Source organism: Furipterus horrens, unplaced genomic scaffold (assembly GCF_987537825.1).
Source record: "Furipterus horrens unplaced genomic scaffold, mFurHor1.1.pri manual_scaffold_6, whole genome shotgun sequence".
NCBI classification, from domain to species: Eukaryota; Metazoa; Chordata; class Mammalia; order Chiroptera; family Furipteridae; genus Furipterus; species Furipterus horrens.
Window position 1 is genome coordinate 73345955 of NW_028327176.1, and position 60948 is coordinate 73406902.

The window sequence follows — 60948 nt, forward strand, 5'->3', positions numbered from 1 at the left end:
GATAAGCATTCTTTAAATCCAATTCCCATGGAAACCCTCTGAATGGTTTTTGATTATGTCTCCTGCTCAGCCTCTGTTGAGACTTAAAGACAAACTGGGGTTACAATTTCCTAAACCACAGGAGCAGTTCCCCACAGCAATCATCTTGGTTGACATGGGTGTCTCCATTTTATTTTATATATTTTTTTGCTATCTTGACCAGACCAATGTCATTTTCTGCTTCTTGATCCCTCCACAAACAGAACCCTGCTGACATTGCTTGCTTCCTCAGCCAGCTGTTTGCATTCGGATTACCTGTTTGCTCTGCCATAGACCACCTCTACACTAGGTCCCTTCAGATTGCTACTATTATCTTCTGTATGATTTCATGGCAATCAGCAGAGAACTTTTCTTAAATGTCCCTAGTAATAGCTGGGGCCAGGCTATGTTTAAAAGTCTTTATGAATAAATGAGAAGAGCAGGGAATGGAAGATTAATTACATTGAGATGAAGACACTCTGGTATCCTACAAGCCCAGATCACAGCCCATCTCCAAAAGATGCTTCCCTGCCTCATCTACAGCCTGATGTCATGAGTCAGGAGTCAGTTTATCTCACCAAAAGGTAGTACACTAGAACAATGAAGAAGATACAAGATACAAGAAACATTGTACATAGGATAAAATCAAATATAAAAGAAAATCTTGTGACCTAGAGTTAATCAAAATTTATATTTATATATATACTATACATATGTATATAAACTATATAAGAAAAAATGGATAAAGTTAGAGATGATTAAAATGAAATTTTTTTTTATTCATGAAACACTGTTAACAATATAAAAAGGCAAGTCTTAAACTGGGAGAAGATATTTCCAAACTATTTCTGAATATTTATGAAATAATTTTGTCTAAAATATATGAAGAACTCCTACAACTTGATAATAAAACAGCAATGCAAAATGGGAAAAATATTTAAGCAGCTATTTCACTAAAAAGATACATAGATGGTATATTAGCACATGAAAAATTTCTCAGCATGATTTATTACTAGAGGGAGGCAGGTTAAAATCACAATGAGGTATCACTACACACCTATTAGAATGGCTAAAATTAGAAAGGTGGACCATACTAAGAATGCAAAACAACAGGACCTCATGCACTACCAGTGCTGACATAAATGATATAATCACTTTAGAAAACTAGGGGAAGTTTTTGAAATGTTAAATATTACCCAGTATGCAACACAGGTATTTCCCTCCTAAGTATTTACCCAAGATAAATGAAAGCATTTGTCTCTGCATACTTGTATACTATGTTCACAATAGCTTTGTTTATAATAGATGAGAATGGAAAACCACTCAAATGTCCATCAACAGAAGAACAGACAAGTTGTGTTATATTGACACAATAGTATCACTCAAGAATGAAAATAAATGAAATATTGACACACACAATGATATTAATGAATCTCAAATAATTATGCTGAGTATAAGAAACCAGAGAGAAAAAAGTAAAGTATAAAATATATTGTTCCATTTATATAAAATTCTGAAAATACAAATTAAACTTATATATAAAGCCAGAAAACAGATTAGTAGTTGCCTTGCATGGGAGGGAATTGGTGAAGTTGAAGGTGAGAGGTGGGGATGGGGGAAGAAACCCTTCGTGGTGATGAATATGTTTACCATGTCAATTACATTGATGAATTCATGAGTTATATGTATGTCAATACTTGTATGCTTTAAATATGTACAATTTATTACCCCTCAAGTATGACTTGAGAAAGGTGTAAAATCAAAACAAACAAAATATAAAGGCTCTTCATCAAATCAAAGATTCACTGGGAGCCTGGAGCACCGGCTCTGGATAGGAAGGAACCAGGAAAGTTTGGCAGCTAAAAGCATAGGCAAGATCACATAGTTAGAGCTGTCTGATGAAACTCCATGTGGGCCAGAGCCATGAACCCTCACTGCCACACTGCACGGTCTCCAGCCCTATAGCCATCATGAATGATCTCTGCTGTTTTCTCTTTGTACCACTACTTGGCTATGGCATCTGTTGTCATGCCTGGATCACATCTCAGGGCCCTAGTCTCTAGCAAGCTGGGAGGTGGAGGATATTTGACACCTTTGCTTCTGCAGTGGGAGCTGTGACTGCCTCTCACCAGGAACTGCATGGAGGGGCTGTCCCTCAACCCACAGGAAACGTTCTCATTCTGAGTAGCCAAGAGAGGAAAAAAGACAAATGACTCTCTGGTTATTCACATGACATCGTTTCTGAAGGCATAAGGAGCCCGCAAGCCCTAGCATTCTGCACCACACACTCCTGGCTTTTCTTAGGGACACAGCTGAACTATTCAATTCTGACCCCTCTGTTATTTACATACTGTGTATTTTCATTTGCAAAATTTCCTCCTTTGTTCCCTGGCATGTACTACTGTAGCAGGTATTTAATTTAGAAGACATAGCAATGGATTAAACTGTTTTTCCCGAATGTCTTTTCCTATCTGGCTCTGTTTTTAGGAGCAGCCAGCCCAGGCTTCTCATTTCCCTAGTGATCTACTCTGGGTTGGGTCAACGCTCCCTCTAGCGGTCACTTGTTGAATCTTCCCACAGTTACCTAAAAGCCTACATTTTGGCTAGCGATTTTCAACCTTTTTCATCTCATGGCACACATAAACTAATTATTAAAATTCTGCGGTACTAAAAACATATATTTTTTTGCCAATCTGAAAAAAATGGGTATAATTTTGATTCATTCACACTGAATGGCTATTGTTGTGTTGGCTGTTCTCATTTTTTAATTTTAGAATCTAAGGAAAGAGAGGTCAATGCCCCTGACTAAACAGTCAGGTATTGCATGTTTTAAAAATTTGTGCAGCACACTGGCTGGAAATCGCTACTTTAGACTAGTAACATTCAAAATTAGGACTACTTTTTACAATAATTTATTTTGTTTAGCAACTCTGTTTGTATGAACATATATAATAACTACAACAAAAATTTCAAAAACTAGTATTTACCTTTTTAACAATTTTTGATTTATTTATTGTTTTTCTATTACAGTTGTCCCAGTTTTTAACCCATGGCTCCCTCCGACCCAGCCAACCCCTTCTCCCACAGTCAATCCCCACCTTGTTGTACGTGTCCATGGGTTATTTACACTAGTTCCTTTACTAAACCCTTCCCCTACTTACCCCCCCCATTTTCTCTCCCCTCCTCCCCCTGGTAACTGTTACTTTGTTCCTTGTTTACATACCTCTGGTTCAATTTTGCTCATTTCTTTGTGTTGTTCATTAGGTTCCTGTATTAGGTGATATCAGACGGTATTTTTCTTTTGTTCCCTGACTTACTTCGCTAAGCATAATTCTCTCTAGTTCCATCCATGTTATTGCAAATGGCAGGAGTTCCTTCTTTCTTTCTGCTACATATAACTCCGTTGTGTAAATGTACCACAGATTTTTAATCCACTCATCTACAGTTGGACACTCAGGCTGTTTCCAGAACTTGGCTATTTTAAATAATGCTGCTATGAACATAGGGATGCATAAGTTCTTTTGAATTGGGGTTTCAGGATTCGTCAGGTATAATCCTAGCAGTGGAATTGCTGGTTGAAAAGGCAGTTCCATTCTTAGGTTTTTGAGGAAATTCCATACTGTTTTCCTTAGTGGCTGCACCAGCCTGCATTCCCACCAACAGTGCACTAGGGTTCCCGTTGCTCCACATCCTCGCCAGCACTTGTTGTTAGTTGATTTGTTGATGATGGCCATTCTGACTGGTGTGAGGTGGTATCTCATTGTGGTTTTTATTTGCATCTCTATGACAGCTAATGATGTTGAGCATTCTTTCATATGCCTATGGGCCCTCTGTATGTCCTCTTTGGAGAGGTGTTTGCTCAGTTCCTTTGCCCATTTTTTAATTGGGTTGTCTGTCTTCTTGGTGTTGAGATATATAAGTTCTTTATATATTTTGGAGATCAACACGTAGTCTAAGTTATCATTGGCAAATATGTTTTCCCATATGGTTGGTTCCCTTTTCATCTTGCTGATGTTTTCTTTTGCTGAGCAGGAACTCTTTAGTTTGATGTAGTCCCATTTGTTTATTCTTTCCTTTATTTTCCCTTGCTTTAGGAGATATATCACTGAAAATATTGTTATGCGGGATATCCAAAAATTTCCTGCCTATGTTTTCCTCTAGGACTTTTTTTGGTGTCACGGCTTACATTTAGGTCTTTGCTCCATCTTGAGTTTATTCTGGTGTGTGGCGTAAGTTGGTGATCTAGTTTCTTTCTTTCTTTCTTTCTTTCTTTCTTTCTTTCTTTCTTTCTTTCTTCCTTCCTTCCTTCCTTCCTTCCTTCCTTCCTTCCTTCCTTCCTTCCTTTCTTTCTTTCTTTCTTTCTTTTTCTTTTGCAAATACCTCTCCAGTTCTCCCAGCACTATTTGTTGAAGAGGCTCTTTTCACTCCATTTTATGTTCCTTCCCCCTTTGTCAAATACTAGTTGACCATATAAACCACTATTTATTTCTGGGCTTTCTATTCTGTTCCATTGATCTATATGTCTGTTCTTAGGCCAATACCAGATGTTTTGATTACAGTGGCTTTGTAGTATAGTTTGGCGTCAGGTATTGTAATTCCCCTTACTGTGTTCTTCTGTCTCAAGATTGCTGTGGCTATTCAGGGTCTTTTTTGGTTCCATATAAATTTTTGAAGTATTTGTTTTAGTCTGTGAAATATGTCGTTAGTATTTTCATAAGGATTGCATTGAATCTACAAATTGCTTTGGGTAGCATGGACATTTTAATGATGTTGATTCTTCCTATCCATGAACATGATATATGCTTCCATTTATTTGTATCTTCCTTAATTACTTTCTTCAGTGTTATGTAGATTTCTAAGTTCAGGTCTTTTATCTCTTTAGTTAAGTTTATTCCTAGGTACTTTATTTTTCTTGTTGCTATAGTAAATGGGATTTTTTCTAGTTTCTATCTCTGATATTTTATTGTTGGTGTACAGAAATGCCTTCAATTTCTGAATTTTGACTTTGTACCCTGCTATTTTGCCAAATTCACTTATTAGATCAAGTAGTTTTTTAGTGGAGTCTATAGGATTTTCTATGTACCTATCATGTTGTCTATAAATCATGACAGTTTTACTTCCTCTTTTCCAATTTGGATGTCTTTTTTCTTTTTCTCTTCTGACTGCTGTGGCTAGAACTTCCAACACTATGTTGAATAGGAGTGGAGAGAGTGATTATCCTTCTCTTGTTCCTGATCTCAGGGAGAATGCTTTCAGTTTCTGCCCATTGAGTATGATGTTGGATTTGGGTTTCTCATATACGGCCTTTATTACTTTGAGGTATGCTCCCTCTATTCCCAGTTTGCTGAGTGTTTTCATTATAAATGGGTGTTGTACTTTATCAAAAGCTTTTCAGCATCTATTGTTATGATCATGTGATTTTTGTCTTTCATTTTGTTTATGTGGTGTATTACATTTATTAATTTGTGAATATTAAACCATCCTTGCATCTCTGGGATGAATCCCACTTGGTTGTGGTGTATGATCTTTTTAATATGTTGCTGGATCCAATTTGTCGATATTTTGTTGAGGATTTTAGCATCTATGTTCATCAGCGATATTGGCCTATAGTTTTCTTTCTTTGTTGTGTCTTAACATGGTTTTAGAATTAGGGTAATACTGGCTTCATAGAACGAGTTTGGGAGTCTTCCCTCTTCTTGGATCTTTTGGAATAGTTTGAGAAGGATAGGCATTAGTTCTTCCCTAAATGTTTTGTAAAATTTGCCTGTGAAGCCATCCGGTTCAGGGTTTATGTGTGCCAGTTATTTTTATTACTGCTTCAATTTCATTATTTGTTATAGGTCTGTTCAGGCTTTCTGCTTGTTCTTGATTCAGTTTTGGAACATTATATGTTTCTATAAATTTGTTCATTTTATCTAGGTTGTCAAGTTTTTTGTCATACAGTTGTTTGCGGTAATATCTTACAATCCTTTGCATTTCTGTGATATCAGTTATGATTTCTCCTCTTTTCTTTCTGATTTTGTTTATTTGGGTTCCCTCTCATTTTTTCTTGATAAGCCTGGTTAAAGGTTTGTCAATTTTGTTTACCTTTTCAAAGAACCAGCTCCTACTTTTGTTGATCTTTTGAATTGGTTGTTTAGTCTCTATGTCAATTAATTCTCTCCTGATCTTGATGATTTCCTTCCTTCTACTCACTCTGGGCTTTGTTTGTTGTTGTTCTTCTAGTTCTTGTAGCTGTAGGGTTAGGTTTTTTATTTGAGATTCTTCTATCCTTTTCAGATATGCCTTTATTGCTGTGAGCTTCCCTCTTAGGACTGCTTTTGCTGTGTCCCATAGGTTTTGGGCTGCTGTGTGTTCATTAGCATTAGTTTCCAGAAATTTCTTGATTTCTTTGATGTTGTTGTTAACCCATTCATTATTTTATAGCATGTTATTCATTCTCCATGAGTTTGAATGTTTTTGAGTTTTTTCCTTGAGGTTGATTTTTAGTTACAAGGCATTGTGGTCTGAAAAGATGCTTGATATAATTTCAACTTTCTTGAATTTGTTGAGGCTTGTTTTGTGTCCTATTATGTGGTCTATCTTTGAAAATGTCCCATGTGCCTTTGAAAGGAATGTATATTTTGCTTCTTTGGGGTGAAAACTTCTATATATATCGACTAAGTCCATTTGATCTAGAGTGTTGTTCAGTGCCTCAATATCTTTGGTGTTTCTTTGCTTCGAAGATCTGTCCATTGTTGACAATGGGGTGTTAAAGTCCCCTACTATGAGTGTGTTGTTGTTAATATCCTTCTTGTGGTCTTCTAGTATTTTCTTTATGTATTTGGGTGCTCCTATGTTGGGTGCATATGTATTTTCCAGGGTTATATCTTCTTGATGAATTCTTCCCTTAAGCATTATGAAATGTCCTTCTTTGTCTCTTTTTATGGCCTTTGCTGTGAAATTGTTTTGTCTGATATAAGTATTACTACCCCAGCTTTTTCTTCATGTCCATTTACTTGTAATACTTTTTTCCATCCCTTCACTTTCAGTCTGTGTAAATATTTTGTTTTGAGGTGTATCTCTTGCAGAAAGCATATGTGTGGGTCACGTTTTTATATTCATTCTGCTACCCTATGTATTTTGATTGGAGCATTTAATCCATTTACATTTGAGGTTATTATTGACAGGTATTTATTCATTTCCCTTTGTACCTGTGTTCCTCTCCTTCTCTCTATTTCTTTTTCTTACAGCATTCCCTTTAGCATCTCTTGTAATGCTGGTTTAGTGGAGATGTATTCTTTTAGTCTTCCATTGTCTGGGAAACTCCTTATTTCACCTTCCATTTGGAAAGAGACCCTTGCTGGGTAGAGTAGTCTTGGTTATAGGCCTTTGTTTTTCATTTCTTTAAATATTTTTTGCCATTCCCTTCTGGCTTGTAGTGTTTCTGCTGAGTAATCTGATGATAGCCTTATTGGAGCTCCCTTGTATGTTATTAGTTGTTTCTTTCTTGCTGCTTTTAGGATTCTCTCTTTGTCTTTGATTGTTGCCATTTTAATTATGATGTGTCTTGAGGTGGGCCTGTTGGGGTTCATCTTCATTGGGACCCTCTGTACTTCCTGGACTTGCGTGACTCTTTCTCCCCTCATGTGAGGGAAGTTTTCTGTCATTAGTTTTTCAATCAGGTTTTCTATCCCTTGCTCTTCTTCTTCTCCTTCTGGAATTCCTATGATACGGATATTATTACGTTTCATGTTGTCCTGCAGCTGTCTTAGAACCTCTTCAGTCTTGTTCAGTCTTTTTTCATTTTGTCGCATTGTCTGGGAGTTTTTGTGTACGTTGTCCTCCAGCTCGCTGATCCGATCTTATGCTTCCTCTAGCCTGCTTTTAATTCCTTCTACTGTGTTCTTCAATTCAGAGATCATATTCTTCATTTCCTCCTGGCTCTTATTGATAGCTTCTATGTCCTTTTTCCTTGTAGTTCTTCTGGAGTTCCTTGTAGTTTCACTGGAGTTCTTTGTAGTTTCTGCTGAGCTCATTCAGCTTCTCCGTAATCCATGTTTTGAATTCTGTATCTGATATTTTGCTCCCCTCTATTTCATTTAACACTCTCTCTGGGGATTCTACCTTTCCTTTTGATGGGGGGTTGTTTCTCTGTCTCCTCATTTTTGTGATTCCTATTGTTGGTTGGTGCTTCTGAGAATGATCAGCTCTTCCTGGATCTGGCTCTGGTAGTGTCAGATCATGTACCAGACTGGCCCTAGGCAGCCTATTGGAGACTTCCAGGGATCTACTGCCTTTGTCTGTCTTTTTTAGTTGTTAATCTACTCAATCTGTGATTAGCAGTCAGGCTTAAGAACCATGGGTGTGGCAGCTTAATTCCTGTAGGCAGGGCTTTTATTTCCCCTTAGTCTGACGCCACTTGGAGGGGAATGGCCTGTCTGCTGTACTGGGGCTGAGTCAGCACTGGCTGGTCCTGGGAGGAGATTAGTGTAGCTTCCACTTACTCCTCCGCCATCTTGGATCTCCCTCTGTGTTGTCCTTGATGTTATTTCTTTAATCTGTCTGGTTGTATTTCAGCTACTCTTTGGTGGATCTTTTTCTCTGGTTAGTTGATTGAGAGTCACTCTGCCCACCTTGTCTTGAGATCTTTTGTGGAGGAGCTGCTAAAACATAATCACACAACCCAGGCAAGAAACCCACACCCTCCAATATCTCCCCCAACTACAATCTCACTATAGGCTGCAAATGAGCCCGTATTAATATACTTGTGGAGATATTGGGACTCTTATTTCGTAGGAGAAACAGAAAGGAGTTGTTTTAAATGAAGGAAGGGTAATTTTTGAGCTGGAAGTTGATAGAGTAATAATATTAGTAATTGGGATCAAGGTTATGTAAGACAGCAATTAACATTTACACTGTGTGTTTGAAAAGGAGGAGAGGGTTACAGTGTGGAGTGAGAAAGTGGAAGTGTATAGTATTAGGATTATATAATCGGTATATGCTATATGATTAGCATGGAAGGGAGGATAGACACAATAGACATCCAGGCAGACAGACAGCCAGAAATTGAAGGAGAGGGCTGAGGAGGTTAGAAGATAGGAAACAGGTTGAGAAAGAATTTTTCAAGAATAAAAATACAGAGTAGAAAATAGTGAGACAGGAAGGGAGAGAGGAAAGAGAGAGAGAAAGTAGAGAAGAGAAGGGTAGGAGAGAGAATGAAAGAAGAAGGGGAGGGAGAAGAGGGGAGACTGGATTAAAATTTTTTTAAATTATATATTATAAAAAAGATTAGGAGATTAAAACATGATATAAAATTGCAAGATAGAAAGAAAGAGAGAATAGAGAGAGAGAGGAATAAGAGATGGGAAAGGAAGAGGATGGGGGAGGGTAAGAACACGGAGGAGGGAAGGAAATCAGGAGGAAGAGGAGATATTAGGGAGGGAAAGATTGAAATTGAAGAGTTGACAAAAGATAGGATGAAGGAGAGAAATACAAGAGGGAGAGAGAGAAGTGAGGGGATGGGGTGGAAAGAGAGAAGGGGTAAGAATGGGAGGGTGAAGTGAGAGGGGGATAGATTAGAATTATAACTTGAATATTAAAAGATTAGAATATAAAGTGGAATAGGGAGAGAGAAAGAAAGAGAGAATATTTATAGGGAGAGGAGGAAAATAAGGGCAAGGGATGAAAGAAAAACGAATGTAGACTGAAGGGGGACAAAATAAAGAAAGGATGAGGATAGGGGAAGGGAAGGGGATTGGAAGAAGGGAATAGGGAGAAAAGGGAGAGAACTTAAAATTAAAAAATTAGCAAAGAATAGGATGCAGGGGAGACATGCTAAGGAGAGAGAAGGGAGGGAAGAGGAGGGGAGAAAAGGAGAGAGAATAAGAAAGAACGGCAGGGGCAGTTAGAGAGAGAGTGAGAAATAAAGAATGAGAGGATTTTAACTCAATTCAACTTTTAGGCACAGTCTCTTGGTATTTTTGGTTTGTTGTTTTTTTTGTTTTTCCTTCCTTCCTTCCTGAGTCTGCCCCTATTCAAAATTCCATGAGTTTCAAATCTTTTCTGGTTGGTTGGCTGGCTGCAGGAGGGTTCTGCTCAATTCTGGGATTGCTAGTCTTTTATTCGTGGGCCTACCGCCACTCTGCTGTGAGCTGCGTTTAGTAGTCCCCTCCTGAGGCACCCTCAGCCCTCCTCAGGCTTGTCCAGCTACTCCTTCCCACTGTTGGTCCAGCCTGTGCCTGCCAGCAATCCCCGCCCTGCCTCCAGTCGTGTCTCTATTCCCAGGCTACAGCTTCTGCTCTCTTCCCTGTCTACATGCTTGCGCACCCTACCTCTCTCCCTGTCTCAAGATCATCCCTTTGTTCTGCAGGACTCTGGCACAGTCGGTCAAAGCGCCGGGCCCAGTGGCACTTTCCTGCCCAAGGCCTCTCCCCTAGTCTGGAGCTCTGCAGCGGCTTTCCCGCGTGGGCTCTTCTCCTTGCCCCAAAACTGTCTCTATTCCGAGCTACAGCTTCCGCTGGCTTCCCTGTCTATCGGCCTGCGCGCTCTATCTCTCTTCCCGCCCCAGCACCGTCCCTTTGTTCTGCAGGATTCTAGTGTGGTCAGTCAGCGCAGTGCTCTCCTACCCAGGAGTTCTCCCCCAGTCTGGCTCTCCGCAGTGGCCTTTCCCTGCGGGCCCTTCTCCCCGGCCTAAAACCGTCTCCACTGTCTCCACTCCAGAATCACCGTCTCCGCTCTCTTCCCTACTTACACACCCTGCGCGTCCTATTTCTCTCCTAGCCCCAAACCCGCCTTTTGATCTGTGGAATTCTAGTGCGATTGCTCAAAGCGCCGGAGGCATGCACTTTTCTCTTGCTCAGGAGCTCTCCCCCGGTCCGGAGTTCCGAAGCAGCTTTTCTGTGCGGCCCGTCTCCTTGCCCCAAAACTGTCCCTTTGTTCTGTAGGGCCGTAGCGCGGGTGCTGTGCGCGCCCGGAGTGCCGAGCTTTCGGTCGGAGGTTGCAGCTGAGGAGATTTCCCTCTAGACTCAGATCACACAGTTTCTCCCAGTCCCGGTTGTTCACTGTTCTCTCACTCTTCTGGCTTTTTCAGCCAAATCCTCTCCCTAACTCCCTACAAGAATTCATTTATGGGTGTGCCCCTAGCAGGGGGAGCCTCCAAGCAGCTCTTGGCTAGTGAGCTCTCTGGCTTGGTACTGCAGACGAACTGGGTCTCGGAATGACTCAGACTGCAGTGTGTGGTAAACCCCTCCACGCCCCCCTCCACACTGCTCCCACGCTCTCCTCCCTGTTCACGCTATCGGAGATCCACACTCACTCAGTCACTCCTCTCTGCATTCATTCCTGGAGTCTCTCCTTAACAGAAGCGAGCTGAGAACACTGTCCCTACTTCGCTGCCATCTTCTGTCTGCACATGTAACATTTTTTAGGATAGACCATATATTAAGAGACAAAACAAGTCTCAAGAAATTTAAGAAGATTGAAATCACATCTAGCATCTTCTTTGACCACAGTGCTATAAAATTAGAAATTAATCACAAGAAGAATATTAAAAAACACACAAAGACATGGAAACTAAGTAACATGCTATTAAACAATAAATGGGTCAACAAAGAGATCAAGGAAGAAATCAAAAGATATCTTGAAACAAATGAAAATGAGAACACAACAATCCACAATCTCACAGGGAAAGCAATCCTAAGAGAGAAATTCATAGCATTACAGGCCTATCTCAAGAAAAAAAAAAAATCAAATAAACCATCTAACTTTACACTTAAAGAAACTTGAAAAAGAACAACAAACAAATTCCAAAGTGAGTAGAAGTATAAAAATAATAAAGATTAAATAAATGAAATAGAGCTTTTAAAAAGATACAAAAGATCAATGAATCCAAGAGGGGGTTATTTGAAAAGGAAAACAAAAATGACAAACCTTTAACCAGACTCATCAGGAAAAAAAGGGAGAGGACGCAAATAAATAAAATCAGAAATGAAAAATAAAAATAGAAACTGACACCAAAGAAATACAAAGGATTATAATAAAATAAATATGAACAACTATATTTCAACAAACTGGACAGCCTGGATGAAATGGATAAATACCTAGAAACATACAATTTTCCAAAACTAAATCAGGAAGAATCAGAGAATCTGAATAGACTGACTACACCTAGTGAAATTGAAGCAGTAATCAAAAATTTCTGAACAAAAAAAAAGCCCTGAACTGGATGGCTTCACAGATGAATTTTACCAAACATTCTGAGTAAAACTAACACCTCTCCTCAAACTATTTCAAAAAGTTCAAGGAAGGAAGGCTCCCAATCTCATTTTATGAGGCCAGCATTATCTTAATTCCAAAACCAGATAAAAGCACTACAAAAAAGAAAAATATAGGCCACTATCCCTGAATAATATAGTTGCTAAAGTCCTCAACAAAATATTAGTAAAATGAATAAAGCAGTGCATCAAAAAGATCATACACCATGATTAAGTGGGACTTTATTCTGGGGAATGCAAGATTGGTACAATATTAACAAATCAATAAGTGTGATTCACCACATAAACAAAATGAAGGATAAAAAACAAATGATCTTATCAATAGATGCAGAAAAAACATTTGATAAAATCCAGCACCCATTTATAATAAAAACCCTCAGCAAAGTGAGAATAGAGAGAACATACCTAAACATAATGAAGGCCATATGACAAACCCACTTCCAGCATCATACTCAAAGGGCAAAAACTACAAGCATTCTCCTCAAGATCAGAACAAACAAGGATGTCCACTTTCACCTCTCTTATTCAACATAGTACTGGAAATCCTAGCCACAGCAATCAGAAAAGAAAAAGAAATAAAAAGCATCCAAACTAGAAAAGAAGAAGTAAAACTGTCTTTATTTGCACATGACATGATACTATATAGAGAGAACCCCAAAGATTCCACCAAGAAACTACTAGAACTGATAGATGAATTCTGCAAAGTAGCAGGATACAAAATTAATATTCAGAAGTCAGCTGCATTTTTATATGCCAATAATGAACTAAAAGAAAGGGAAATTAAGAAAACAATCCCATTCACAATTGCTTCAAAAAGAATAAAATACCTAAGAATAAACCTAACCAAGGATGTATAAGACCTGTACTTGGAAAATTATAGGACACTGGGAGAGAGGGAAGATGGCAGAAGAGTGAGGAGAGGCTGAGGTTTCAGGCTCCCGAGACCCTTCTGCAGTTTGGGCTAACTGCAGACAGAACATCTCAGTGAGCAGCTGGACACTGGCAGGAGTCGAGCCAAGGCACTGCTGGATTAGAGAAAATCCATCTGGGAACAACCTGTTTAGGGAGGATAGCGGAGAAAAAGGGGACGAAACAGGATTCCTGACTGGGGCGGCAGCCGGAGCTGCGGCTGGAAGGACACAAAGGATTTTTGGGGACCACAGGCTGCCCCGGGAGAGGAGTTGGGAGGAGAGCAGATCTCTGCCCGCTGGCAGAGACCTGACTCGACCAAGTGGCATTGGCGCTGAAGGACAGGAGACAGCGTGCTGCCGGGCAAGTGAGAACATAATTCTCCTTTATATTTTTCTCTAGTGGATGGTGGAGAGGGGAGGAAAGTTTGGGGGTGGTAGGCCATTTCTGAGGAGCGCAGGCACAGTGGTGCACTCATCCACCCCCCCAACCCTCCCCTTGGGTCGCGGGGGCGCGCATAGGGAAGTGCCCTCATTCACTGGCCCAGGTGCGCAGGGCTGTGCGTCCAGGTGCCCCTCGGATACACGCCAACAGACATAAAATCAGTGACCCAACGGGCGCAGGGAGGCCCACTGGACACGCAGAAGACTGTGCACAGTCGCCCCTGGCCAGCCCAGTGGGCGCCAGGCCGAAGTACCAGGCCGGAATCCGGAGCGCAGAGCACTTGCCCAGGCTCTGCGCGTGCCCGCTCAGGAGGTGCTGGAACGGTGGGCAGCAGGACTCACAGACACTCACTTCTACTGAGCACAAGTGTCTGCAGCCCTGCCCTAAGAGGCGAAAGACCAACGCCCAGAACACGCGCTGCAGGCCTGAGGCTAGCTCCCCAGCCGCTTGGGTACACACCTGCACTCGAGCCAAAAAACACCTCAAGGGCTTTCCCGGAGCGCAGCGCGGCCAGCTTCCTCAGAGCGCGGCTGCAGCCAGCTTTCTAGGAGCGCGGCGCGGCAGGCCTGAGCTTAGTTCCCCGGACACCTTGGGCGTGCACCGGTGCTCGAGCCAAAAAAACACCTGGAGGGCTTTCCCGGAGCTTGGCACGGCCTGCTTTCTGGGAGCGTGGCGCGGCAGGCCTGAGCTTAGTTCCCCAGCCGCCTTGGGCGCGCACTGATGCTTGAGTGAAAAAAATAAAAATAAAACAACTTGCCAGCTTCCCCAAAGTTCAGTGTGGCCTGCTTTCCTGGAGCGCAGCGTGGCAGACCTGAGGTGGGCTCTTGGCTGCCTTGCATTGCGCCTTGCCGGCCACCTCGTGCACACCACTGCTGCAAGGAGTAGGAATCTCTGGCCCATCACATTAGACCAGCTGTGGACGCAGAAAAAGAAGACGACACAAGAAGGCTGAACTGACATCTCCACAAAAGAATTAGAGATAAAGTGGATAGAGTGACTCCCAATCAACAAGCCAGAAGGAATATCCTAACAAAAAAAAAAATCTGAAATATAACCAGACAGCATAAACAAACGATATAAAAGGTACCCCAAGAACATCAGGCTCAGGAGATCAAAGAGACTGCACCACTGAATCCCCCAGATCTACCATAAAAAAATCTCATACCACAAAGGTCGGAAGGCAAAGCAGACAAATCCAAAAAACAAAAACAAACAAGAAGAATCCAACATGGTAAGACGCAGAAACAACCTCTCAATGAAAAGAAAAGAGGAATCCCCAGAAAGAGAGGTAGATGGAATAGACATAGCCCAAATGTCAGACATGGAATTCAAAACTATGGTGATGAAGAAGCTCAATATTCTTGAAAACCTCAAAAACAACTATGACAACCTCCAAGGAAGTTACCAACAGCTCCAAGAAAATTACAGGGAACTTGCAGAGAACTACACCAGCATAAAAAAAGACATAGAAACTATCAACAAGAACCAGGAAGAAATGAAGAATGCAATCTCTGAACTGAAAAACACAGTAGAATCAGTCAAAAGCAGACTAAACGAAGCAGAGGATCGGATTAGTGAGTTAGAGGATAATGTAGGTAATAATTCTCAAATGATACAGCAAAATGAAAAAAGATTGAAAAAATATGAACAAGATGTAAGGGAATTACAGGATAGCATTAGAAAAAATAATTTAAGGATCATCAGAATACGAGAGGGAGAAGAAAAGGAGCATGGAATTGAAAATCTGATAGGAGAAATAGTGACAGAAAATTTTCCGAACCTGATGAGAGAAAAAGCTATGCAAGTCCAAGAAGCACTGAGAGTTCCAATCAAGAGGAACCCCCCAAAACCCACTCCAAGGCACATCATAGTTAAAATGGCAACATTCCAAGACAAAGAGAGAATCCTAAAAGCAGCAAGAGAAAAACAACAAATAACTTACAAGGGAGCTCCAATAAGGCTATCGACCGATTTCTCAACAGAAACATTACAAGCCAGAAGGGAATGGTCAAAAATATTTCAAGCAATGAAAAACAAAGGCCTACAACCAAGAATACTCTACCCAGCAAGGCTCTCATTCAAAATAGAAGGTGAAATAAGGAGTTTCTCAGACAAAGGAAGACTGAAAGAATACATCTCCACCAAACCAGCATTGCAAGAGATGCTAAAGGGAATATTCTAAGAAAAAAGGAAGAGAAAAAACAAAAAAAGAGTGGAGGAACAGAGACACAAAAGGGAAATGAATAAATACATGTCAATAATAACCTTAAATGTAAATGGATTAAATGCTCCCATTAAAAGACATAGGGTAACGGAATGGATAAGAAAACAGGACCCACATATTTGCTGTCTACAAGAAACACACCTCAAAACAAAAGATTTACACAAACTGAAAGTAAAGGGATATAAAAAAAATATTCCAAGCAAATGGACCTGAAAAAAAAGCTGGGGTAGCAGTCCTCATATCAGACAAAACGGATTTCAAAGCAAGGGCAATAAAAAGAGACAAAGAAGGACATTTCATAATACTTAAGGGAACAATCCATCAAGAAGATGTAACACTGATAAACATATATGCACCCAACATAGGAGCACCCAAATACATAAGGCAAATACTAGAAGACCACAAGGATATTAACAACAACACACTCATAGTAGGGGACTTCAACACTCCATTATCAACAATAGACAGATCATCCAAGCAAAGAAACAGCAAGGATATACAGGCATTGAACAACACACTAAACCACATGGACTTAACTGATATATATAGAACTTTTCACCCCAAAGAAGCAAAATATACATTCTTTTCAAAGGCACATGGGACATTTTCAAAGATAGACCACATGATAGGACACAAAACAAGCCTCAACAAATTCAAGAAAATTGAAATCATATCAAGCATCTTTTCAGACCACAATGCCTTGAAACTAAAAATCAACCTCAGGGAAAAAAATCAAAGACACCGAAACTCATGGAGAATGAATAACATGCTCTTAAATAATGAATGGGTTAACAATGACATCAAAGAGGAAATCAAGAAATTTCTAGAAACTAATGACAATGAACACACAACAGCCCAAAACCTATGGGACACAGCAAAAGCAGTCCTAAGAGGGAAGTTCATAGCAATACAGGCATATCTGAAAAGGCTAGAAGAATCTCAAATAAAAAACCTAACCATAAAGCTACAAGAACTAGAACAGCAACAACAAGCAAAGCCTAGGGCAAAAAGAAGAAAGGAAATCATCAAGATCAAAGCAGAATTAAACGACATAGAAACGAAACGAACAATCCAAAAAATCAACAAAAGTAGGAGCTGGTTCTTTGAAAAAATAAACAAAATTGACAAACCTCTAGCCAGGCTCATTAAGAAAAAAAGAGAGAAGACCCAAATAAACAAAATCAGAAATGCAAGAGAAGAAATCACGACTGATACCTCAGAAATACAAACAATTATAAGAAATTACTACAAACAACTATATGGCAAGAAATTTGACAACCTAGTAGAAATGGACAGATTTCTAGAAACATATAACCTTCCAAAACTGAATCAAGAAGAAGTAGAAATTCTCAACAGACCAATAACAAAGAAGGAAATTGAAACAGTAATCCAAAATCTCCCTGCACACAAAAGCCCTGGACTGGATGGCTTCACAGGCGAATTTTACAAAACATTTAGGGAAGAACTAACTCCTATCCTCCTCAAACTATTCCAGAAAATCCAAGATGAGAGGAAAATCCCAAACTCTTTCTATGAAGCCAGTATTACCCTAATCCCAAAACCAGGTCAGGACACAGCAAAGAAAGAAAACTACAGGCCAATATCACTGATGAACATAGATGCTAAAATCCTCAATAAAATTTTGGCAAACAGGATCCAACAATACATCAAAAAGATCATACGCCATGATCAAATGGGATTCATCCCAGGGATGCAAGGATGGTTTAATATTCGCAAATCAATAAATATAATACATCACCTAAACAAAATGAAAGACAAAAATCACATGATCATAGGTATAGATGCAGAAAAAGCATTTGATAAAATACAACACCCATTTATGTTGAAAACACTCAGCAAAATGGGAATAGAGGGAGCATACCTTAACATCATTAAGACTATATATGAGAAGCCTGAAGCCAACATCATACTCAATGGACAAAAACTGAAAGCATTCCCCCTGAAATCAGGAACTAGACAAGGTTGTCCACTCTCCCCACTTCTATTCAACATAGTGTTGGAAGTCCTAGCCACAGCAATCAGACAAGACAAAGAAATAAAAGGCATCCAAATTGGGAAAGAAGAAGTAAAACTATCACTATTTGCAGACGACATGATAGTATACCTAGAAAACCCTATAAACTCCACTAAAAGACTACTTGATATAATAAATGAATTTGGCAAAATAGCAGGGTACAAAATAAATATACAGAAATCTAAGGCATTTCTCTACACCAACAATAAAATCTCAGAGACAGAAGCAAAAAAGAAAATACCATTTACTATAGCAACAAGAAAAATAAAGTACCTAGGAATAAACTTAACCAAAGAGATAAAAGACCTGTACACTGAAAATTATGCAACATTGAAGAAAGAAATTAAGGAAGATACAAATAAATGGAAGCAAATACCATGTTCTTGGATGGGAAGAATCAACGTCATCAAAATGGCCATACTACCCAAAGCAATTTACAAATTCAATGCAATCCCTATTAAAATACCAATGACATATTTCACTGACCTAGGGCAAATCCTCCAAAAATTCATATGGAACCAAAAAAGACCCCGAATAGCAAAAGCAATCTGGAAACAGAACACAGCAGGAGGAATCACGATACCAGACATCAAACAATACTACAAAGCCACTGTGATCAAAACAGTCTGGTACTGGCATAAGAACAGACATATAGATCAGTGGAACAGAATTGAAAGCCCAGAAATAAACCCAGGCCTCTATGGTCAACTAATCTTTGATAAAGGAGGAAGGAACATAAAATGGAGTGAGAAGAGCCTCTTTAACAAATGGTGCTGGGAGAACTGGACAGGGACGTGCAAAAAAATGAAACTAGACCACCAACTTACACCACACATGAGAATAAACTCAAGATGGATTAAAGACTTAAATGTAAGCCGTGATACCATAAAAGTCCTAGAGGAAAACATAGGCAGGAAAATTTCAGATATCACACGTAACAATATCTTCACGGATACATCTTCCAAGGCAAGAGAAATAAAGGAAAAAATAAACAAATGGGACTACATCAAACTAAGAAGTTTCTGCTCAGCAAAAGAAAACATCAGCAAGATGAAAAGGAAACCAACCATATGGGAAAACATATTTGCCAATGATATCACAGACAGGGGACTGATCTCCAAAATATATAAAGAGCTTGTACGACTCAACATCAAGAAAACAAACAACCCAATTGAAAAATGGGCAAAGGACCTGAACAAACACGTCTCCGAAGAGGACATACAGAAAGTCCATAGACACATGAAAAAATGCTCAACATCATTGGCCATCAGAGAGATGCAAGTAAAAACCACAATGAGATACCACTTTACACCTGTCAGAATGGCCATCATCAACAAATCAACAAACAACAAATGCTGGCGAGGATGTGGAGAAACTGGAACCCTACTGCACTGCTGGTGGGAATGCAGACTGGTGCAGCCACTATGGAAAACAGTATGGAATTACCTCAAAAAACTAAAAATGGAACTGCCATTTGAACCAGTGATTCCACTGCTAGGATTATACCCGAAAAATCCTGAAACCCTAATTGAAGAGAACTTATGCACCCCTATGTTCATAGCAGCCCTGTTTACAATAGCTAAGTGCTGGAAACAGCCTAGGTGCCTGTCTGTGGATGAGCGGATCAAAAAACTGTGGTACATCTACACAATGGAATACTATGTAGCAGAAAGAAAGAAGGAACTCCTACCATTCGCGACAACATGGATGGAATTAGAGAAAATTATTTAGTGAAATAAGCTAGGCAAAGAAAGCAAAATACCATATGATATCACCCAATACAGGAAACTAAAGAGCAACACAAACAAACGAACTAAATAGGCAAAGGCTAGAATAGTAGTCAGTAGGGGGGAGGGGGGATGGAGAGAAGGGGGATAAGTAAGGGAAGGGTCAGGTCAAGGAACGTATATGAATGACTCATGGACATGGACAATGGGGAGGGATATAATTGTGGGAGAAGGGATGGGCTGGGAGGGGGGAGCAATGGGGGAAAAATGGGACAACTGTAATTGAATAACAAAAAATAAAATTTAAAAAAAGAATAAAATAAAAAAAAAAGAAAATTATAGGACACTGAAGAAAGAAATTAAAGGAGATACAAATAAGTGGAAGCACATACCATGTTCATGGATAGGAAGAATTAACATCATACTACCCAAAGCAATCTATGGATTCAATGCACTTCCTATCAAGATTTCAATGATGTATTTCACAGAACTAGAAAAAATATTTCAAAAAAATTATATGAAATTACAAAAGGCCCCCATAGCAACAGTGAACCTGAGAAAAATAAAGTTGGACAAATTATGCTACCTAATACTAAACTATATTATAAGGCCATAGTAATCAAAATAGCATGGCACTGGAATAAAAACAGACACATAGGTCAATGGAACAAAATAGAGAGCCCAGAAATAAACTTATACCTTTATTGTCAATTAATATTTGACAGAGGAAGCAAGCACCTATAAGATAGTTTATTCAATAAATTACGTTGGGAAAACTGGACAGATACATGCATAAAAATGAAACTAGACCACACAAGAATAAATTCAGAATGGATTAAAGACTTAAATGTTAGACCTGAAATCATAAAAATCATTTAAGAAAACATAGGCAACAAAATCTTGGACATTGCTCGTAGCAATATTTTATCTGGTACATCTCCCCAGACAAGGAAACAAAAGAAAAACAAATGGGACTACATCAGACTGAAAAGTTTTTCACAACAAAGGAAAACATCAACAAAATAAAAAGACAACTCATAGAATCTGAGAACATATTCGCAAATACATTTGATAAGGGGTTAATATCCAAAATTTATAAAGAACTTACAAACTCAACACCAAAAAATCAAACAATCCAATTTAAATATGGGCAAAAGACCTGAACAGACACATCTCCAAAGAGGACATACAGATGGCCAATAGACATATGAAAAGATGCTTAATATCACTAATCATCAGAGAAATGCAAATTAAAACCACAATGTCCACCCTTTCTCACATCTGTCAAAAAGGATATCATCAATATATCAACAAACAACAAGAGTTGGTGAGGATGTGGAAAAAGGAGAATCATTTTTCACTGTTGGTGAGAATGCAGGTTACTACAGACACCCTGGAAAGCAGAATAGAAATACCTCAAAAAACTAAAAATGGATCTGTCTTTGGACCCAGAGATCCCACTTCTGGGACTATATCCAAAGGAACCCAAGACATTAATTCAAAAGAACATAAGTACCCCTAAGTTCATTGCAGTGTTATTACAATCACCAAGATGTGGAAGCAACCGAAATGTCCATTAGTAGATGAAAAGATAAAACAACTCTGGGACATTTACACAATGGAATACAACTGAGCTGTATAAAAGAAGAAAATTTTACCATTTGAAACAGTATGGATGGACCTGGAGAACATTATGCTAAGTGAAATAAGCCAATGAGAGAAAGACAAATACCATATGATTTTATTCATACGTGTAATTTAATGAACAAACGGAGCTAACAAACAAAATAGAAGCAGACTCATAGATGGAGAGTAGGATGACAGCTAAGAAGAAGGGGCGGTTAGGGGGTGGAGGGAGTGAGAAAAGAGGGAAAAAGACTCATGGACATGGAACACAGTGTGGTGAATGTGTGGTGGGGAGGCGGGTATAGGGGACTAAATGGTAATGGGGAAAATACAATTAAAAAAATAAAAAGGAATAAAAAGAAAAATGAAAATATGCAGGGCTCGTGCTCACATCACCACAGCAGCACGGCCATTACAAACCATCAGCCCCTGTGCTAGTCAGTGAGCAGTGGCTTGTCTGCTCCAATCTAGGATTCAAGGACCACATAGTAAGTATTCTTGGTTTTGCAGGCCCTATGGTCTCTGTCACAGTGGCTCAACTTTGCCATTGCAATGCAAAAACAGCTATAGACAGTATGTAAACATCTGAACATGGCTGTTTCTATAAAACTTTGTTTATGTAAAGAGGCAGTGGGTCACATCAGACCCATAGTCCATGGTTTTTGGACTTCTAATCTAAATTGTGTACAAACTAAAAACCCTGAAAGTTTACACACACACATGCGAAGGAACAAAAAACCCAAATTTATAAAAAATTGTATCTTTATTCTTACATGTTTAAAATTCAGTCACCTTCAAAGTACTCTCCACTTGATGCAATACATCTATCAAGATTTTTTTTTCACTATTTAAAATAGTTTTTGAACTTGGCAATTCTTTTAGCCCTTCTGCCATTTTTTGTTTCACCTCTTCCACATCAGGAAAACATTTCGCTTTGAGCACATTTTTCATCCAGGGAAACAAAAAAGAGTCACTAGAGGTGAGATCTGGTGAATGCGGAGGGTGGGGCAAGGGGGTATCATGTCTTTCTTGGTCAAAAATTGCTGAACACCCAGTGCAGTGTGGGCAGGTGCACTGGTAAATCACCCATCATGAAATGGGCAACCCCATTGAATGTCTTCCAAAAAAATTCACGGAAGCCTAACACAGCCTCTCATAACAACACCAGCTAGCACACTGGTACAGATGGGTTCCTAGAACACTTAGCTAGCTGGAGAAGCCTGTACTACAAGGGGCCCACCCTCCAGAAGATAATTCTGGTTTTGGGGGGTCCCCCCTTGTATTGTATCCTTACTTGAGCTTCCCTTTGACCAGTACTTCTACATTGACCTTTGCTAGAACTGGCAGGTTTAAAGCTAACCTCGTACAGCTGTGAATAAGTTTCGGGGCCTGAGCCTGTAGAAACTGCCCCCTACACACAGGGTGTGCTGGGAGGGACAGCATCTGTGTGCAGACTCTGCTGTGGGGTGGAGGGGCCTCCACCTTCAGGCTGCAGTGCTCTCTGATTCCCTCTCAGCCTTCGGTGTTGAGGACTCAGTGACAGTATCTACACTGCAGACTCTTGTTACCTGGGGTGAGTCTGATAGCAAATTCTTACTCTGAGGGTCTCCTTTCTCTGAATTTCATGCAACACACTTGCTGCCCTTCCCTTATAAAAACTTAACAATTCTCTGATGTGCTATAATCACTGTGACTTCACATTGTTGCATTTACTTGGACCCACACCCTTGTTACCAGAATTAGACTTTAGCACCCCATTCTCCTTCATGGAATGTGTGACACCCTCAGTGGGGTTTAGGAGAACCCTAGTCTCAGGAGTGTAAGGTACAAAGAAACTGGTGACTCTCAAGCCAGATTAGGAAATAATTAGCATCAAAAAACAAATGTAATTAAATCTTGAAGTAGGGGGTCTCTGAGTCAGAGTCAACAGTGTTAGCCTACAGGCAAGTCAGGAAGTGATATTTCCGCAGCTCAGTTCAAATGCCTCTGAGATCAAAGGGGAAAGATATTCAGCACCAAACACTGGGAAATGGGAAAATGTAGCTAGACAGCTCAGCAAACAATTTAGGAAATTACTACCCTCAGTTAATTTAGTTAATCCCGTTAGTTGTAACTCTGGAGTGTCCAAACATGGAGAAACAGAGAAGGAAGGGGAAGAGGGGTGGGGTCGCTACTGGAGTTAGTATAAAACCAGCCTGTTTTACTGTTTGGGTATACATACCTTTGCTGTGCACTCAGCTTTGCAGACCTGTGAATAAACAAAGCCTCCTCTACTGCTAGAGTCCTGTGCCCTGGTGTTTCTATTGTGAGAGTTTCTCACAGGAGTCACATGTAGACCCTTAGGGAGCACTGCTCCTCCCTGCTCCACAGTGACTCAGTATCTTGTTTCCACTGAGAGGGGCTGCTTCCTGACTGAGTCCCTGGTGTGGAGCCCATGACTTGTGAGGCACTGTGTCACCTCCACCCAACCCGTAATGGCTTTTAGTTAACAGTTCATTGAATTTAAGACTTAACAAATAACGATGCACATCCATTCAGTTATTTGTAGTAGTGGTTTCTCAGAAAGAGATCCTGAAGACTGTTCCTCCTGGTTTACCACAACTACTGGTCCCCATTTCTCAGGCCCAAGGCCCTCCCCAGCTCCTGCTCCTGCTGGGCAGGAGGCAGCAAAAGTATACAAAGGACCTTAACGCTCTCTGTCACCAAGTTGCTGAGTTGCTTCCACTTAGGCCCCTGCAGTCTTGTCTGAAGGAAAGTGAAACCACATCACTACCCATTGTGAGGTCATTTTCCTGTAAACTCTTTCATTCGTAAGTTCCATCTTTTTAAAAATCATTATTTGGCTTATTCTTAGCATTAAGCCAGAGTTGGGCGTATTGAATGAAAGAAACTGTTGCTGGTGAAGTCCTTTCAATGAATGCAGGGAGCTTTCTTGGCACATGTTTTCATGAACTGTCTTCTGTGTTCATTTGACAGTGTTATAAGTGATGAGTGTGGGTCAAAAAGTGAGGCACCCAGTCAGTCTAAATGAAGAGGACAGTCCAGGGGTGAAATTTGCTCTGCCGTTGTGACTCATGTTCTCTCTTCAGTCAGTGAAATCTTTCTTTTTAAACAAGGAAACCTCTCTGGCTTTTAAATGCTACTTTTTGGCTTCCAAAACAGGAAAAAGTTGTCAGAGAGCCAAAAACATCCTGGAAATGAGCCCTGGGGGCTGTTACAAGGAGTGTGACTCAGCAACACTGAATTAATCATGATAGCCATGCTGCAGGGCGGTGGCAGGAAGCCCATGCACATGGGGTCCACTATGTGGCCTGAGACACCCCCCCGTGAGAACCTGTGGATGGCCAGGGCAGGGACTCTAAACTGTAGACAACGCATTCAACTCGCTCCAACCTCCCAGCCTCTTCTATCTGCTTGAGTGTCATGTCCGACATTCTGGAGGTGAAAACATTGTCCTTCCCTCGCATGGGTACTTGGATGGCTAGGGGATAGGCATGTACCAAAGAGCAAATATAATCTCTGTCTTTAGTGGTTTTATGATCTAAGATGTGAGTAAGGCAGAACAATTCACAAGGAACATAATACACCACATGCACGCAGAGCGGGTATGACCCACAATCCCAGTAGCACCTGAGAGACCTGTGTGTAACAAGGGAGGGGGTGGAAAGTCATCCACTGGCTGAGGTCTTTGTCATTCTGCAGTGCGGACAGCAGAGACCCTTAACTGTGGCCTGGCTCAGCTTCCTCTGGGGAAATATTCAAGTAAGGCCAGCAAGTGGTCTGAGCTGGCTTTCACCTAGCTGCTTTGTGTTGCTTCCTCAAAACAGAGTCCTAGACAGAACACTATCTTCCCAAGGCACTGAGCACCAGAGCTTTATAGTTATCCCCCATTCATTCTCCTCTTCAATGCATATTTCTCGAGCACCTATGATGCCCCTGACACAGCCTCAGGCCCAGGGAACATGGTGGGAGCAGCCCTGATGTAATCTCTGTCCTAACTCACAATGCCCGAGCTGGATGGTAATCCCATCCCAGAACCAGGAAGGTGGTTCTTTGTATTGCTGTTATTATATTTAAATCCAGCAATGCTATGGCCTAGATTGTTTGTAGCACTGGGCCAGCACAAAGTAAGCCATCATATACTATATATGGACATTCCTTCCTGTCCACAGTCCCTCTCTGCACCTCACTACCTGACTTTGGGGACCTAATAATATAAACCAGTTTTTGGATGGGTCCCTTCCTGTCTGAACTCCTAGCATTTGCTGTCTCTCAAACTTGGATGATTAGATAACCTGGTACCTCTCAACCCCAGACTTGCTGTCTGAACTCTCAATGTTTGAGTGCAGTAGTCTATAGATTTGGAGTGAGAGGGAGGGCTGGGTGGAGCCATAAGTGAGGGTCAGTGAAGGGCTGTGCCTCTCAGGGAGGAAAATGGGGCCTGGGGTGCTGTGACTCAGTGATGACTGAGTCTGAATGAAGGCACGCAGGTCTGTTGGCAGCAATATAAAATGGAAATCATTAATGGAATACAGCTCACCCTCAGGACTTTGGTCATGTGTCTGTTGTATAGTTCATTTTTCAGGCTCTGGAGACAGGCTGGATTTTAACCAGCTCATTTATGTCTGGCTTTGCCAGGAAAGATAAATTTGTAGAACTTTGTCCTTTTGAAAAGGCCACCTTGGAGGAAAACAGAAAAGGCTCCCAGCTTTCTGAGCTCTTCTTCAGGTAGGTGTCTCAGGATGACCTTACCCATTGAGTCTTCCTTCTTTCTAGGTAGCTCTGTGTAAAGCCAACTTCAGTGACAGTGACAAGCAGAGCTCACAAACACAAAGGGTCATGGTCCTTGGTAGCATTGTTTGAGTTGCTGGATCAAGTCTCACCTTTAGTCACTATTCCTCTGAACTTCTCACCTCCCTGAGGTAGTAAATTCCTTCCATGGTTAAAGCTGGAATCGGTCTTTCTAACCTTTCAATGGGAAAAGTTCTAATGCATACACCTGTCTGTTCTTTCCCCAAGCATCTGAGGAATTCTCCTGGCCTGCCCTTGTTTGTTAGGAGACCAATACATTTTCCTGAAAAATGTGTAAAACAATTTAAGGCAGGAAGAGAGCTTGAGGAGGAGTCTAAAAAGAGAAAAGCAGTTGTCCCCAAAGTCTCTGTGACTGAGAGGGCAGATTCAATCATTCAAAAAAATGTATTGAGTGCCTACTGTGTGCTGGGCAGTATTCACTATGAATCAAGTTACTGTTCTCCCCTAGCCAGCATCCTGGAAGGGGCAGGAACAGAAGACACAATACACAGATGAATCAATAAACAAAGGGATTGGGTAGTGACAGTGCTACTCAGAGAATCACAATAAGCTGGTGGCACTTTAGACCTGGTCAAATAGGGTGGATCCCACTGAAGGCAGCCAGAAGGCACAGAGCAGCTATCAGAGGACTCGAAGCAATAAATGGGAGCAGGGAGATTTGGGAAGAAAACCAGAATTCAAAATACTACCAGACTGCTGGAATTTCCCATTTTCCTTCCTCTGATATCTCTGGGCCTGGGCGCAGAGACAGCATAGAACAGGGAACTGCACAGGAGGAAGACAAAAACATCTCCAGAAGAAGCCCTTGATTGCTGGTCTGGAATGGGAAAGGGCCCCAACAGTCAGAGAGAATATAGAAAACCCCTGTTTATTTGTGTGTTTTCTATCTTTCCTGCCCAGCCCTCAGGCAGTCAGTGACAGCACAATAGCAGTGGCAGTGGCAGCCAGACAACGACCAGAGCACTGAGGGAGGGAATCTTTCGATCTGCCCAAGGAATTGCAGAGCTAAGACCACAGGGGGGAAATCCCTGTTGCTTTTTTTCTCTCCCTCTCTCTATGTATCATGTTGCTTTTTGGCAGAGTGGGAAAACAAAAACCCTGATTTTTTAGCCAAAAAACCAAGGTGAGTTTAGAGGGAATAGTGTCTCCTGGAAAGTGTTGGGGAGCCTATAGAGGGGAGAGGCTAAAGAAAGTGACCCTGTAAAGTAGTATATGAATGTCTGAACTTACCCTAAAGCTGACCCTATGCAGCATAGCAAAGGATTTTAGAACTGAACTTCCAGATACAAGACTAACACACAAACCAAACAGATTGGAATAGCCCCATGAAGTCTTAAAAATCTAAACTGACATTGTTTAGTGGTTATTGCCCAGAAAAGGCAGACAGAAACTTGCAACCTGAACTTAACCAAGTCATTGTCTGATTTTTAAAAAAATCAACATTTTCATAGGATTTAAACAAGTCCCTTAACAAGTCTCATAACAATATGCAAAATGCCCAGGGTACAATTCAAAATTACTCCATATCTGGAAACCCAGTGACAGACTCAGCGTCTGTCAAGGAAAAAGATAAAAAGACAATCAAGGGACAACAACTCTGAGATGACATAGTTGGACTTGAGACATTAAAGCAGCTGATATAATCATGATCCAGGAAATAAGGGCAAATATCCTTGGAATGAATAGAAAGATGGTCTAATCAGAGAGCTGGTGATGCAAAAGAAACGAGTTAAAGTTTTAGAAATAAAAAATATAATAACCAAATGAAAACAGTCATTGAATGGACTCAATAACAGAATGTAAATGACAGAGGGTCAATAAACTTTAAAATAATTAAATAGATCCATATAGGTAGATTGATATAAATTTATCTATGGGTCAATATAAATTATCTAGCTGAAAAACAGAAAGAAAATAGATTGAAAAATAAATCCTCAGAAACTTGTTCAACCATACCAAAAGGTCCTTCTTGTCATCAGTCTCAGTAGGGGAGAGAAAGAGTATAATACAGAAAAAATCTTTTAAAGAAATAATGGTTAAAAACTGTTTAAATTTATGAAAGACATAAAGTTACAGATTCAAGTAGCTCAGTGGGCACCAAACAAGATAAGCTCAGGGAAATCCATTCCCACCCATATCATAAACTACTAACTGTAAAGACAAAGAATCCTGAAAGCCAGGGAGAAATAATGCATCAAATATAGGGGACTATATTTGAATGACTGTGAGTTTCTCATCAGAAACCAGAGGTCAGAAGGCAGTAGAACATTTTTAAAGTGCTGAGAAAAAGGGGGAATAAAACCTGTCAACGCAGAATTCTATATTCTGTAAAAATATCCTCGAGGAATAAAAGTGAAATAAAGACAGTGTCAGATTGTGCTTGCTTAGGCAGCACATATATACTAAAATTGGGATGATGCTGTGAAGGGTAGCCTGGCCCCTGCACAAAGGTGACACACAAATTCATGAAGCATTTCATATTTTATCATGTACAACATGGTGACTATAGCTGCATTGCATATTTGAAAGTTGCTAAGAGTCCTCATGACAAAAAACTCTGTAACTGCGTGGTGAGCATTTCATAATATATACAAATCTTGAATAATTATGTTGAAACTAATAATTATTATGAAACTAGTATAATGTTATAAGTCAATTATACCTCAATAAAAATAAAAGACATTCTCAGATGAAAAACTAAGAATTTATTATCAACAAACTTGCTCTAAAGAAATACTTATGGGAGCTCTTCAGACAGAAAGGATATGATACTGGAGGGAAAGCTGGAACATTAGAAATGTAGGAACAGCAACAGAAATAGTAAATATCTGGGTAAGTGTAATAGATTATTTTTCTCTTAATTTATTTAAAATAGACATGATGGTTGAAAGCAAAAATTATTACATTGTTGGTTGGGTTCTCAATTTATGTATATTTAATACATACAGCAACTACATCTGGAAAGCAGGAGGGTAAAGGGACACATATGGTCATAAGGTTTCTACATTCCATCTGAAGTGGCAAAATATTAATTCTGAGTAGACTGAGAAGTTAACTATGTATATTGTAACTCCTAGAGCAGCTTCTAAACAATGCAAAGGGACATAATCAAAAATGCAATAGATGAATTAAAATGGAACACTAAAAATATTCCAAAAATCCAAAAGAATGAAGGAAAGAGGAAACAAAAAAATGAAACAGCAAATAAACAAAAATTTTAAAATGGTACACCTAAATCTAAACATATCAATAATTACATGAAATGTAAACATATCAATTAAAGGCAGCAAATTTCAGGAGGATTGGTTGGAGGGAGGGAAGGAGAGACCCAACTATATTATAACCACAAAATAAACATTATCAATATAGTTATGTGGGTAAGTTAAATGTAAAAGGGTGGAAAAACACATACCTGGCAAACACCAAGTATGATAATATACATGCAAACATCAACTATAAACAATGCAACTTGACTATGTTTTTGCTGGGACTATAAATGATTTAACAACTTTGTAAGCTTGTTTGACATTATCTGTGAAAAACACATACCATGTCACCCAGAGTCCCCCTCCTAAGATATCCCCAATAGAAATGTACGCACAGATGCACCAAAGGACTTGTTCTGGAATGTTCATAGCCATGTTATAACACCAAATTGAAAGAACTCAAGTTTCCATAAACAACTGAATGGATAAAGTATAGTATATCCACACAATGGAGTACTATGCCGCAATTGTAACTGAAGCAACCCACAACAACATGGATGAGTTTTGCAGCCATGATGTTGCATGAGAGAAGCCAGACAGAAAGGAATCCACTCAGACACAGACAAAACCAGCCTCTTGGGTTGAACATCAGGAGAGCAGGTGTTTTTGAAGGAAGGTGGGAGAGATGATTAGAAGGAGATTGGAATTGTTCTATGTCTTGATCTAGGCGGTAGTTTTATGGTTTATATGTCTTGTGCACTTTTTTGTAAGTGTATTGTAAATCAATAAACTTTGGAAAATTTTTTTGAAATTTAAAGATTAGCATGGAAGTATTTACAGAAGAGGTGCTTATCTTGCTGCAAGAATAAAGAAAGCCAGAAGAGAAGTGATTTGAGGATTAGAATTTGGTAAACAAGTACTTATGAAGCATTTGCCATGAGCCAGAAATATCCCACTGGTTTTTCATATATATCATCTCATTTAACCTGTTCCAATCAACAAATGAGAAAATGCAGACAATGATGGTGATCAAGTACAGTTCAAATGATGTCCAGGATTAATTCTAATTCTCAGTGCCATGAGGTAGAAACCAGGGCCTCATAACAGTTTCTGACCTTGTGTCCTAGGGCATCCATACCCCAGCCACTGAGATACATTGATTGTCCTGGAAGGCAAAGATGTTCCTATAGCTCTAACTTGCATCCCTTCTGGAAGCTTGCTGGCTGCAGTGCCATGTGAATTATATGGTTTTCTTATAAATAGCCTAAGGAGAGTGTGCTATACTTTGTTGCATATAATAAAACCATCACTTGGTTAACTATAAACATTTAAAATATGCCAAGTTTTTTATAACCTTGCTTTGTGACATCTTCATTTCTTAATACATTTAGTGCCTCAGAAGGTGAAAGGGGCTCAGGCCCTGCCAGCCTCTCCGTGGCATTCCCTCTGCTTCATGGACGAGAGATGAGCCTGAGGAAGGCTTTCCTTTTTGCTTTCCCTTCAGCTGTTCCCAATGTGCGATGTTGTCAGAGGTCAAGTCAACAGACCCTATAGACTATAAGGGTCGCACAGGGTTTCTTGCAACATTCAGGGGAGGAGGCAAGGGTGGGATTCCTGGCTACTGCCTTCTTTGGGTTGATTGTGCAAACAAGGTGAGGCCGATGGCAGGTGGCCCTGGGCTTCACGTCCTCCCTGGGTCTCCACAGGCCTGGGAGAGAGGTAGCACCAGACTGTTTTGGGGTTCACTCAGTGGGTCCATTGTCTCTCTTTACAAGGCTCTTGCTTCACGCTTTGTTTTTTCTAAAGCACCCTCCCCTGACTCTCCCTAGGCCAATCAAAGGCCCACCCATCTGTGCCAGGGTGGGCAGGCCTGCTCTCTTGTGGAGGACACGTAATTACCCCAGCACATGAGGCAGTCCTCCCCAAACCCCTCTATACCAAGGACAGAGAGGCTGAGGCATGAAGGCAGGGAGAAGGGACCCAACCCCAAGCAACCCAGCAAACTTTGGGTTCAGGACTTGCAGCAGGCAGTGGATTCTAAGGTAAAAAGGAAAGGACTCGTCTCCAGGACCAATCTATCGTGTGAAAAAAGCTGCCTGGCCGCTGGGTCACAGTCCCAGTGCTGGGCCAACAGGCAGAAGGGAGGCAGGAAGGAAATGCTTGGCCTGAAGCCTAGCTCCTGGTGGCACTGGCTGAGGGGCCAGGGTGGGGCGGGAGGAGAGGTGTGGCTTGGGACAGCACTCAGCCAGCTGGGCCCTGCTCAGTTGCCTGCTGAGGTAGATTTCTCCCACAGGCTGGTCTCTTCCATCTACTGTGTTAGGAAAAAAGGAGAAGAGGATCAAGAAGAGGGTGCAGAGAAAGAAGGAAGCACCAAGTCCAGGAGGACAGGAGCTGGAAGTGAGGACTGCTTCTCTCTGGTTGGAGGCTGAGGGTGGCCTCCAGGGGTGGAGAAGGAGGGAGCTAAGCAACAGGTGCAGATAGATGTGAGACTCGGCATGTCAGTGACCAGCACCATGTGCTTGACTCGACTTAGCAGATTCTTGGTCTCCACACCTGGGAAAGGGCTAACTAGCTATGTGCAGCAGTGTGGGGAGCATCAGAGTGGACTGCAGGTTGCTTGGCTCATAGTAGGTCGTAAATAAATGGTCTTCGTCATGGCAAAGGCCATAGCCTATACTCTGGCACAGGATTGGGAGTGGTGGCTGTGGCTGGCATCCCTGGCATAACATGCTCCAGGATTCAAAAATTCCTAGGAAGGAAGAGACTAGGAAGACTCAGTGACCTGCCCAGCAGCTCTGGCTCCACAGGCGAGGCCCGTCTGATGTGCAGGCTCCCTTTCACTGAGGATTTCTGGCTGGAGTAAGTGGAAGGACCTGCTCGGCTGGAACTTTTTTGTCCCTCCCAGGCGACGTCCAATGGGTGTGTCAGGCAGGACGTGATATTTGACGGGCTGCGGGCGGCTGCTTCGGAGCCTGGTGCCAGGCAGGGTGCGAGCATGGCTTCCCCTGACCCACCGCCCCCCACCAGCCACGCACCACCTGATGTGCCCTCGGGGTTGGCCCTGTTCTTTACCATTCCCTATGCCTTCTTCCTGCCGGAGCTGGTGAGTACCCACGGCAAACTGGCTGGGGCTGGGGCTGGGGCTGGAGCTGGGGCTGGGACTGGTGTTCTCCCCTCCCAGGGGAGAAGGGGGAACCTAGGACAGAGCTGTTGCATCCCCATTGCTCCACAGGGCACCCAGGATACTCTCCCTTCCCTCCTGCACTCCCCTAGCCCCTGCAGTGAGGGTGGGTGGTGACTGGGGCAGGGGCCACTGCTAGAATATTATGGATCTTTGAGAAGGTGTTAGAAACTTTTATTTTCTGGCTTCTTTTCTCTGACTACTTGTTTGTGCTCGTCTAAAGTACCAAGTGGGGGAATATGACTTTCCTCCCTAGAAAGGAGGTCTTCCAGTATCTTCTTGCCAAATCAGCTGACTTTGAACTTTGATTTAGGTGGACTTCCCACAGAAGGCAACTTATGAGAACCTTGGCTATAAAATAGTTAGGGGAGCCCCCCTGGCTACGCAGGAGAACCTGTCACCACATTGGTTACTCTCTGGGGCACCCATGACTGAATTGTGGTCCAATTCCTGCCAGAGCTGGAGTGTTCTACACAGTGTCCACTGAGCTCAGGTCTTTCTAAGCCGCTGTCATCATCCCTTTTTCACTGATGGGGACACTCAAGTGTTGTGAACAAATCAGGGCAAAGGAGTTTGTTTTTCCAACCCCTTCTGAAATACCTAGCTTGTGGGTGATATTTTCTTACAGGCTCCGAATGTGGCAGTGCTGAGAGGGAAAGATAGAAAGTCGTTCCAACTTTCAGTCGGACCTGGCCAGCCCTCTCACTCTCATCATCTGCTTGGAAGGCTGGGTCCAACTGAGTGACCTTTTGGCAAACTGGTTAAAGGGCGCCCATGAATGACAACCAGAAAGGGAGCTAGACAGGGCGGACCCGGAACTTGGGTGGCTCCAGCTGAACCTCACCCAAGAGGCAGGTTTCTGCCAGGCCTGTCCCCCAGGGGACACAAGTGTGGGCATCCTGCCAAGCTGATGACATCTTAGTGCTCTTTCAAGTTCACTGTGCTGGGACTTGGGCATGTCCCTCAGCACAGAACAACCACATGAATTGCCGGGATCGTGGTTGACTCAAGCACATGGTTTGTGTCCATCAGGCAAGCCACTGGTGCCGCTGCCCTCCCAGAGTCCCTAACTGCTGCAGAGAGACTGATGAGCACTTCCTCCCCAATAATCAGACTATGCTCAAGGAGGTGACTGTACGGGGCTGTGGCACCAGCAAGGACAGGCCGTCTGACTTGGTCAAGTCAGAGAGGAGTCCAGGCCTTTCATGGAGAAGACTACTGTGAATTTGGATCTCAAAGGATAGGCTAGATTTCCAGGCTGGGGGTTAGGGGGTGGGGCGCATGGGGGGAGAGGGAAAGGTCCAGAGTCACGAGAGACTAAAAGGCAGGAAGCTGGAGAAATAGGGCTTCTAGAATCAAGAAGGTACCGGGTGAGAGGGGCCACTCTTGCACCTGTCCCCACAATACTGGCTCCTGCAAGTGGAATTTCTGGGGGAGTCAGGTGCATGCTGTGCTGATTTGCCTACTGATTTCATTTTTCTGATCCAGGATCCAGTCTAGGATTCCACATTGCATTTAGTTGTCATATCTCCTTTTCTCCTTTTTAAAAATATTTTATTTATTTTTAGAGAGGGGAAGGGAGGGAGAAAGAGAGGGAGAGAAACATCGATGTGTAATTGACTCTCACGTGTTCTGAACTGGGGACCTGGGAATCGAACCAGCAACCCTCTGGTTCACAGGCTGGCACTCAATCCACTGAGCCACACCAGCCAAGGCTCCTTTTCTCCTGTAATCTGGGGTAATTCCTCAGTCTTTATTTTAATATTTTAGAGACTACAAATCCATTATTTTATACAATGTTCCTCCATTTGGCATGTCTAATGTTTCCTCATTACAACTTTATTTTTACTTCACAAGTAATCCTTTTCATTGTTGAAAACTTAGAAAACACAGAAAGAAATATAACTTATTGTCAGGGCAGCCTTGCTCTGAGAAATCACCCAGAGACCAGTGTGGGATCAGGCAATGGGTCTATTGAGAAAGAAGGGGGAAAGGAAAACGAGGCAAGGGGAATTGGGAATGGGGGGAGGGAATGGGGACTCTCAGTCCTCCACAGGGGCCCATAGGAATCACTGCCAGGACTTCTGCAGGCGCCTTTTTTATACTTGCCAGACACACGTTTTGGTGAGGGTGTTTGCTTATCAATGTATTCAGTAGGTCATTTACATCTCATTGCTTTCCCCCACCAGTTTAGTTAACATATAGGACTAGATCCATTAACATTTCCTCTGGGGATGGACTAAGCCCATCAGCATTTCCTCTGGGAACCAGCTAGGACCAGGTTGATTTGCATATGGTTGATTTGCATATGTCAAAAGTCCAGGTGGGCATTCTAGCTGCCTCCATGTTCTGACACTTATATATTCATATATATATACAGTTTTGCTTTCCATCGTTTCAGTTACCCATGGTCAATGATGATCTGAACATATTAAATGGAAAATTTCAGAAATAAACAATTCATAAGTTTTAAATTGTGCATCATTCTGAGTAGCATAACAAAATCTCTCACTGTCCCATTCTGTCCAGCCCGGGACATGAATCATCCCTTTGTCCAGCATCTCCACACTATTGACATTCCCGCCTGTTGTAGCTGCCTTGGTTACCAGATCAATGGTCAAGGTACCACAGATCAAGTCACCCTTATTTTGCATAAGAATAACCCCAAACCACAGGAGTAGTGATTCTAGCAATTTGAAGATGCCATAAAACACTTTCTTTAAGTGGAATGATCAAAGTTCTCAATTTAACAAGGAAAGGGGGAAAAGCATGCTGAGGTTGCTAAGATCTACAGTAAGAACAAATCTTCTATCCATGAAATTGTGAAGGAAAAAGAATTTTGTGCTAGTTGTTGAGAGAGGCCACTTTTGTTACAGTATATTGTTATAATTGTCTTATTTGATTATTAGTTTTGTTGGTCATCTATCATTGTACCTATTTATAAATTAAACTTTATCATAGGTATGTACATATAAGAAAAAAGACAGCATATATATATATATGTGTGTGTGTGTGTGTAAAGATAGATATGGATATAGATAGATGATATAGATATAGATATAGACATAGATGGTTTGGTACTGTTCTGTGTGAGGTCTTAGGTGTTCACTGGGGGCCTTAGACTGTGGCCCCCTGGGGTAAAGAGGGACCGCTGTACATATTAGTTGGGTTATTCTGTACACGCTGCTCTGCACTGGTTTTTTCCTTAAATAAGCCTTCCTAGTACAGAATACAGAATCGTGTGTGCCTCACATCTGGGGAGAGGTATGGGAGGTAACAGGGGAAGAGGGGAGAATGTTCAGAGGAGTGGGTGATTCTTGACCCCATGGAGCAGAAGACACGCTGGGCCAGAGAGGAAAGTGCAGAGTCAGCCAGTAGAAGTCCCTTTCTCCCTGGTCTCCTGGCTATGCCGCCCACTGGGGCTGACCAGAAAGCACCAGACCTTGGGGTCCCAGTAGATTCTCTGTCTTGGGGCCCAAGGCATCAGAGACTGGTATATATTTTTCTAAGGACATGAGTCTAGAGAGGGGTCTTAAACCGGGAGCTCAGGCCAGCAAAATGAGGCAGAGGAGGCAAAATCTGTAACCTGGATTCATATGTTGTCCATGGAGGGGCCCAGAGCAGACATGGGTGCTATCTGTAGGCTCATGTCCCTTCAGCCACTGTTCCCTAAGTGCCCGCTATGAAGTCTGGAAAACAGGGCCAGTGCCCAGAGCATTCTTGTGGAAGCGAGAAGAGCAGAATTAAACAAGGAGTCCGCTGAGACCCCAGATTTGCTCGTCAGACCCCCTGCCCCGCCCCAGGCCACCCCTGCTGCTTCAAAAGTGACAGCTTTTCTGTATTTATGGACAACGACAGACCTGGATGGCACAGACCCCAGGGGACCTTTGTGTTCTCTCCCCACTGTGCTCCCTGCTCCCCGCTCTTACAAGATCTTTGCCAAAGTTGCTTTATTTTAGAGTCTTTAACATTCAAATTCACATTTTTAACCTTTTGATTTGACAGTAAGTAAAAGGTCCATGGGCAGTTTCAAAGCTAGTTCAGGGAGGTCCTCCATGCTCTTCATCCCGTGTCCCTGTAGTTTCCTCTGTGATAACACTGCTATCAATATCAAACCAGCAAATGGATGGTGGTGCGGTGTGTCTGTATAGGTGTATGTGTCTATACGTGTTCTCGCTTCACAACAGATGTATGTCAGTGCCTGTTTTCACTAACCAAGAAAAACCTGAAGAGGATTTTTGCTTTTATGAAAAAGGCAAAAGTAGCACTCAATGCTAGTTCTGCAGCAGCTGGTAGAGGCAGTGGCCCTCTCACAACAAGAGCGGCCCCGCCGAGCTCCTTCCCCAGAACCACACTCCGCACCTCAGCAGCCAGCCCAGAGCTCTGAGCTGTGTCTGGGAGCGTCTGGGCCTCATCTCCATCGATTTTGTGCATCTATTAGCAAGATGGGTCCTAAGTAACAGAAATGCCTAAAAGAGCTCATAAAGGTGTTTGTTTCACTTAGTGTAAAACTGGACATAAGTAAGCATATTTGGTATGGTTTGGTAGTTATTTGGGGGGTCTGTGAACACTCAAAAAGTTTTCTATATAACTTAATGGTAATTGTGTCTTTGCTTTACACCATTCCTGCTTGGAACAGTTTCATAGGAACTTCCCCTTCAGGGCAGCAGAGGACCCTGTACTTCTATGTCACTTTCTCACATAAGTAGATGCATGTAGCCAGCACCACAATCAAGATACAGAACTGTTTCATCACCACAAAGGCCTCCCTCCTGCTTCCCTTTTATAGTCTCCCCCACCCCACTCCAGCCTGGTCCTCCCTCTCCCTGTCCTTAACCCTGGAAACCACTAAGTTTCTCTCTATAGCTTTGTTATTTTGAGAAAGTGAGATAAATAAATGGAATCACACAGCATGTGGCCTTTGAGACTGATTGACATCTTCCACTCAGCTTAGTTTCCTGAGGCCTTCGAAGTTATCATGAGGTTAATAGTTTCTTCCTTTCCATTGCTTCCTAGTGTTCCTGGTGAGGGTTTACTGTGGTTTGTTTAATTCTAAATAAAGTTGCTATGAACATTCAGGTACAGGCTTTTGTGGGGACGAGGTTTTCCCTGCTCTGGGAAAAAGCCGAGTGTGATTGCTGGATTGCGTAATAAGTGCATGCTTGGTTTTTTAATAACGAAACTGACAAACCCTTTTTCAGGAGTGACTGTACTATTTTAAATTCCCACCAGCAACAGAGAAAGACTTTTGGTATTTTAACATTCACATTTGTATTTTATTTGGTTTATAGTGGAATTCAAATTTCTCATTTGAAAACAATATTAATTTCAAAATATAATCTTCATTCACGGAGTGTGGGTGCCTGCTGGTGCACAGATGACTCACTCCCTTTCTCTCTTTACAGCAGACAGTGCCGGGGCGGGGGTTGCTCCTGTGATTGCCGGATTCCCTGCATGGTTGACTCCTCAGCTTTTTGCTCTTTTACAACCTGAGAGGTGACTCAGGTGACCAGGGCTGCGGGAGGTTTTATGAATAAGAGTACAGGAAAGTCTTATAACTTTCAACCTTTTCACTACTTAACTTAAAAATTAGATTTTTAACTAATTAAAAAGAAATAGCTAAGAAGATTTCTAGAGACTGGGCAAGTTGGAAGGTGAGATGATTCCCTGGTGTCTGATGTTTTTCTTTGAGCTTCTTAGCTGGCCAGCACTGTTGTCAGAGGAAATACATCCCCTCCAGGTGGGGGCTTCCCGCTGGGGAAGCGGCCCTCACTCCCACCCAATTGCCCGGCATCTTGGTGTCAGCCCACTGTTCCTTTTACTCTGTTTACATGTAAAAGCCTGTTTAAAACTGACAGAGACCCGAATCTAGGGTCAACTGTGAGGGGCTGAGAGCAAAATTAGGGCTCTTTTTAGGACTGGCTTGGGGCAGGCTCCCTCCTCTTTGTTACAACATTGCCTAAGAAGTTGAGTTTTCCACAGGAAAACTCCTTTCTTTTGTTCACCTCTGCTCCATTTCAACTCTCTGTGCGTCTCTAAGTAGCCAAGGTTCACTTCATGAAGCATCATCTTAGTGCTTCTCTCCCTATTCACTCCCATCTCACCAGCACATGGCCTTGCCTGGCTCCTGCAGGATGCTGTGCACACTGAGTCCCTTACAAGAACACCCCAGGATGGCCCTGGAAGGCATGCAACGGGAAGGGAGAACAAGGAAGGGAAGTAACATGACACAGAGATTGGGGCTGGGCAAGAGCAAGGCCTGGAGAGAAGACCTGAGGGGCCTCGTGGAGAGGACTGCCTGTCAGGCCCATGCTGCCTGCACCCCCTTTGGCTCCGCTGCATCAGGCCCAGCCCTTACTCTTGGGAGCCCCCAGTGGGTTCAGATGCAGTAAAATAGAATCCATAGGACGGTTGTTCTACTTAATCACTGTGAGACCCCAGGCAGGTCACTGAACCACTCTGAGTCTCAGCAATAAAGAGAAGAACAATAATGATCTCATAAAACAGCTCTGTGGTTTCCATAAAGGTTTTCACAGGAAGCCACAAAATGAGTCTGCTCTAGAAATGTCAGCTTATATTGTTTTATTGCTGTTGGTCATGCTGGCATCTTCCTAGAAAGCCTGGGTTTGTAAGCAAATTGTAATTATAAATCTACAAGCATTTACAAAGCCCCAGGCTTTGCTCCTTGGGGGGAAACAAGAACATGTGATGATAATAAGGGGATAATGTCCAATGGTGGGGTAATGTCTGATGGTGGGGCCACCATAACGAGGTCTCTAAAGACCAAAGAATGAAGCAGGCAACTCCATGGAATATAACAGAATTTATTATGGGGTCACTTCCTTGCAGGATCAGAGTGGAGAGATGACCCAGCACCCTGCGCAGGTTATTGTCAGCTAACACACCTGTTACAGTACTTTTTTTATACTATAACTCAGGTACTGATGATTGACAAGACAAAGGGACAAAGAATGCAGTAGTGCCAGGGGCCAGTTTGATATTTATCTTAGTTGTCACACCATTTCGCCATTGCTAACAAAAAATATTTATGGCTACATCTTAAGGGACACAGATAATCATCAACTAGAAGGCTTTGATGTGCTTGCTAAGGACAGTAGGAAACTGGGGAGTTAGTTTTGTTCACATCTAATCTATACAGATAAGGTAAGAAAAGACCCCTGCCTCGTAGGAGTGATGCAGGAACATGTGGAGAGCATCCCATGGAGGAACTGGGGGTGCACCGCCATAACTGCCAGAGGCTCCGGGAGCTCATCAGAAGGAGCTTACTCAAGGTCTTAGCATTCCGGAAGGGCTTGGATTGTGGGGTGAGATGTTTGCCGGTTCAGACTAGGACTGCCCAGGACGGGGAGGTCACATGTATAGAAAGTCAGGCTACAGGAAAGAAGGAGACGCGCCCCCCCTCCCCCGTGAATCTCATGTGTTCACTCAGCAGATGTTTAGTGAGCACCCACTCTGTGCCAAGCATGAGGATGTAAAGCTAAGAAGGCAGACGTGACCCTGCCTTATGGAGTCTGGAACCTAATGGGGCAGATGGAGACTAGCCGAGGAGACCAGTGCATGATGCTGTGCCCACCAGGGTATGGGAGGATTTGGACACCACAGTGGGTGCTGCACTAGGAGGGGGCTTAATATAGGGGGCTGTTCATGCCACTGTGGAAAGGCTGGAAGAGCAGAGGACACCCTGAAGCCAGCAGACAGTGATAAGCACAAGAGAGGGCTACCACCAGCAGGCGGTGCTCAAGCCTCTGGAGTAAGTCCCACCCAGCTGGTACTGGGGCCTTTGAGGAGGGGTTGCTGTAGGATGGGGGTCATCCTAGAGGAGGAGTACAGGGACTTTGGGGTTGGAGCCAACTGCCACTGCTGCTGGAGTGACAGTGGCAGGACCTGGGAGCCAGGATCTATGGTTGCAGAGTTCCAGCCTGCAACACAGAAGGAAGGGCTTGAGTTGAGAGACCCTGGGAACTAACTGGCACCATCCATATCCACAGCCACCCTGCCCCTGTCTGGACTCTTGGTCCTCTTCTTTCCCTGACTGTCCAGCCAAACCCTGAGAAATGTTCCCCGAACTGGTTGCCTCTATCAGGTCAGACGAGACAGGCAAGCAGGCCTGCTGCAGGCCGGTCAGCCCAGCAGGGTTCACTAACCAGCCAGTGTGTGCTCTGGAGCAGATGGCTGAACTGGGGCCTCCTACAGAAGTGGTAGGGAGGAGCCAAGCACATTCTGACCTGCTGGACCCAGGAAGCTTCCGATAAGAAGCATCACCGATAAGGAGCGCACCACCTGTCCAGCGCCCTTCCAGGGGCTTGTCACACGGAGGACTTTCCCCTGAGGCACAGGGGAGCTGCAGGAGGCAGGAGAGCTTCTAGAGTATTATCCAGATTGACAAGCAGAAGGAAGGGGCCAGAGAAGGGAGGGGTGCAGGACTCTGAGCCAGGTTTCTTGGCCTTTACATCTCATCTCAAACCACCCCTCTGCATCCTCCCATACCTGCCAGCCAGCCATGTCCCTTAGCTGTCACTACCTGGTCAGATCCTCCCCATCTCGGCCACAGTGGACTGCTGCGGGGGGCCCACTCAAGGCCAGACCGCATAGCAACACAGCCACTTTCACCCACGTCACACAGCAACTGGACGCCCAACTTCCCACCCTCCTGCCTCACGCTGCACCTGGAAGGCACCTGGAGCACCATCTAGTAGGGCCACATATCATGGGTGTCAGGCCCCACAATCTTCTGACCTATTTCAAAGAAGTCCATCTACCTCAGCCCCTCGCCATAACTGGAGCCTCAGAGCTTTGCTCTTCTGCCTCTGCTCTGTTCACATCCCCCACCTGCCCATCTGGACCCTCTTTCTGCCCAAGTGATGCAGGCTGAGGGCGAGGGTGGGGGTGTTTATTTGAACATGATCCTCTCTGACAGCACGTTTTTGTGCAGCTCTTCCTGTGTGCCAGGCTGTGTGGTGTTGCGGGACACAGAGGGTGAGGGTGCGGTGGGGAGGAGGCACAGAGGCGGGAAAGCCTCTCAGGGAATCCCCTCTGTGCTGAGGAAAGCTGCTTCCATAGTGCCTGGGAGGTGACGGTGCGGGAGATGGGAGGGGATGGATCAATAGTGTTTGTCCTCCTTGGTCCAGGCTCAAGAAGGAGGTGTCCATCTGTGGCTGGGTCACAGTGGCTGACCCAGAGGTGTCAGGCGGTGCCACCTGCAAGGGAACCAGTCCCCTGAAGATGAGATTGAGCAGCGAGTAGAGTCTAGCAACTGCCTCCTGCCTCCTTTCTCAAGTTGGTCAGCAGCTCCTATCAAGCACCTGCTTTGTGCCATGCCCTGTGCTCCACATTGGGGACACAAAGACCACAGGGCAGAGTCCTGCATCCAGAAGCTCAAGGTCTGGGAAGGAGGCAGTGAAAAAAGAGGGTGACCATGAAGAAAGTCACCAAGGGGTGCCTCGGGGGCTTGGTAGTTAGGATGGGCTTCCTGGAGGAGGTAACATTGGTCTGGTCCCTGCCCTTAAGGGTCTGGTCATAGAGAGGGTGGGGGAGGGGAGAGCTGAGCAGGCTGTTAACAGGGACAGTAATGAATAGTGACATCCTTGGGTCTTCAGTGCCCGATGAAGGGCAGGAACATGGTTACTGGTCACAAAATATCTGTGGATTCTTGGGGGAAGGAAGAAGTGGGGAGACCTAGCTGAGCCCAGCTCCAGGACTCACCTGGTGACTTCCCAGAGACATGTGAAGGGACATAAGGTTAATAAACATAGGAGCCAAAAAGGGGAGAACAGGGTAGGAGACCCCACATGTGGGAACCATCCACTGGCTTCTGTGGGGATGGGATGCACTGTCCTGCTACTTTGGATGTTTTCTGTACTTCCTAACTTTTCTGAGGTGCATGAGTGCATACGTAAAAAAATTAAAAAGGAAAAAAATGTTTGCCTCCTCCAAATGCTTAGTTTTCTGGTTTTTTTTTTTAAGAGATAAGAAGGAAAAGTGCTTTAGACTTTGGCTGGACAGGAATGTTTTTATTATTCTATTCTTATGCTACATTGTAAACCTGGGCTGTTTAGTCCGTAAAAGGTTGGGTTCGTGGGGCCAGGGTCTGAATGAGCGGGTGTGGTCCTGGGAAGGAAGCCGGTGGCTGGGTGAGAGGAAGGCAGAGGACGCCTGGCACTGACTCAACCACCGCCCACTGGGCATCCTGCCCCTTCTGGCCTGAGCACACCCCAGGGTGGGCCTGGATTTCCTTAGCAGACAGCCAGCCCAGTACTGAGAGCTCTTATGGGCACTGAGATCTCCTTATATAACCTGTTTGGCCAGGAGCAGCCTGGACGGAGCTCAGCCAGCACTATTGTTCCTGGAGTGGACCGGATGAGACAAGGGCCCTCACCGAGGACCAGAGGTCCAGGCTGGCAATTTCCTGTGAGCCTTAAAGCCACTGAGAAAGTCTCACTGTGTGAGTCAGGATGAGTAAGTGGGTGTTTAGAGGTGTCCTGGATTGAGTTATGGAGCATAGAAATAAACGCTAGCTGTTTGGGGGCCTTCAATTCAGGTCCAGGCCTGCCATGTCCCAGTGAGAACTGGAGAAATCACTTGGCCTCTCAAAATTGGTTTAGGAGGTGATGACGCCCAGAAAGTGTCTCAATGTTGCCAATACCCAGACACAGGGGTAGGAGCTGCCTGGGGGCTGTAAACAGCACCCGGTGGGCATTGGGACCTCTGAGCTGCCGCTGGGAGGCCTGCAGCAGGGAGAGGACTGCCCAGAGCACCTGGCTCCCTGGGGCTTGGTTTGGGCCTTTCTCTCCCAGCTGGAGGTTTCTGAGGCTTTGTGGTGACAGTACCATCTGTAATCACCTGAGCATGAAGAAGGGGAAGGAGAGGCAAAGCTGTCATGAAAATTAAGACAAGTGGTAAGAAAAGGAATGCAGTATCGGTGGTGGGTGAGACTGGCCGTGCTGAAACACTGCCAGCTATGCAGAAAAACCTGCCACCGGGTATCGCCTGTGGGGCTCCTCCCTGGCTCTCAGCTCCTCGGCGTCCCCACCCGAGCCCACACCCCCAAGCCTTGGCCAGAAGCCTGGGCTCTGCACACCTGAGATCAGGCATTTTTAGGGCTCCTCCTTTGTGCTTCACATGGGGTCATTGCTCGGGCAGCGTCTGTCTTCAGAACCTGGTGGTGCTTGAAGTTCACTCTACTGTGTCAGCTCAGCCCCTGCCCATCAGCCTCTCAGCCCCCAGCTGCTCCATCCAGGCGGCCAGATCCTCCCAAAGCAAAGGCAGGCTTCTCTTGTCTCTCCCGTTCAAAAGTCTTTTGTGCATCTCTGTCATCCAGCACAGTGTCTTTCTTCTTTCTTTTTCTTATTTTAAAATTTTTTTGATTTTAGAGAGAGTGAGGAAAAGAGAGAGAGAGACAGAGACAGAGACAGAGAGTGAGAGGAGGAGAGAGGGAGAGACACAGATTCATTGTTCCACCTATTTCTGCATTGGTTGCTTCTTATACGTGCCCTGATGGGACAACTCTCTAACCAACTGAGCTTCCCAGCCAAGGGTCTTCTTTCTTTTTAAACTTACTTGTTGGTTGTTTGGGGTTAGTTTAAAACCCTGTCACTGAGCCACACAGTTTCTCCCACAGTCTAAGTCATTGATTGAGTGACTGGATCTCATTTCAGAAATGTCTGTGTATCTGTAAACAAGTGTGCACACATACAAACACATATACGTACCAGTTCTTTTTCTACACAAATCAAAGCACACTAGGCTCACTGGTCTGTACCCTTTTACAATTCTTAGACTTTGTTTTATTTGTTTATAACAAGAGTTTTTTATTCTTTCAAAGGCTGCTGATTGTCCCACTATGCAGCCCACATTGCTTTCACTGGTACCCACTGGGTGGACACTTTCTATAACCGGCAAGGCTGCAGTAAACAATCCTGTGTGTTTGCCATTTTGCTCATGTGCATTATTTGCAGGACAAATTCCTGAAAGTGAAATTACTGGGCCAAACAGTATGTGCATTTAACCTTCTGATTAATGTTGTCAAAATGGTAAAGCCATTATTTAACCTGGAGATGACAATGGACTTCAACCTGGGGGCGCCAAGTCTAACTGAGTGTCTGGGAGTCCCCAGATTTGCATACAAAAATTGCGCATGTACATAGATACATTTTTTAAGTGACCAAAGCTTCCATCAACTCTGCATAAACGTGTTATCCTAGTCAGCCTACTGATTGGTCTCCAGTCTCCTCCAGAGTGAACTTCCTATCCTTCAGGAAGACCAGCTTTAGACATTCCCCTCTTCTGAGTCCTTCTTAGGAAACATCACCTCCTGTCTTCCCTGTCATTCCAAATGATTATGGCTAGGATGGCCAACGATGGTTACCCAATACTCACCATTCACACAAAAGCGAGATGAGAAGAGTCAGTGTGACCCCCCCCACCCCCCGCTTCGATCAGAGGGACATGGACATGGAGGCAAAAAGTGAAGTAACCTGCCCAACAGTCAGCACTGGAATTCAAACTCTTTAGGGATGATGCTGCCCCTGCTCTGGAGTGGATTCAAGTGGGAACAAGAAGATGGGCTCTAGGGGTCCTCTCCTGGCTGTGTCATTGGGCAAATATCTAACAACGCACCCTCTCTCTCAGATTCAGTCAGAATCTCTGGGCAGACCTGGAGGTTTTCTCAAAGTCCCTGATGATTCCAGGACTTTGAAGATGGGGGAGCAGGACTCAGCATGCTGCCCTGAGGGAGGACTTGGGGACCATGAGTTTCTGAGGCACATTATCCCTGTGCTACATTCCTGGCTTGATTCTTTTCCTTTATTAAACTTTCCCCCCCCAAAATAGTAAAGATTGATAGTATATTGGTGAGCACAGCTGTCTTCCAAAATAAAATCCCCCATAACTGACCAAAGAAGGGCTTTTTTAAAAAACATCATTTTCAATTCATAGGTTTTGACTTAGTTGATGTAAATATTTCAATTCACTGTGGCTCTTAAACTTATCTGAAGCTCAACTGTCCCATCTTCGGTCAGCAGGAGGCTTCTGAATCTTTCGACCTAATCCAGGAATCTTTGAAAGTTTTTTCACTCTCTGTGTGATGAGCTGTCCAGGCCCAGCGTCCTCTCCCTAGATCTGGAATCAGCCACTTGGCCCCAGACTCCAGCTGGGGGCTTTTACTCCAGTGTTGATATGCTGGATCTTCAACAAGCTTCCTAAATATGAGGGAGGTGTTCTCTATGTCCTAGAAGAAAACGAGTGACCAGATTTATTATTAAGCTCTATCCTCCCTGAAAAGATTCTATCAAGTTTCAGCTCAGCCTTTGAAAAATGCATAGATGAACATCCTGCGTTTGTTCATAAGAAACAGACTCTGCCTAAATTGTACTTGAATTATGCTTGATTGTCACATCCAGTGATAATACAACAACCTCCCACTTTGAGGGACAGCCCCAACATCTAAAAATATCTCTCTTCTTGGGAAATACAAAATGAGAATTAAAAGCAGAGAGCAGGTTGCCAAGGAAATTTGGAAAGCTTAAATATGAGTTGTTGTTTTTTAATGGGAGGTGAAAGACAAACACTTGACATTGCCTTCCCTGCAAAGAACAAACCCAGGCTGCTTGACACAAAAACGAGAAAGCACACTTGACTGGGCTTCACTTCACTGGTCCCTCCTACTGTGCAGAAGGTGGAGGATATGGAAATAAAATTAAATCCCATTCCTTTGTGTCTCGTTGATTATGCAACACTGAAGCTGCTTCATTAGATTCCCATGAAACCCAAGTAGATTCTCAAATGCTCATAGGCCAAGTGTGAAATCTGATTGTGTGCAGAGACCCTTGGTATCCTGTCTTGTGTCCTATGTAGCTTCAGTCTCCTCCAGCACACTCTACTTCACACACCATGGTGAGAATTAAGCACAGGTGTGTAAGAAGTGTGGGTCTGGTCAGGGCAGCCTCTGATGGCAGGAGGAAACAGGCACCCTTTCCCACCTGGGCCTGGCACAGGTGAGCTGCCAGTAAGTGGCAGCAGATATCAAGTGACAGCTTTCTGGTCTTAGAACACTTGCAAGGGAGTTAGAATTGCTGGTGGTCATGGTATTATTTTGATTCATTCAGCAGAATGTTCTTTGACCCCTTCTCCATGTACTTTGTTCCAGAACCTGTGCTGGGCACAAGGAGTACAGACCATTCTCTGTCCTCAGAGGTCTAATGGGAGCCTAAAATATTACAAATTCTGGTGAAGTCACTAAGTCCTAACTGCCACCCACATTAATAGCTAGCATTGTTAGGGTGTTGGCCATATGACAGCATTTGCATGCACTTCCTATGGTGTGGCAGGCAGGACACTTGCCAGGTGCCCTAAGCTAAGCTCTGGCGCCTCCCTGCAGCAGCAGCAGCAGCACCTGTCTCTGGGATTGACATGCAAGGACACACTTTCAGGGGAAACAGAAGTTGGGGTCCCTCTATACCTCCTCCTCAGGACAAGGTAATCCTGACTCACTCACAGGCAGTTGCAGGCCCAGCCTAGGATCTCCAAAATCCACTTGGAGATTGACTATTAAGGTCTCCCAGAGGCGGTGCTTCAAGAGATGCCAGTCTTCTGAAGGTATTGCCCAGCCCTGTAAGAGTCTTTGCCTTGTGGTCAACCTGTTCCCTTTCCCTCCTCCTTAAGAGTCCGTGAATCCTCCATAAACTCAAAAGCACTTTCCTCTCCAGGACAACAGCAACAGAAGCCTCGTCAAGGATAGGTGACATATCTAGGTTAATGTGTTGTGGGGCTTTTTGTAAGATGACAACTGCTTGTCCCAGAAAGCAGGGAATATGTTATGAGTAGCAGAACCTGAAAGTGTGCATCTTTTAGTTGAGCTGGACAGAAGTGGCCTCTTTAGTCCAGAGGGTCTCTGATAGTGTCATTCAGAACTGAGCCACATCTACATCATGTGCTCACAACCAAAGTTCATGAAACATAGGAGGGAAGACATTAACTGGACTGAACATGAACAAAAAGCACAAACTACAGAAGCAGGCTACCAAGCCTGAGTTAAAGAAGTGATCATATACAGAATATAAAATTAATACAGGTGAAGTTAAAAAAGATACCCACACCTCAACACATTGTATCACCACCGCATACTCTGCAGAACGTCGAAGAGAATGGACTCTAAAAGCAGCAGATACCAAAGGCAGAGATCCACAATGGGGCAGCAGTTCAGCTGACTGCAGCAACAGTGGAGGCCTTGATACATCAGAAAGATGTGGAAAGATGCAGAACACAATAGCGAAACATCTGGAAGTGATGAGAGCAAAGAATTGTCGTGGGAGGGGGTGGGAGTGTGGGATAAGGACATTTTCTGATAAATCAAACTGAGGACTAACAACTGATCTTCCTAAAGAAACGACCCGTGGCCACAGCTCTGGGAGGTGGCAACTGCTGACGGACCCACGGCGGCGGGCAGCCTGCAAGGAGTCGGTGGCTCCCACGCTCTGTGGCCATGGCGCCTGGTGCTTCAGAGCCCACAACCTTCCCTCCCTGCAGCCCAGTCTTTGAGAGAAGCTGAGCCTGTCCGCGGTGCACTTTGCAGGCCTCACCCCGTCGCTGCCACCACTGCAGGATAGTTAACAACCAGGAGAAATAGAGTAGAAAAAGCAAACAAAGAAATTATAAAACCTGCCAAATACATCTCAGAATTGAGAAAGAGTATCCTGCTTGCTTCAGTACAAAACTACAGGTATATGCTGGAAAGGAAGAAAAGTGATATGTGGATGATCACACTCAATCAAGGTAGCTGGCAGGTGCTTGCTCTCAAATACAACTCTCAGCCAAACGTGTCACTGAGGGATTTCAAACAACTGAAGAAGTGCTAGGAGAACATCAAGGCTCAGACCACAAAAATCATGGCCCATGAAGGCAGAGAGAAAGTGAAACAGAATGTCAGGCCGCTTCTGAGAACCCATGTCCTAGGGAAGGAGAAGATGGCCAGCATGCTGCCCGGGCCACCCTGCTTACTGCAGAGCCACAGGGAGAAGAGCCCGAGATGCTGCAGCCCAAGAAGCCTGCGCTGTTGCCAACAGAGAATTGTGTGATGAGAAAGAGTTCATACATTTTCCAGTATGTGAGGAGACCTCTCAACCTGAACCCTGGTGTTCAGCTGTCTGAACGACAGCCAATAAAAACTACAGGGGCAAAACCTCTCAGGAAGGTGCTTTTAAATAGATGCATGAGGAAGAACACCATCAACACATGCCCATCTTACAACTGCAGCTGATACAAATGGATGAGATACATGGGACCAAAATCCAGCAGATAGAGCCAGAGTGTGAGATGGCAGAGGAGGAACACAGGATAAAAATGGAAGTTCTCAATAAAAATATGTTTTGGGAAAGGAAATATAAACTTCTACTGAGGAATGACCTCTTTCTTCATTTAACCAACCCTTCTCTAATTTCAATTCATCCTAAGACTGTGAAGGTGGCTTCCTTGTAATTAACCTGTGTTGGCAAAGTAAGTCTGGAACATGAACTTGCAGCCAATAACCTGTAACAGAGCTACAACTAGGAAAATTAGAATGGTAATAGTCATATTTAAGAATATGTTCAGATAGCCCTGGCCCAGTAGCTCAGTTGGTTAGAGTGTCATCTGGTACACCAAGATTTTGGGTTCAGTCTCTCATCAGGGCACATATGACAAGCAAGCAATAAATGCATAAATAAGTAATACGATAAATTGATGCCTCTCTCTCCCCCTCCTCTTTCTCTCTAAAAATGAATAAATTAAAACATCTTTAAAGAATACATTCAGGTAAACAGCTGTACCCTCTGGACCCCTTAGCTGGCAAAGACGCTGTTATAGTCTTTGGAAAATTATCATTATAAATAATATAATTCTGAATGCAATGTTTCCTAATTAGAATTTATACAAGAAAAAGAAAGAATGAAAGAAAGAAAGAGAGGTTGTGCTTCAGAGAGAAAGAAAATAATCCCAAAGGAATATCTGAGATGCAAGAATATCCTCATAACTCAAGGTAGGGAAGGACTTCTTAAACTTGACTCAAAAAGCACAGTGTATAATGGAAAAGAGTAACATATTTAATTGCATTAAAGTTAAAAACCCAGTTCATCAAAAGATACCACAAAATGTGTGAGATGTGCTGGCAGAACACATTTGTAATATTTATAATAGTCAATGAGATCCACACTGTTAGAAAGAACCTCTGTGAATCAATAAGAAAATGCAAACTTATAAGAAATTTGGGAAAAAAATTAAAAATTTACAGACAAGGAAATATATGAAAACAAGCTTATTCTCATTACTAATCATATATAGAAAATCCCAAGAAATGTACAAAGCCACCACACACAAAAAAAAATTTCCTTGAACTAATAAGTGAGTTCAGCAAGTTGCAGGATACACTGTCAACATACAAAATCAATCCTGTTTCTATCCACTAGCAATGAACAATTGGGATTTTTTTTTTTTAGCCAATACTACTTATAGTAGCTCCCCCAAAATCAAATGCTAAGGTATAAATATAAAAAAATGTGCATAGCATCTGTAATGCCCCAAACTACAAAATATTGATTTAAACGAATTCAAAGAGCACCTTAATAATTGGAGAGGCATACCATGTTCATGGATTGGAAGACTCAATATGGAAAATATGTCAGTTCTCTCCAAAATGATTTCTAGATTCAACACAATCAAAATCACAGCAGATAACTAGTCAGATATTGACAAGCTGATTCTAAACTTTATGTGGAAAGGCAAGGGAACTATAAAAGAGGTGAGCTGCCTTCTGAGATGAGCCAAAATCTGAGTCACCTGCACTGACAACTCTTGATTACAGTGACTCTATAGAAAGTTCAAAATCTGGTAGTGTGATTTCTCCACACTACAAACCCAGGAGACATCCTTGGCTCCCCACCATCACTTCAGATATCCAATGGTCATATCCAACAGATTCTTCTTCTTTTTTCAAATTATTTTATTACTTTACAAAAGATAAACTCCTATGAGCTCACTGTACAGTGTAAGCAATGGAACATTATCATTATCTTTGGAGGTCTCTGTACACCCATTCCCAACTCCATAGCTCTTTCTTCCTCTGGAGGGTTATTCTCAGCAGGTGCTGGAGAGGGTGGATTCCGAAGGAATTTGGGAGAATGAGTTCAGATTTTGTATCTGTTGGATTTAAGGAGATTGAGGAATAGGGCCAGAACTGGGGTGAGGCAAGTGAAGTGCCTCACTTTAAGCATCATGCAAGTGCAGGGATGGCTCCTGCAGAGAGTAGAGACATCCAGTAGGCAATTGAGTGGATGTGTGGGGCTGACAGCCACAGAGAGAAATGAAATGGCAATGGGTTCCTGAGATCCATCGTATGTGGTCCTTCAAAGCACAGATTTAACAGGACTGAAGAGAAGGAGAGCCCTGGCAGGGTGGCTTAGTTGTCTGGAGCATTGTTTCATACAACAAAAGTGTGTGAATTCAGTCTCTGGTAAGAGCACATACCCTGGTCAGGACGCTTACGAGAGGCAACTGATTGATGTTTCTCTCTCTCTCTCTCTCTCTCTCTCTCTCTCAAATCAATAAACATAGTCTCAAGTGAGGATTAAAAGTAGAGAGAGGGAGATCTTAAGGAAGCCCAGGAAAGAGAGTTACTCGGTATATCAAAGAGAAACCAACAACAAAACTACTTGGAGCTCTCCTCCAAGAGTCTAACTAGATATGCATCTAGTGGACATGTAGTTCCTCCCCTGGGGTCACCAACAGGGGTGTAAGCCCAGTTCAAAAGCAAACAAAAGCAGAGCCCACAGAAGACAGGAAAACGGTTTTGTTTCTCCACCAAGGAGACAATAAATGGGTGAACATAGTTGAGACGTGATTAAACTGAAACTGTATTGTCCAACAGGTAATAGACCCCAGGGCATCAGATAGTATAACCTGGGCAGGAGAGGCACCAAACCAAATGCCTACAAGGGCAGGCAGGCACTGTCAGTGGGTGAAAGAATCCAGGGGAAGGACAGTAGTATTCCACACTGAAAGTGAGTGACAGAATGTGCCACAATGGCATGGGGTTGCAGGGGAGGGAGATGTGGTCCATTGAGGACACTAGGTCATTTTTAAAGAGGCCGTCATCTTTAAAGAGCTTCTAAGAAGAAGGGAAATGGGTTAACTATAGCCAGAACTATAGATTTATCAAGAAATGTCTGAAATCTGGATTTCTCATGTGAAATGTCTTATTTTAAATGTTGGCATTCATTTAGACACATGTAAAAAACAGTGTATGTCAACTCTCTTTCAGCCAAGAAGACATTTCCACAGGCCAAATTTAGCCAAGTCGTTCTCTGGGTAACCTCTGCATTAACCCCTTGGATTTTCTAACAAAATTTACTGTGACTTAGGGGGCCAGCCTTCCTCTCTCGATTCCCACCTAACTTCACCTGAAGAGCTTTTAACCAGAGACAGAGGAGAAGAGCAACCCAACATAGGGAAACACACCCCACAGAAGCAAACGAAGTCTCCCTTCAATGGTTTTGTCTTACAGGCATCTGGGTTCTGGGTCTGGATCTTGGTGGCTGCCACCCAAGTGGCAAACCCGCTGCTGCAAGGATGGGTGATGTATGTCTCGCTGACCTCATTTCTCATCTCCCTCATGTTCCTGTTGTCTTACTTGTTTGGATTTTACAAGAGATACGAGTCCTGGAGAATCCTGGTAAGAACCAGCGAGGGGGACTCAGGCCTTTGGGCTCCTCCCAGACTGGTGTCTTGGGTGTTGTGGGGCCAGCTGGCCTTCAGGGTGTGGAAGGAGAACAGGAGAACTTTCTCGGCTAGGCCCCCATAGAACCAAGACTTTTTATGTTAATATGCTTACTTCTAAACCAGAATTAAAGCACTGTTCTGCCAGAGCAAAGCTCATTGTATTCCCCACCTATGCCTTCCTTGATAGGCATATACACATTCTGTATATAGTTGATCCTTAAATAACATGGGGTTAGGGACCCCGACCTCCCACATAATTGAAAATCTACTTATAACTTTTGACTCCCCAAAATGTAATTACTAACAGCTTATTGTTGACCAGAGACCTTACCAATAACATAGTTGATTAACATATAGTTTGTATGTTATATGTGTTACATACTGTATTCTTACAGTAAAATAATCTAGAGGAAAGAAAATATTATTAATAAAATCATAAGAAAGAGGAAATACATTTACGCTATTTATTGAAAAAAATCCACATTTATTTTACCTGGACCCACACAGTTCAAATACATGTCGGTCAAAGGTTGACTATACTCTTGTGTCAAGCACCTCCTGACATTTCCCCTAAATTTTATTTGGGTAAAATCAGTGAAGCAACATCAAAGGAAATACTAGCAGGAAGAAAATCACCACAATCTCAAGGTCCTATCATAATCCCTGGGTCCATTCTTCCATATTCCTCATAAGTTTTGTGCAAAATGTATATATATTTTAATCACACTTACCCAATAATTTTGGGTGTAGATTTTTAAATTTAATATTACATAATTAATTTTTTTTGATGTTGTCACATCATCTTGATAACCATTAAATTTTTCCTATATTGAATAACTTAAAATATACACAAAAGTACAGAGGGCTATAGTGTAGAACCTCATGTAGCCATAACCATGACTCCAGCGTTATCAAGATTTACCACACTTGCTCACTTCTTTCCCTCAAGAATTTTAAAGCAAACCCCAAATATCATGTCATTCATTCCATTCCACACATTTCGCTATACTTCCAAAAAGGTTCAGCTTTCTTACATTTTTATACGTATACAAAGTTAATAGTAACTCCTCTGTGTCATCTGATACCCAGGTCACACTCAGATTTCCCCAGTCATACTTGAAACGTCTCTTTTCATTTTGGCTGTTTGAGCTGGAACCCTTAGCAGGGCCATGCGTCACACTTGGCAGTCACAGTTCCTGGGTACTGTTAGTCTAGAGTGACTCCCCTTGTCATTCACCTATTGAAGAAACTGGGTCAGTTGCCCTGTAGGAGGTACCCCATTTTTGGATTTGTCTGTTTGCTTCTTCCTGTTGTGACTTGACTCATCCTGCTAGTCCCTAAACTTTCTGTAAGCAGGAAGTTAGTATTAAAGTCTTATTGAAATAGGTTGAAACTTGCTGGCAAGAACGCTTCATTAAGTGGCTTCAAGTCACATCACACAGTGTCTGGTGGCTCTTCTCTCAGAGAGTGTGACAGTCTTACCCCATCAACTTTTTCTCTAATGCTTTTTTTTCATCTACTGGTGAGTTTTACTGAAATGAATATTCCATTAGAGTTGAAAAATGCCAATTCATCTAAGATGACATTTGTTCTGGAAACGGTAACCATTTTTAATGGCTATATGACATTCTCGTTGAGCTAAATAACATTGCTCAGAGTTTAGCGTAGAGTTTTCAATACTGAAATCTGAAATCAGAGTAGCTGACTCTACCAGCTCTACCATGTATAAGCTCAGCCTCAGTTTCCCTCTCTGTAAACTGAGATAATAATAAGGCAGCCTCATGAAATCAGCTGTGAAATGAAATTAGACAACATGTGTATATTATTGGTACAGCGCCCAGCACACAGGTCTTTGTAATGCTAATGGTTAAGAACATAAGTTTGGAGTTAATATAGACTGGGTTCAAATCCTGGTTCACTTATTTATTTATAATCCTCACCTTAGAATATACTTATTGATTTTTAGAGAGAGAGGAAGGGAGAGAGAGACACACAGAGAAAGAGAGAGAGACATCGATCAGTTGCCTCCCATACATGCCCCAACCAGGAATTGAATCTGCAACCTAAGTATGTGCCCTGACTGGGAATCAAACCCACAACCTTTTGATGTTGGAATGACCCTCCAACCAACCCACTAACCTGGCCAGGGCTCAGCCATTTGCTCATTGACCTGAACCTTGCTTTCATTTTCTTGAAATGTCACTAATGATAAATAGGAACTCTCTCGTCGCTGACAAGGTTAAATGAGAGAAATGAGAAAAAGGCTTAACCTAGAGCTTGGTACAGAACAAGCTCCCAATCAATGTTGGCTAATATGGATATTATTACTGCTGTTTACTAATCCACGATTATTCATTACACAGATAGTTCATTAGAAGCACTGCAAAAATGAAAATAAAAATAAAAATAAAAAGGCAGAAGTTGAGGAGCAGGCCTGTCTCTTTTCTCACTCTTCCCAGCTGTGTATTCAGAGGAAAGTGCTCACTGGCATAAGTGCCCAGGTGATGTGGCCTCTGCTCTGCCTTTCCAGGATAGTCTGTACCATGGGACCACCGGCATCCTGTACATGAGTGCGGCTGTCCTGCAGGCCCACGCTACCATCATTTCTGAGATCGAGGACCTAACCAACTACTTCATAAACACTGGAGCCTCGGTGGGTGCTGGATCAGAATCCTGACCTCCATGGGGAGGGGTTTCAGGAGGCTCGGTTCTGCCTCCTGCAGAACAGACCACCTGAGCCCTTGGGCTGATGGAGCCCTGGAGGAGAGACGAGATGTGTGTGTGCATGTGTGTGTGTGAATATGTGTCCCAGGCCCAAGTTCAGGTGTCACCTCTTGTCTGCTGTTTTTCCCACCTCTGCCCTCTTTCGTCCACTTTACTGCCCTCAGAATTTTTTTTTATTTTTGAAAAACACAAATTGGAACACTCATCTCTCCTATTGAAGATCATTCCTTGAGTCTCATGGCCCAGATTCCTCAGCATGGCTGAACAGTCCAGGTGTCCTTTTGCTTCAGTGACAGAATCTACAGGGGTAACATATCAGCTGGTGAGACCCAAGTCAAGGTGGCCCAGCCAAATGGTGGGACAAGCAGAACCCCCAGATTTTAGGTCCAAGGGACCAGATTCCAGGTCCCTTCGCCTCCCCTTCTACTCTCTGCACAGCAGCCTCCTTTCTCCCTTTGTGGAATGGCGCCCTCACGTGGCGGGAAGCTCATAGCCGACAGATTATTCCTCCAACAGGTCTAACGTTCTTCCTGAACCCCACTTTGAAAATTTCCAGGGCAAGACTCTAATGCCCAGGCTGGGTCCAAGTCCCTGTGACCAGAAAGATCGAGTCCGTGCCACTGGGGGCTCCCATAGGATCAGGTGGCAAAGGGGTATAGCATGGGGTGCTGTCCCAGCATAAGAATTGGGTGCCAGGGAAGCACAATGACCCACTAGGGTGGCCACAAGTATTCAGCTGCCTTTCCAGCCTGTCTGCCTCCTTGGCCTTCTCACTGAACTCCTTACCTTCCTCCACTGCCACCCCAGTGACTGGGCCCAGCCCCCCACAGCTGGGCTCACTCTCAGTCAACTGCTCTAGCCACAATGGCCTCATTGCTGCCCCTTGAACACGCAAGGTGTGCTCTGGCCTCAAGCCCTTGGCAAGGACACCCTTAATCCACGAGGACAGGAGTGTTTGAATGTTCACTGTTACTGAATGTTCACTATAGTTTTTGAAGTATAGCAGGTACCTAAAAGATATTTGTTGAATAATGAATAAATAAGAACAAAGTGTGCATGGACAGCAAGACAAAGGCCAGAGCATTTGGCCAGACCTGGGAGGCATGTTAAGGGAAAGGGCCTCTATCCTGAGAAGTGGAGGTCAGCATACAGGTTTTTATTTTATATATATTGATTTGAGAGAGAGAAAAGGAAAGGGAGAAACATCAATTTGTTGTTCCATCAGAGGTGGATTAAGGTCAATTGAGGTCCCAGGCGCAGAAGAAAATATTGGGCCTCTTAAAAAAAAGAGAGAGACAGGGAAAAGAAAAATACACGTTAACCATATTTTATGCAGCGTAGTAATGAAACCAAATGTGGTGTCATTAGAAAAAAGTGTAAAGTTGGGGTTTTGCGGGGCCCTTCAGAAGTCAGGGCCCAGGGCGCATGCCCAGTGTGCCCATCGTTAAATCCACCTCTGAAACACGATTTATTTATGCACTCATTGGTTGACTCTTGTATGTGCCCTGACCAGGGATTGAACCTACAACCTTGACATATCGGGACAACGCTCTAACCAACTGAGCCACCAGGCCAGGGTCCATCATATGGTCTTAATCACATGCTGGTTAAGCAAGCTCACATTTTCATTTCAGGAAGATTAGAGGGGCAGAATGGGCAGAAATGGACAAGTGGAGGCCATGAGAATCCCTGGCAAGGTGAGGGAGTAGTGGATGTACCACAAGATTGTCACGCAGTGTAATCAGATGACTTTGGACTTTGGCTGTGGTGGGGTAGTTCACAGGTTTCTGGTGTGTGGAGCTGGACAGAATGAGGGTCTTGACACTGACTGAACTTGTCCTGCTTGTGGGGAAATCTCACTCTGGACCATTGAGAGCTGAAGGGGCCTCTGAGATTTTCTTGAGAAGCTTATCACAGGCTCTCAGAGTGGAGTCTGGGCTGGTGAGTGAAACTGTGGGAGTCGTCAGAGCACAGATGGTGCAGAAGGTGGCAGAAGGTGATAGAGGGAAACAACTTGATCAGAAGACAGCCTGAGAGAGAGCCAGGGCAGGGAGGGAGACAAGCTGCTTTATGACAAGTAGGCAAGCACAAGACTATCACGGAGGCATGAGCAGGATGCTGGGAGTGTGACCTCAGGAACAATTCCAGGGAGGATGAAGCAGTTGGCCAGTGGCTGCTGTCCTCAGGTGGACAGGAACAACAGCAGGGTCAGAGCACATGGCCACCTGGGCTTCAGAGGCTGGGGGCCCTTGGAGGGTGGGCAGCAGCTGGCACTGACTGTCTGTAACACAGTTCCTCTTATCCCCTTCCAGTTTTTCGCCTTCATCACCACCCTGCTCTACATCCTACATGCCTTCAGCATCTATTACCACTGAGGCACCAAGGAGTCCTGCCCTGTGCAAAATGCTCTTGAAAACCTGGGTCATTGGCCCCAAAGGTTGTTTCAGTATTCGCCATCTGGATGACAAGCAGATCAACAAAACATCAGTGGGACTAACAGACCATCTTTTCAGACTGAGTGATGAAATCACACTATGCATATCCTCTTGGGCATTTTAATTCATTATGATGAATATGAAAAGGCTGTTCTTGTCTTTTGCCTGGGAAAGTAACCGGTTCTTAGAATTATCTGACAGCGAACCTAGCTCTTCCAGAAAACTAGTCTCCAAAGTCTTTACCATTGAGAATCCTGATCCACCAACGTCACACCTGGATAGAGGCTCTGTGTCGGCGGTTAGAGTCCCCGAGAGCAGATGGGTGGGAACGTTTAGCCTTAGTTTCTTAAAGTCAAAATGGTGCTGTCGACGCCTCCACACATATGCTCAGATGCAGTCCTTTGACTGTCCTGGGGCTCTGCTCTGATTTGCAGCAAAGACCAGTCGCCCTGCCAGCCTCCACTCCACGTCCCCTCCCCTTTCTTCTCCAGCTTTGGGATCCAATTTGGAGGGTGGATTTGCAGGAAAATAAGTGATTGACAACAAATTTGCTATACAGTGAGATGGAGGAAGGGAAGGGCCTCTCAGAAAACTGCATGACTGTAGGATGCCTGTGTCAGGCCTCCAGGACCCCACTCTGCAAGGACTAGAAGCCACCTCATCCCTCACAAAAGGCCTTCAAGAAAGTAGGCAGGATGTCATGTGCAAGGATTCTCCTCTGGGCTCCTGCCACACTACACGGGACATTTCAGGAGGCTGGGAAAGGAGCCCATCTCAAGGACATGCTCTCCCGCAGGGCCCATGTCCCTTGTGTCCCCTGTGTGGTGCCAGCGGACAGGAACCTGGGCCCACTCCTCTGCCCCTGGACACACGACAGCATTTGGCTTTTGGACCATTCTCAACAAAAAGGCTGGCGTTGTGCACACAGAAACATAAAATCAAGGTGCTTGGTTTCAAAGTAAATGTTTTCCATGAGAAAGCTGTGCATCTGGGATTTCTGCACACTGTCCTCGACTCCACCACTGGTCTCCTGGCCTCGAGAGTTGGTCATAGCCCATAACCGCATGCATCTACTGTCACTTTGAAATGAAATAAGTTATGATGTGGAGTGACTTAGCTGATTCAAGGACTCATAGTTACTGCCTTCTTCTATCTGCTCCTAGGGTGGGGGGAGGGGACAGGGAGTCACCAAAGAGAAAACTGGCTTCACTATCACTGCCTGCACTTCCTAATCTCTTTCTCTCTCTTGCCTGGCAGCTGTCTGGGATGAGCACTGTTCAATATTTACTGAGTAGCCACAACCAAATAAAAGGTGTTTATACAGTAACACATTCTCAGTGGGTCGCTTTGGAGATGTTAAAAGCTGGAACTGGCCACTGTTTCGGGTCCTGACAGCAGTTTCTGCACAAGCCTCTGTAGAGGTCTCTAAGGCTCAGCCCACTCACGGGTCAGCCATGTGGGGAGGCTACATTTGTCTACAGGGTTTGGGCTTATAGCAACATTTCCACCTTAGTAAGGATAGTTTGGGTACAAATCCCAGAAAAAAACTCACACAGCTGAGGCAAAGTTGTGGGTGCACTGGCTGGGCCTGGAGGGTGAAGGAGCTTCCGTGGGTGGGGAGCAGGCCCCTTGCCAGCCCTCTGCCTCAAGTTCCTGTTCTTCTTCTTGGGGTGCGGTCATCTCCCACCGCCCTGCAGGCTCCCCACTCTCTCTGCAGAGACTGTGGACCCAGCCCTGAGCCCTCCCCATCCCTTCACCTGACGTAGTTCCCAGCTCACCTCCACCTTCCTACATTAGGGGTGGTCTCCTCTATGCCCTCCCAGGCTCCCATATTCTATGGGGAAGACCCCAAAATGCCCCAGCAATATTGCACCCTACGGGCCAAGGCATATGAACACCCCTTTCCATCTGTGCCCCACTTTCCCAGAGATCTCCCAGCATCCTGTACCCAAGTCCTGGGCTCAGGGACCTCAGACCAAGACATCCCACACTGTGTAATGAGCACCAGGCCAGTGGTCAGAGGAACCCGCCAGTCATACCCCTGAGCCATTCTAAGCAAGCTGGAGGCAGGTTGGATTTGTGGCTTTGACCTAGACAGACAATAACTGGGTTACAATCTTTCAAAGAGGTGAAATAATCATAAAACATTAACATTTGAAAAACAAATATCTCTGGGGTTGGCCAGAGCAGGACTGGAAAAGCCCTAAATGACAGGGTAGAGGTTCTCCCTACCCCCAGACTATATCCCTGAATCTGTCACTGGCCTTCATGTTATTAATTTGAAGTGGAGCCTGTCTCAGCGAAAGCTGGATGCTGGCTTTGGAGAACGACAAGCAGGCTCTTGGTCAACATGATGGGTGGTGAGAAAGCAGCACCAGTCTACTGATTTCCCCCAAAACTGCAGAGCTAGATTTGCCCTTGGTTGGAGCTGATCCTTCCTGGGATACCAGAGGAGGACCAGGTGCCCTGCTCCCACACACCTGTCCCTCTGTCACCATCCCCGAGGCTTGTGTCATGGCCTCTGTCTAAGACTGGACAGTACGCATCAACAGGTCATCTGTCAGCAGTTCCCAGCTGGGGAAGGGTGTGGCATATCCTTGGTTATGCTGGACCATCCTAGGCAAAAGTTTAGCTCCCAGGAAATCTTACTGACCTAATAGACCTCGTCCTCATTGCATTGGGGCTTATCTCCCTGTAGTTTGTTTAAGCCAGGATTGTCATCCTATCTCTGCCCTACATGTGTATTTTATCACAGGAGAACGTTGGACTTAGTGATAAAGCACCTGGGGTGACTCAAGCCCCATGTAGATGCCTCTTTATTGTAACATACCTACCAGGCACATCCAGGAAGCATGATGGTTTCTACCGACCTTACAGTGTCCCACTGACCTGAGTCCACCAACCTCCCACCCCTGCTCCAGAGCCTGTGGCTGCATCTCTCAGGGCATCTGGTCAGCAGGGCAGGCCCTGCCCATCTGTCTCCTCCCAGCCCTGCCCATCTGCTCCTGCACAGCTCTGCCCCGCTCTCCAGTCCTCCCCACCAGGCGCTGCTCCACATCCTCACCTCACTGAGGAAACCATCCCCAATTTCACATCCAGACGCTGCGTGCTCAGGTCTTAGGTCAAGGCCTTAAATGTCACCCTGAGTATTTCTCTGTGTTTTCTTCCTTGCTTTGTCCTTTAAACTGAGGAAAAGTTTTCAAAGCATGGGAAACAGAAAATATGACCCAGTTTATCAAAACATGCAGAATGCTATCCCAGGAAGATCAGCCAGCCCGGAGCCATGCTTTCTTCCCACTTTTGCACTAACTCCAGGTTGATAAATTAAGGTGTGTGACAGGAAGGGCCCCTGACAACCATTTCTGGTTTCTTTGTTGCTCCCTTGCTCCTGCTGTTGGTGAGGGTTCAATTCTGGTCACTGAGAAGGAAGCAGACCTCTGCTAGGAGGTTGGGCGGGTAAGGGGTCTAGGAAACATTTGCTTTCCTGATGAAGGGGTCAGGCATGACTGGCTCTCTTAAATTAAGTTCCTTGGGACAGACTCTGAGCCTGAGGCTGTGTGTGCAGCTTTATCGAGGAGGCCTCTGGGGA

At 43.7% G+C, this 60948-nt stretch overlaps 1 protein-coding gene, 1 non-coding gene and 1 pseudogene across 2 annotated transcripts; all 3 read left to right on the forward strand.

Annotated features, from left to right (window-relative positions):
• The first annotated feature begins 28425 nt into the window (after window positions 1-28425).
• On the forward strand, window positions 28426-28534 carry LOC150006499 (U6 spliceosomal RNA). The gene has a single exon (XR_016512084.1). It is a non-coding gene; the product is annotated as a U6 spliceosomal RNA (small nuclear RNA).
• Window positions 28535-32020: 3486 nt separating this feature from the next.
• Window positions 32021-58688, forward strand: MALL (mal, T cell differentiation protein like). The gene is made up of 4 exons (XM_090281771.1): window positions 32021-32358; window positions 51986-52153; window positions 54731-54853; window positions 57237-58688. The coding sequence occupies exons 1-4, from the start codon at window positions 32251-32253 to the stop codon at window positions 57297-57299; spliced, it is 462 nt and encodes a 153-aa protein (XP_090137897.1). The 5' UTR covers window positions 32021-32250; the 3' UTR covers window positions 57300-58688.
• Window positions 41873-48902, forward strand: LOC150006501 (myb/SANT-like DNA-binding domain-containing protein 3 pseudogene; annotated as a pseudogene).
• Window positions 58689-60948: the final 2260 nt, after the last annotated feature.

Excerpts from the sequence above, each read along its gene's own strand:
- MALL (XM_090281771.1), top strand. The coding sequence starts at position 32,251 with ATGGCTTCCCCTGACCCACCGCCCCCCACCAGCCACGCACCACCTGAT. Across the intron at positions 52,154-54,730 it reads ACGAGTCCTGGAGAATCCTG|GATAGTCTGTACCATGGGAC; the intron begins GTAAGAACCAGC and ends CTGCCTTTCCAG. Across the intron at positions 54,854-57,236 it reads TCATAAACACTGGAGCCTCG|TTTTTCGCCTTCATCACCAC; the intron begins GTGGGTGCTGGA and ends ATCCCCTTCCAG.